The 71,789-nt window shown below is 40.9% G+C and overlaps 2 protein-coding genes across 3 annotated transcripts in view; one reads left to right on the top strand and one right to left on the bottom strand.

Moving 5' to 3' along the window:
* The first annotated feature begins 18,889 nt into the window (after nucleotides 1-18,889).
* Nucleotides 18,890-50,439, top strand: LAMP2 (lysosomal associated membrane protein 2). Of its 2 annotated transcripts, none has more exons than XM_010963940.3 (9): nucleotides 18,890-19,081; nucleotides 29,101-29,219; nucleotides 29,976-30,189; nucleotides 34,042-34,200; nucleotides 35,110-35,297; nucleotides 36,340-36,462; nucleotides 39,864-39,927; nucleotides 40,339-40,503; nucleotides 49,922-50,439. In XM_010963940.3, the coding sequence occupies exons 1-9, from the start codon at nucleotides 19,018-19,020 to the stop codon at nucleotides 50,059-50,061; spliced, it is 1,236 nt and encodes a 411-aa protein (XP_010962242.1). In that variant the 5' UTR covers nucleotides 18,890-19,017; the 3' UTR covers nucleotides 50,062-50,439. The 2 variants fall into 2 exon arrangements, with proteins under 2 accessions (XP_010962242.1, XP_010962243.1); XM_010963941.3 differs by lacking the exon at nucleotides 49,922-50,439 and adding an exon at nucleotides 42,875-45,332 and having other exon boundaries at nucleotides 18,891-19,081.
* An 18,026-nt stretch (nucleotides 50,440-68,465) lies between these two features.
* The window catches only part of LOC123619414 (testis-expressed protein 13D), a 3,955-nt gene continuing 631 nt past the window's right edge, over nucleotides 68,466-71,789 (bottom strand). The window contains exons 1-2 of the mRNA XM_045523310.2: nucleotides 70,416-71,789; nucleotides 68,466-69,619 (exon numbers count right to left, since the gene is read on the bottom strand). The exon at nucleotides 70,416-71,789 is cut by the window's right edge and continues 631 nt beyond it. Coding sequence (XP_045379266.2) covers nucleotides 69,525-69,619; nucleotides 70,416-71,409 — 1,089 coding nt within the window. The 5' untranslated portion in view covers nucleotides 71,410-71,789 and the 3' untranslated portion in view covers nucleotides 68,466-69,524. The remainder of the gene's footprint in view (nucleotides 69,620-70,415) is intronic.

The raw sequence follows: 71,789 nt of genomic DNA, 5'->3' as shown, positions 1-71,789 counted from the left end.
GTTCCACCTCACCACCTGCTTCAGGTAAACCCAAGTCGTGACAGCCCACTTTGTGCCCTCACCGTGACTACACTGAAGTACACAAAGCCCAGGGCAGCACGTCAGTGCCAGGTGACATGGTCCAGGTCTCCCACAAGACACTTCCTTGTATCCTGGCCCAGAGCCACAGGAAGGGCCACAGGTGTTGAGTCTGGCGACAGGAAGCGGGAAAAGCTTCATGGAGTGGGCTGAATTTGAGGCTGAACATGTCAAAGTGAGGAGAGAGAAGGGGGAAGAAAACCAATACCCACTGAGTGCCTCTGACAGCTCTGGCTCTCTGCTAGGAACTTTCCTTGCTTTATTTCATTAACGCTCTGCTCACAATACTACGGGGTAGGTTGTTCCACCAGCAATAATTACAAAATAAAAATCAAGATACCATGGACTGAGTGCAGTCCTCACGATGTATCAGGGACTGTTCTGAGCCTTCATATTCATTATTAACTCATTTATTCCTGAAAGGTCTTCAAGACCTGGGACGCTTTCAGATTTTGAAGACATTGATCAGACTCCCACCCTCTGGTGCCAGGGTTCCATGGATTTCACTTAGGATCAACTTTTGTGATAGTCATTCTCCCAGCAATTTGGCCTGAATTTACTCTGAGCCAGCGGTCCAGATTCGAGGCCCCCTAGAGTCAGGGCTCCAGCCGAACAATCCCTCTTTCTGTTCCTCCTCTGCTGACCCTGAGTCCCTCAGGACTCTGCAAGGAACCAGAGGCTCAGAGAAACTAAGGGACTCACTTCTGCTCCCACAGCTGGTGAGTCGCAGAGTTTGATTCAGACCCAAGTCAGCCTGACTCCCTAGCCTGTTCTTGACTCGGGTACTGTTACCTCCTACTGGTCTGGGATGTTTTCTGTTCTTTTTTTTTTCTTTGTTTTTGAGGCAGGATGGCTTTGTGTTTTCTTAGGTGTCACAGCCATTGTAAGCAAAACATTAATGAAATACCCTCATCTAGGAAAACCTTTGCAAATAAAACCACGTGTCTATCTTTACACAAATCTAAGGCTTAACTCACCAAAAAGGGGCAATCCATATTAATCTTTTTCACCACTCAATGACATAGATAAAAGAAATACATTTTTGCCTTTTATCAGTTATAGGCAGACCTCATTTTATTGTGCTTTGAAGATACTGCGTTTTTTATAAATTGAAGATTTGTGGCCACCCTAGGTCAAGGAAGTCTGTCAGGCTCACTTCGTGTTGTTGCCACATTTTGGTAATTCTCACAATAATTTTTTTTTCATTGTTATTATATTCATTACAGTGACCTGTGATCTTTGAACACTTTTTTTATTCTTTATACAATTTTTAAATGTTATTTTCCATTTATGGTTATTATAAAATATTGGCTCCATTCCCCATTTTGTACAATACACCTTTGAGCTTGTCTTACATGCAATAGTTTGTATCTCCCACACCCCAATCCCTATCTTGCCCCTCCCCTACCACTGGTAACCACTGATTTGTTTTCTAGATCTGTGAGTCTTCTTTTCTGTTATATTCACTAGTTTGTAGTATTACTCAGACTCCACATATAAGTGATATCATACAGTATTTGTCTTTCTCTGTCTGACTTATTTCACTTAGCATAATGCCCCCCACATCCATCTATGTTGATGCAAATGACAAAATTTCATTCTTCTTTATGGCTAAGTAGTATTCCATTATATATACACCACATCTTCTTTATCCTTTCATCTGTTGATGGACACTTAAATTGTCTCCATTTCTTGGCAATTATAAATAATGCTACTATGAACATTGGGGTGCATGTATCGTTTCAAATTAGTGTTGTTTTTTTTTTTTTTCAGATATATACCCAGGAGTGGAAGTGCTGGGTCATATGGTAGTTCTATTTTTAGTTTTTTGAGAAACCTCCATACTGTTTTCCACAGTGGCTACACCAATTTACATTCCCACCAACAGTGTACGAGGGTTCCCTTTTCTCCACATCCTCATCAACATTTGTTATTTGTAGACTTTTTGATAATAGCCATTCTGACAGGTGTGAGGTGATAGCTCATTGTGATCAGTGATCTTTAATGTTTCTACTGTAATTGTTTTAAGGCTCCACAAACAGCACCCATATAAGTCAGATAACTTAATGGATTGTTGAAATGAAAACAAAGGATTAAAATATTACATAAACTTATTTGATAAAGCAGCAGAGTTTTAAGAGGATTGACTCTGTGAACAAAGAATGTCCCCTGCCATATCAGTAAACAAAAGATGTTGAGGTCATAAAGCCATCAGCCACTGCAGCCACCCCCAACAGTGCACCATGAGGAGATTCATGATGGAGAAAAACAGGACACTGGCCCTAGAGAGTTAAGATGCATATGAAAGGAATAATTTCAATTGAGACAGGAGGGAAGGGGGCAGGGCACAACCACTGAAAGAATGACACAGCAATTAGCACCAAGATGGTGGAAGATTCAACTCCCAGTAGACCTTGAACTTCAATATACAGTCATTGAAATACAATAGCATGCTAAATGGTACTCCCACAGGTGCCAGCACAGTTTCAAGGCTGACCATAAAATGTCAAAAAGTGGGTGATGGTCCAGTTCCTGGGATCCCAGCCCCTTCCCCAAAGTAGTTGGAATAATCCTCCCACTTGTTAGCATATGAGGTTACTGAGCCCATAAAAACTAACAGCCCCGCACCTCATGGCCAATCTCATTTTTCCTAGGCGACTCCATGCTCTGAGGCCATCACTCTCCCTTCTGAATAAGATGGTCTGCATTCTGCCTATGGAACATGTACCTCCTTGGCCTTGTGGCCTCTCTGACCTTTTGAGACAGCCCACACTCTGTCTATGGAGTGTGCATCCCTGAATAAATCTACCTTTGCTTAAATATGGCTCACTCTTGAATTCTTTCCTGTGTGAAGCCAGGACCTTGACTTGATGGGACATGTCCCAAGGACTCTTGCATCCTCCCATACATAGAAAAGCACTAAAATCATTAACTTGAGATGCCTGTTTTTTGTGATCTTTTACTGTTTGACTACATGGGTTTGTTTTTTTTTCCAGCAAAAACTCATATATGTCCATATCTATCTCTCTCTATCTCCTCCATATCCTCCATTACCTCATTGGAACAGTTCCTCAGAGCTATCTGAAAGGCTGTATCCTGGGCTATAGTTCTCAGTAAGCCTGCCAAATAAAACATAATTCTCAACTTTGAGGTGGTGCATTTTCTTCAGTCAACAACTCCAATTTTGAAAGCAGTTCTACTGTGGGTAAAATGCTATCAAACAGCATTGCATGCTACAGAGAAATCGTTCATGAAAGGAAGAGTCAGTCAATTTAGCAAACTTCATTTCTGTCTTATTTTAAGAAATTGCCTTAGCCACTCCAAACTTCAGCAACCCTAATCAGTCAGCAGCCATCAACATCAAGGCAAGATCCTCCAGCAGCAAAAAGATCATCATTCACTGAAGGCTCAGATGATGGTCAGCATTTTTCAGCAATATTTTAAATTAAGACATGTACATTATTTTTCAGATGTAATGCTGTTGTACTGTTATGGAAATGACAGGCCAGCCAAGAAACAAGCACCACTCGGAGGGTTGGAGTACTCAAATGTATTACGCCGGCGGGCTCAGAGGGGCTTCTGCTCCGAAGCTCTGAGCACCTCCAAGACGTGCGCATGAGGTTTTATAGGGTAAAGTACAAGCTTGAGGTATTTGGCCAATAGGCATGGAGCAGCTTTAGCAGCATCATTATCACAAAAGTGGAGGCAGGGAGGCAGCAAACCAACATTCCAAAGTCAGATATATATCTGAAAATCCAGCTGGCTAACAAAAAAACATGAACAGCAAACCAACACTAATTAACTTAGATTTACAAGTTAGTTCAACAGAACTCAGATCAGTATTCCGATACTTAGATTTGTGAGTTATCTTGTTAGACCAGCCCGGCTTTTCCTTCACAGTACAATTAATAGACTACAATATAGTGTAAACATAACTTTCATATGCACTAGGAAACCAAAAAGTTCACGTGACTTGCTTTATTATGGTGTTCTAGAACTAAACCCACAATATCGCTGAGGTATGCCCATACTTAATCTTGATTACTATTTCTGTTAATCCTCTGAGTGTGTTCCTTTGAAACAGCTTTATTGAGGCATAATTAACATTCAATAAACTACATATATTTATACTGTACAGTTTGATGGACTTTGACACATGCGCAAAACAGTTGTGGTGTCTCTTTGTGTCCAAGTCATCTATAGCCAACCCAGCAGAGGCACCAGGCTTTGGTGCAGGGTTCTTGCGGCTGTAAAGGATACCATGTGACTAAGAACCTGGCGAAAGACTTTAAAGCAACTACGGTCAGTGAACTCAGAAGCACCAACTTTAAACATAAAGGACCATACTTTATTTGTTCTTTTCTCCGAGAGGCCATAATTAACTGGTAAGAATTGCAGGCTACTCTTGGCGCCAAAGCCAAGAATAAAGCAACATCACACCGCAAAAAACAAACTGCGTTTAAAGGCTAAGCCTCCAGGGGGAGAAAGCTCCTGGAGGAATGCCTGGAAAGCGGCAAAGCCTCCGGAGTCACTAGCTCAAAGTACAATAGTGGCTTTGCTGAGCAAGGTCGCCTTGACCGCTGGCAGCTAGCACAGTCGCCCACAGCTGCAGCCTGCCCTCCAAAGGTACCAAACGCAGGAGACACAAAAAGCCAATGTTTCCACCCGATCGATGTGTTCCTGTTCCCAAAACGCTGACCCACAAGTCCAAAGGCGCGCCGGTCGGGCCCAGATCCTCCTCCTTCCGTCCCGCTTTGGCTCTGGCCCGCCCGGTCCTCCTGGCCGAGGATCCTAAGGATAGAAACCGCCAGTCCCCGCGCCTTTAACAATACCCAGGGCGGGTGGAGAGGGGAGGGAGAGCTAACCACGTCTAGTTAAGTTTCGTTTTTATTAAAAACTTCACGTGACTGCCCGACTCTTGACTCAGCGATTTCTCTAAACAGCCTCCTTTAATTTGTTGGTTTGTCATCACCGCCTTCACCTTTTTTTGTATAGTCCTCCCTACCAGTTTTGAACTTTAATACGTTCTCCGCATTCGATAAAAGGAACAAACGAATCGCTTGTCAAATTCATCTAACCAATTCATTTCAAGCTTGCAAAATGGTAAGATCGGGGTTTTAGATAATCACTTGACACAGTTTCCTCCCTCATTCCCCGCGGAAGCAACTGCCACACATTTTTTCAAAAGGATCTTAAAAGGGCCCTCCCACCCCACTCTTTTCCCTGAGTTCTGGATTATTAAAGACATATTATTAAGCAAATAGAAGAATTAGACAAAGAGTTGATAAACAGAGGTCCCCCCCACAGGCCCACCCCAGTAGTGACAATTCTGAAACGTTTTGTGCGAATTGAATTTTTAGAACTCAAAACTTGACTTTTGTTTTTAAAAGTTTAATATTTATGATAAAATAATACACCTTTATTAGAGAAAATGTGGACGGTCAGACAATTCAAAAGACAAAAAGGAAACTATTTACAATCTCAACACTCAGAAACAATTCCTGTTAATAATTTGGTGTCTTACCATCCAGTCTTTTTATTATGTATTTTAAAAAACCATTGTCATAATACAATTTTGTTTTCAACTTCTTTTCCCGTTTCAGTGTTAGCACTTTCCCATTTGTATTAAGAACAAAACTTTTAATGACCGTTTGATAGTCCATTGTATGAATGTAACCTGGTTCACTTAATCCTCCATTTTGAGACATTCAGGTTCAACATTTTCTATTGAGCAAACTATTTGAAATAGCCCTCTGGTAAATTCTTTCTGTGAAGTGAGGCATCCTTTGAAATGCAAATAGCCACTCCCAGATCAAATCTACTTTTATAAGCGTACGGGTGGAAAACTTTCCCCTTCTAGGTTCTTTGGCTGATCTAATAATTAAATTGGCATAAGGCAGATTAACAGGAGAAAAACAAATTTAATTACATTTAATTACCTATGTATAGAAGCCCCACAAAGACATGAAGAGTCCCCCACAGTCAGGTCCTTGAGGCTTGTGTACCTTCCTGAGCTCAGGAAAAGGTGGCAGGGGTTTTGGGCTTCAAAAGGGAGGAAGACAATTCACAGGAAGATGAGAAGAGCAGATGTTTAGTAAACAAATGTCTGCCATGCCATGCACATAAGTCTTTCTGATAGAAAACATTCTCTCTGGTAATAGCTCTCTTCCTGGTACAGGCCGCCTGTCTCAATTCTTCTAGAGAGTTAAGGGGGAGGAAAAAAAGCTCTTTCTGAGACTGCTGGGTTTGAATTGCCTTCAGCTCCAAACAATCCACACGCCAAAGTGGCACATTTTGGGGTGATGTGTTCTGCTTCCTCTCAGAAGTTTTTGAACTCTCATTCTTTGGGTTTGCTTAAGGGAAAGCACACCTGCACTATTTTTTTTTTTTTTTTTTTTTTTTTTTTTTTTTTTTAGTTTGGGAGTTGTTTGAGGTTTTTCTACAAATGTATGTTTGAAAAACCCCCAAAACTATTTTCTAAGCATCTTTGGTGTTTTTTCCAAAGTGCTTTTCGACACCATATATCCATAAGTACCTGATGGGAGAAGAGTGATTTAACTCTCTTTTCACTCATTCCTTTCCACCCAGTAGAGAAGAGAAGCTTGGAGAGAATGGGCAAGCCCCAGCACAGCAATCTGGGCTGGGGAGGAGGGGCCGCTGGGCTGAGCAGAGGGCACTAGAGGGAAGGAAAAGAGGGTACTTGCCCCCAAGTGTTTATAGGCTGCCTGGTCAAAACAAAATCAAACCTGTGTGCGATATTGGGCAGGCCGATTCTAAGTCACATGGTGTCTTGTTCTTTCATAGCCCTACCCCAGCATCTGGCCTAGCGATTAGCACAGGGAAGAGTATAAATCATTCCTTCAACAACAGTTACTGAGGATCTCTGAATATCAACTATGTACCAGGCACTATTCTTGGTGCTTAGGACATATCAGTGAGCAGGAAAGACACAAATCCTGCACTTCGTGTCTTAGTATTTTGAAGGCAGAAGACAGACCCTCAATAATAAACATAATAATAAATTATATTTTATGTTAGGAGGAGATAAGTGCTGTGAAAAAGTGGACAGGAAAAGGGAGCTTGAAAGTGTGTGTGTGTGTGTGTGTGTAGGGGGGTGTTTCAGTATTAAATAGAGTAGTCTGGTTAGGCTTTGTTAAGAAAGTGACATGTAAGCAAAAACCTGAAAGAAGTGACAGAGTTGGCCAAAAGGACAGCTGAGGGAAGAATGTTCCAGGCAGACGAAACAGCCCGTGTTAAGGCCCTGGGGTGGGACTGGACCTGAAAAACAGCAAAGCAGCTAACACGGTGGAGCGGAGAATTTGAATATTGCTGGAATGATATTTCATAAACAGCCAGACACTCCATTACAAAGCAAGAAGTTAGCAAGTTTGCAAAGATCCCTACCCATATGGCAAATTGAAGGTATGAATGCCTGAGCAGATGCTGAGCTGGAAAGAAGTTATCAGATAAAGATGGTTCTAGGTAAATTTCCTGGAACTTGACTGTGGAAGGGAGGGGCGGCGGAGAGGGCGTGTAAAATAGAACGGGGAAGCCTCCAACTGCCCACAAACCCTGCAACTGCCCGCAAACCGTTGTCCAGACTTGCAGCTTTCTAGAGAGCTGGACAAGAAACTGGCATGTAGTCGTATTCTGGGACTTTTAACTGGGAAAGGAAGCAAACAAACCAACCAAAAACCAAAAACAACATTTTTCCATCAGAATCTTATAAATGCCAACTTTAGGGGCTCTTTTTCCCTGAAACTGGCCAGTCTTTCATACAGGGGCTATTGTATTAGTTTTCTGTTGCTGCTTTAACAGATCACTACAAACTTGGTGGCTTAAAACAACACAAATTTATTATCTTAGAGTTCTGAAAGTCAGAAGTCTGAAAATCAAAGTGTCAGCAGGGCTGTGTTCCTTCCAGAGGCTCTAGGGGAGATTAGTTTCCTTGCCTTTCCTAATTTATATAAGCTGCCTACATCCCTTATCGCGTGGTTCCTTTCCTTTGATAATGTCACTGTCCTTCGTATTTTCTTTCCCTGCAAATTCCCTCCTCTAATCACTACTGAGGCACAAGGGATTTCTGAAAGCTGTGGGGTCCAAGTTGATAGAGCGCCTAGAAGTCACCGTATCTAACTTTTCTTCCAGTGCTGAAACGCGTTCAGCTTCTTTATAAACACTTCCAGTGACTTGAAACAAGTCACTATGGGTTATTACTTTTTAAGGTCTTAGAAATGCTTCCTTTCTACTGAACTGAATCCTGGCTCTGAGGGACTTCAACCTAATCTTCCTCTTTTCTCTCCAGAGCTCCACAAGGTGCTGTCCCCGCCGCTCTTCCCCGTTTCAGGACTTCCATTCTCCAGCCTGAGCTGTCCCCGGAGGGGAGATTTTACAGTTCCTCTCCATCCTGGTCTCCCTTTCCTGGAGGAGCTCTAGTTTAATGTCTCGAAACTGTGGTACCCAGAACTGGAACTGTGATTCCAGTCACCTCCTTTGACTCAAGTTTTCTACCGAAGTGGCCCAAGCTTGAACTTCACACCTTTTTTCTTTTAAGAGTCACACTGTTGACTCATATTGAGTTTGTCAGTAATAAGAAACTGCAGATCTTTTTCATATAAGTTTTCGCCAAGTATGATCTCTTCCATCCTGTTCTTGTGAAATAGACTGAAAAACAAAACTAAATGAAAAGCCGGCTCTATGTTTACCTCTGTTTAGTTTATATCTTACTGGTTGGGGCCCACTATTCCAGTCTGTTGCACATAGTTAGCAGTCTTGATGCACTTCAGTCTGAATCATCAGAACAGTTCAGTCTCCTAGATTTGGATCATTTAAAAAGTTTATGTTCACTTTGTTTTCAGGAAAATCTTCCTATCGTTTAAAACAATTTTCTTTTTTTTCCCCATACTTATACTCACATCTATTGCATCGGAAATTAGCATTGTCCTTTGGTGTGAATCATTAGTTTAACACTAAACAAGTCTTGGGTTTCTTTTTTTTTCTTTCTTTAGAGCAGAGGACCATAATTGCTTTTCCTATGTCTGACTTATAACAACTACAGATTAATTTTCTGCCAAAAGTATATTTTAAGCAAGTAAAAAGTGGACCACAGACTTTTCTAGACATAATTTCATTTACAACAGAGTTTCGCAAAATGTAGCCCACAGACCTCATACATCTGACTCATCTGCCTATTTTCTAAAAATGCAGATCCTTGGACCCCAATCAGACTCTCAGATTTTCTGGTAGTGAGGCTCAGAAATGGTGATTTGACATAAACCACAGGTTATTGCTATGTACATCAGTGTTTAAGAATCCTGCTTTAGGACTTCAACACAGTGATGCAGTGGGTCTCAACCCTAGCTGTACATTAGAACCACTCACAGACCTCTTAAAACCTCTGACGCCCAGACCACACCTCTTATTAAGTCAGAATCTCTGCGGGTGGGATCCTGGCATCTGTACGTTTAAAAAAGTTCCCAGGTGATGCTAATGTGCAGTCGTTATTGAGAAACACTGATTTGTATGTTCCACAGTATAGATTTGAGGGTTAAATAATATTTAACAACTGGTCAATTCTCAAAAAATCCTTTGAGCCCATAAAATGTCACCTGTTTACTTTGGACTTTGAATTACTTGTGCTGGAGTGAAAAACGAACTTGTCATTGTGAGGAGACACGAGGTGCCTCTTACTCAGCACTAAGAATTCCAATAGTTTTCAGACATCATTAGTATTCAGATGAGGAAGGCTGATGAGCACACTCTGGGCAGCCCCAGGTTGGGCACTGTGGCAGCCCTGGAGAAAAATACACTAGTAGGGGGCACCCTCCTCAAGGAACTTAGCCTAGTTGGAGAGTTGAAATGAGCCTGGGAAAAGCTAGAGTGAAAAGCCATACAAAACCTCATGATAATGAAGCACTGAATTGTAGGACACAGGTTAAATGTTAGTTTAGAAGCTCAGCAGAGAAGGAGGTTGATGAGGTCTGCAGGTATGGTTTGAGCTGCATCTTGAAAATATTTCAGGATTTGAACTGGTGGTAGAACAAATGGATAGCTTCTTGGATGAAGGATATTAGTTCAGATGACGTCAAGCGCAAGCAACAAATTTCCCCAACTACCAGTGACTTCAATTTCCAAGGACATTAATTATCCCACTTAACAAGAAGTTCAGAGGTGGGCAGTCCCAGGGTCTCTGTAGCAACTCAGTGATATCATCAATATTTTGGTCTTTTTGCTCTGACATCCTCAGTGCAACAGTGCTCTCTTCCCTCATGGTTTCAAGATGGCTGCCACAGCACCAGACATCACATCCTAACTCCAGTACCTCAAGCAAGAGGTTTATGGAGCCTTTTCCCACGTTCAGCTCATTTCGTGAGAGGAATAATCTCTCCCAAAAGCTCCCACAGAGTAGTCCTCCTCATGTGTCATTAGCCAAAACTAGGTCACTTGGTCATCCCTATATCCATCACTAGTAAAGGCTTGCATGAGTGGCTTAGAGCAATTGTGACTCATCTCTTGGGGCTGAGCACATTGTCACCTGTAAGGTAATCAAGGTTCTGCCACTAAGGAAGTAGGGGTACTCTGTTAGACAACAAACTGTGTCTGCCACAGATGTAATGTAAATGAAAACTTATGCAGCAATAAGTAGACTGCCCATGTTAGAGCAGAGAATGTTAATGTGAAGGTAAAATTGGCTTGATAGAGAGGAACTAGACTGTGGAGGCCTTAAAGGCCAAGCAGAAACATCTAGTTAATAGAGTCAGAAAGAGAGAGCTAGTGAAGGGTTTCGAGAAGGAGAAGGATGTGGTAAAAGCAATATGTGAGGAAGATCACTGTGACATTGGTGTGTAGAATGGATTGGAGTCAAGGAGGCCAGCTAGACAATGAGGGCCTGGTCTAGGAGGGAGTTGAGTGCTGTGGATGGATCCCAGAGAAATAGTCAAAGAAATGTCAGCAGAACTTGGTGAGTGGCTAGTTTGGGGTATGGAGGAGTTGGATTAAATATAATGTTAAGACATTAAAGATAATGTCTAGAAATCTTTGGGGGGACAAAGGAAATGGGGAGGGACACCTGACTTGGAGAACAAGAGAAATGATGAGTTTGGTTTAGGAGAAATGAAGTTTGAGGTGACAGCGAACTCTTTGAGTGGATATGTCCAATGGGCAGATGGATTTTCAGAGATCACAACAGCACCAAGTGCTAGACACTTTGCACAACAGTGTAAAGGTTGGGAACGTGGACACTGGAACTGGATTGCCAGGGCTGGAACTTGACTCTACCACTTACCAGACATGTGACCATGGGCAATGCTATGATTGAATGTTTGTGTCCCCACCCCACCCCCAGTTCATATGTTGAAGCTCCAATGCCCTAAGCAGTGATGTTTGGAGCTGGGGCCTATGGGAGGTGAACAGGTCACAAGGGTGGAGCTCTCATGAATGGGTTTAGTGAGAAGAAACACGAGAGAGATGCTCTCTCTGCCACGTGAGGGCACAGAGCAACAGTCCCTGGCAAATAGGACATGCTAGCTATTACTATTTGGGGGGGGGTGTCACCTGTTAGAGGTGACCCTAGAGGTGCCATGGACATGCTTGTCAAGTGTTCTCATTTCAGCTGCTCTTTTTAGAGCAAAATACATCAGAATCCTTCATTATCAGACAGGCTTATCTTGGAAACCCAGAAAGAACCTAAGATTTTAGACTGTTACGGCTGAAACTGACCATGCAATTTTCTAGCCCAAAGTTTCTTGTCATTTTTTAGCCACAGAGCTCCTTATTCAAACAAAATGTCACACAAAACCCCACAATCTAAAACAGAGAAAACTAGAGCCATTCTGGTTGGTGTGGCATGAAAGGCAGGATGTCCTACCCACGGAATCTCTTCCTCACGTGCTCTGAGAACCCTCCCCTGGGCCCAGGGACCCTACGGGACACACTTTGAGAAAGACTGATGTAGTTCAAAGCCTTCGACAGTAGAGGAAAGTGTGATTAAGTGGCTAAAGAGAGTCTGTGGCCTGAACAGGCCACAGAGTGAGGAGTGGCCAAACTGGGATCAGAAACCAGCTTTCCTGGGTTTTATGCTGAGGAGAGTGAGTGACTGTTAGGTGTGCACCCGGTGCTGGATGCGGCCAAATGCGAGACCCTCAGTGGGCCCCTGGGACATCCATCACCTAGGTTTTATCTGGATGGTTGGTGTCTTCATCCTGGTTCACGGGTCTCCACGTGGGTGTGTCTACCCCTGGAAGCCACCCTGGCTCTCAGAAATCACTGTGTCTGGGGAGCAAGGGTGGGGAAATATGGATGGAAAGGAAGAGGTGGAATCAAGTGAAGTGGGTTTTTTTTTACCTCTATTAAATCCCTCATGGAGGGGTTGGCCAGATAGATGCACTGTCTTCCTTAAAGCCTGCTATAAAGCCAGCAAGGACTTTTGTGAGGAGTCAGCTGGAAAAGGGAATAAACAACATCTGGAAGAGTGACGTTGCTAGGAAACTTACACATTTCAGTTCATAAGAGTGCTAAGGTCTCCATGTAATCAGTTCTGTACCAGAACTGGACCCTGAGTGTTTCCCTGGCTTTTCTCACTGACATGAAGCTTTAATGAACGGGGCCTTTTAGAACACAGGGTTTGAGTCAACTGAGAATAGAGCACCAGGACAGAAATATAGAGGTAAGAGTTCTAGTCCCAGCTCTGATGCCTACTTGGCCAAGTAACTTGGCCTCCCTGGGCAAAATGAAAGGGTTGAATCAGACAAGAGCTCTTTGGATTTTCAGTGTCCCTCACGTCACATCAGGAGTCTGAGGTAGGTGGCTGCCATCTTAAGCCAAAGAGCAGGCTGCAGCCTTCTCAGTGACACTTGAAGCACCAGGTTATTGTTCTCATCAATAGAGTCATTAAGAGGAGGTAAGAATTTCTGAATTTGAACCTGGCCCTCCGAACTCTTACTGCAAATGGAGGGAAGGATGGGACATTTCCTCAGTGACAATCATCTCATGGCTTCATGGGTCCTAATGTCCTGGGATCACTCTCCTTCATAATCTATTGAGTTGAAAGAGGATATGGAGATTCCAGTGAAAAGGTGAGTAAGGCTGGCATGCAAGACTGTGTGTGTGTGTGTGTGTGTGTGTGTGTGTGTGTGAGAGAGAGAGAGAGAGAGAGAGAGAGAGAGAGAGAGAGAGAGAGAGATTGAGACTCAGAAAGAAAGAGAGTGAAAGAGGGACATGTAGACCGGGAGAAAGTGAGGAAGCCGCAGAAGCGGAAGTTAGACGTTAGGCAGTGGTCAGCTGACTAGTGTCGTGGAGAGAGGCATACATCCTACCACTTTTCCTGATGTGACACAGATGGAAAACACCTGGGGAATAGGCTGCCGGGGAGACCATTCCGCCAGCTCAGCAGTTAGGTCATATGATCTCCAAAAACCAAGAACCTATTCTTAGATCTGCCATTCATTTGTGGATTCAATAAACATTTACTGAGCACTTAACTATGAGTGTAGATTAGTGAAAAAAATGGCCATGTTCTCTGCCCTAAAGAAGCTCACGGGCTACTCTGGGATCTGGGCTGCTGCACAGACAATTACAGAGTGATGAACACCATGAGGAGGAGAGTCCGGGGTACCAGGGGCGCACACTGGTGAAACCCCACTAATTCAGCCTAATTCAGTTAAAGGAGATTTCTTGAGAGGAAGTCATGTCACCTGAAAGAGAATCAGGAGCCAGCCTATTGGAGGAGGTGGGAGGAGAAGGAATGTTCTGGGCAGAAGTAGGACCACAGGTTATTTTATTGTTTTTAATTTTTATTATGTTTAAAAATGCTTTATTTAGTATATTATTTAATTATTTTATTTTGGTGGAGGGGGAGGTAATTAGGCTTATCTATTTTTAGAGGAGGTGCTGGGGATGGAACCCAGGACCTCATGCATGCTAAGCATGCACTCTACCCCTTGAGCTATGCCCTTCCCTTAGACTATAGGTTATTTTAATTTTCCTCTCTGTGTTTAGCCATGTTTTACAATTGTTCTTCATCGGATATATACACATTTATATAGAAAGAATTTTAAAATCTGAAGGTTCTCCGTGGCCCTCCCTTAATCAGTGAGCACCAGTGAAAACCTCTGAGGTCTCTGATGCACTGGCGGGGAGAAGGGAACGCTACAATCACTACTACTACTAACAGTAACGGGAGTGCTTGTCGAGCGCTCACGACACATCAGCGCTTTCCCCATACCTCATTTAATCCTTACAATAATCCTAAGTGATGGGTACTATTCTCATCTCCATCTTATGGATGAGGGGGCTGAGGTCCAGCGGTCACGCAAATGACCAGTAGTGAGCAGCAGGGGCCAGAATCATCTTCATCTGTGTGTGGAGAGGACGCACACAGAGCATGAAATGACTTTCCCCAGGCTGCATGACAATCTGATGGCTGAGTGGGTTCCAGAAATCCACTTCAGCATCACAGCGGCCAGACTCCACTCTGCTCCAGCCACACCAGTGATGCTTTTCTTGTGGCACCGTTCCACTTTTCAAAAGGGCCACATAAATCTAAATGATTTATTAAAATTTGTTTACATAAATGGTGTTGTTTTGTGATGCAGTTCCTGTGTTAACCACAGGGCGATGCTGCAGACAGAGCTAGGGATTTGTTTTGGGCGGAGGGGGTTTAGATCACTGGTATTTTTATAAATTATGCTACATCTACACAATTAAAGGTTATGCAGCTATTCAGAAGGATGAGGTAAAGCTATATGACTTTTAAGGACCATCTTCAAGATACATATCCCGAACAGCAAACCACTAAACCATCTGTAGAGCATGCTTGTATTTCTCTAATTAAAACCAGAATATAAATGTGTCTGCAGGTACATGCATAATTTTTTCATGAGAGTTTAAAAAAAGAGACCTTTACCAGTTATTACTTTGAGGAGTGGGACTGTGGTCCAGGGTAGGGGAAAGTGTATTTCCTTTAGATTTTATACTTTTAAAAATTATTTGATTTTTAAAAACTTGATTTGCATTCATTCATTTAAAAACATTATTACACAAACAATTCACTTGCCGTAAAAGTTGAAATACTGCGGAAGTTAATGAAAGTCCCCTCTCCCCCACCTCTTAGTCCCGTTCTGCAGAGGACGGGTCACCCGGTTTGGGGCCTCTTTACTCAAAACAGCAAAGATCAGGATCATCTGGGAAGTTGCCAGAAATGCAGTGCTCACACCCCACCCCAGACTTGCGCAAACTCCATAGTGGGGCCCAGTCATCTGTGTTTTCAAAAGCCTTTTTGGTGGTTTTCACGCAGGCCCCAAGTTGAGAACTGCTAGCAGGTTCGACCAGGTCCTCTAAGGGGAGGTCCAGAAGACTCCTGCTGGGGAAAACAAGTAACTCCCAAGGGCATGTTTCCATCCACCCAGTGTGCTCTAGCTCAGCCTTTGGGCCCACTGTGACTTCTCTGCTGGGGCTGAGTGATGACCACACTGTCACAGGTTGGAGGCTTACCCGGAAAAGGGGGCCATGCTAGAGGGAGAACGCAAAAAGGAGTGTAGGCAACACTTTTTGCACAACTGTATGATGTGCAGACAAAAAAATGCTGCCTGCCATTTCAGTAAACAAAGGATGTTGCCCACCCCCAACATCAAGCCTTCAGCCACTGCCGCTGCCCCGACAGTGAGCCTGAGGGGACTCAGGATGGAGAAAAACAGGACACTGGCCCTAGGTGGTTAAGATGCATATCTGACGGTAATTTCAACTAGTAGAGCTTCTTGCATCTTTCCATACACAGAAAAACACTAAAATCTTTAACCTGAGATGTCTTTTTTTTTTTTGATTAGCAATTATCTTTTGATGTTCGACTATGTGATTTTTTTTCCAGTGAAAACTCCCATTTATCCTGGCTCGTCCCTGACCTCTTTGGAGGAGTTCCTCAGTAAGGTCCCTGAAAAAAACAGAACTCACAACTTTGAGGTTGTGAGTTTTTCTTCAGTTGAGAGATGGCCGGTAGGTGACACTAATACTTCATTCGCTTATTTGATGTGCATTTATCCTTTTTCCATTCTAAATCTGTATTTTTATTTCCATTTCCTTTCTCTGACCCATATATTTTATTGTCTATCATTTACCAACTCCGAGAGGGTCATTATTTCTCATACCACTCAGCGTATTCACATTTAAGGACGTGTTTGCCAGTGACTCCCGGCTCCCTGGCCAAAAAGTCCTGAGCTCTCCAAGCTCCTCAGAAGGGTCATAACCTACCTAGGGCGGTAGGAGGCTGGGGCGGGGGCTGAGGGGTCTTGCACAGAGGGGAGGTAGGAGGTACTGAAGGACAGGAAGCAGTAAAAGCACTCGGTTTACAGCAAGATCAACAACCCAGTCCACAGATGTGAAGCTCAGATCCCAGGGGATCTTACAGAGTTCCTCACATACGGCACCCAGTCCCACAGCCCCATCTGTGTCTCCTGAAGAAGAGCCTGGGGCAAGTTCCTTGGACTGGGCAGGACGGATGGAGACGGTGCCGACGAAAGGGAGTAGTTCTCGCAGTGTTTGTGGGGGTGGAACATAAAACAATTTTGAATTTGGAAGCTCAGAACAAACTAAGATTTGAAAATTTTTTGCCTATTACTTCTGACAAAATAACCCATTTACTTACCTTGACTGGGACACAGTCCTTTAGAAGACAGAATGAGGTTTTGGAGGTTAAACCAGCCTTTGTTTTTGTCAGAGAAAAAGGCAGTGACAGTGTGGGGGGGTGGCATTTAGCTTATAAGGCTGCTGTTACCTCACTGTGTTCTGTTTTTTCATTTGATGACCTCTGCAAGAACTTAAGGACAACAATTTGTTAAATGGGGTATTTGACTAATTGGAACCACTTTGTTTCCTTCTATTTTAAGCAAATATGCATTTACTTTTATAGAATCCTAGAACTGTAAAGCTGGGGCCACCTTCGAGATCACCTCTGGCCCATTAATATTGCCCTGGGGAGTGCTGAGAAAACTCCAATGCCCAGGCCCCACTCCATCCAACTGAATCAGACTCTCAAGGGGTGGCACCAAGGGGCATCTCTAGTTTCAGTGCCCTACAAGTGATCCCAATGTGCAGCCAGAATTAAGAAACAGCTCTAGTCATACTAGGTGATTTTATAGATAAAGAAACAGAAGCTCAAAGTGACTTGCCCAAGGTCACGCTGCCAGTAAGCAGTATTTTCTGCCCAACTCTTGTGACGGCCCATCTTTCCACTATGCATTTTTGTCTCTTCTTCTAGAACTTAGGGTTTCACTGAACATTAAAGTTATGCAGTTTACAACTGAGGGAGAAGGGACAGAGTCCTTTCAGTAAGAAACGGGGGCGGGGGGGGGCAACTCCTGAGTGCTGAACTCAATCATGGGTTCTCCAGGACATAGCTCCTGTCAAGCCTTATGGATAGTGAGGCAGTCAAATGACCTTGTTTCCTTGTTTTGCTAAAGGCCATGCCTAATCCTGTAGTGTATGTTAGTCCCTCATAGAGCAAGTCACTTGCTCATGACTCAGTTTCACCCGTGACAGAACACATTCATTGCTAAGTGTTCTCACTTTCAGGAATTAATCACACTAAAGCAGATGATAGTGGGGGTAGATCAGTGGGTCTTAATATTTGAGCCAGGGAGGGTGTTAGGGTGAGGAGTCACAGGTCCCATTTAAGAGCTAGTAAAAGCTATATAAATTTCCCCAGAAAAATACAAATACATAAATTTTGCATGTAATTTCTTGGGATTCACAAACTGTACCCCCTCCCCCATCCCAGGCCCCCAGTTCATCTACTGACACCAGGTTAAGATCTCCTGGACTAGATGATTTAGAAGCTCTATTTTAGTGTTTCTCAAAGTGTAGTCCAGGGATCATAAAAATCAGAATCACTTGTGGTGCTTGTTTAAAAAAAACAGATTCCAAGGACTGCCATAGACCTATTGTTTCAGAATCTCTGGGGAATGAGGTTGAGGATTCTATATGTTATTAAAAATCCCCGGATGATTCTATTGGAAACATTTGAGAATCAGTGCTTTATCCCAATTTGAGATTTTTCATTTTTGAATGCTTTCATTTGTTGAGTATTTTAGGTTTCATCTGTTCAACCGTCAACGATACCAAATAGCATATTTAGTATGAACTCTAATTAAAGAATATTTACAAGTGTATAGGGAAAGGAAAAACAACTGAAATGGATACATAGATAACAGTGTTCTCTCTCTCTGGGTAGCAGGAAAAGGGATGATCTTTTGTTTTTTTTTTTCCCCCCCCTCTGTCCTATTTTATTTCTCTCTTCCTCATTTTGTTTCTTTCTGTATTTAAAGAAGACTCTTCCTCTTTCTGAGTTCAATTTCCCCATCTGAAAAATAGGGTGTTGTAACTAGTGAATTTCAAGGCCAAGCCCTGCTCTGGCGTTCAGTAACTCCATATTACCCTCTAGCTCCCTTGTCCATTTAATGGCATGAACTGCACGGCCAACTACAGTGTTTGGAGAATCGAATCATGTTTTATTTCTGTAGGTATTACGTGGTGATGCCTAGCAACCGTTTTTACTCCGGCCAAAGTATTTTCTTCCTCGAGGAGTCGGAACTGAAATGATCTCCACTACCTACCCACCTTCAAAAGTTCATCCTCTCTCTTTTGCTTCAGAAAAGGCCGTCCGCGTACATCTCTTAGGAGCGTAGGAATGATTGTGAACCAAAAAGCCAGGGCGTGGTCGCCCCGCCCACCGGGCCCTGCATCACCACCCCTCTGGCCGCTTTCAAACGCGGAGATTGGCTGAAGGTAAGAAAGAGCCCCGCCCCTGGTCTTATGACCCGTGCTGAAGCGCCGAGTCCTGGCTTTCGCAGCGTTGTGGTTGGTGGTCAGCGGCGTTCTGACTCCGGTTCCCGCGAGCCATTTCCCCGGTGTCGCTGCTCTCGTCGCGGCCGCCGCCTGCTCTGCGGAATCATGGTGTGCTTCCGCCTCTCCCCGGCTCCGGGCTCCGGGCTTTTTCTGCTCTGCCTCGTCCTGGGTGAGTTGTCGGGCCCTCCTGCTTAGTCCCTCCGTTTGGGCCCGGGGCGCACAGTTCAGAGGCCACAACCTGAAAGACTGGTCCAGGGGGAGGGGGTTGAGAGGCTGAACGACTGACACTGGGCGTTGGCGCTTGGCCCGAGGGACGAGCAGTGACCTAGAGAAGGCCTGACCGAGGGATGGCGGGGGGAGAAGGGCCCATGAGAGTAAGAAGGGGCAAGTAAGGGGGGTGGACGCCCAGGGAGTAGGTAAGGAAGAGCGAGGAGTGGAGCAGATCGGGGTAGAAAGTAACTGGGGGGAGATGCTTAGGAGTGATGAGAGTAGAAGGACGGTACGTGCAGATTCCAGGGTGGCACATACAATTAGGAGGGTCCTAGTCCTAGGATCAGGGAAGAGTTTTGAAGATGGTGGAAAACTACGGGGCGGGAGAGAAAACTGGGGAGGGAAGAGACTGCCTGCGTGGAGAAGCTTGGGGGAGGGGATCAGCAGATAGGAGTACAGTCTGAGGGGCAGTGAGAGGGTTGGGTGGGGGTGGTGTGCAGATTTGTGGCTGTGGAGGAAGGGTGAGGAACGATGCTGGATTTGAGCTTGGTACTTGGAATTTTGAGGGGGAAGGGATCTAAGGTGGCTGGGGCAGTTTCCAGGCGAAAGAACTTGGACCCAACCTCTGGAGACTAAAGGGATGAGTAGGAACTTTGGTGGGGTGTGAATATCTGGCTTGGAGGTGCTGAGGACGTCGGTTTTCTATCAGTTTTGTTACTTCCTCCCAGCTCGACACTGACGAAAAAGTCCCCAGAGGTTGAGGTTTCAGGGGTGGTGTATCTGAGACTCGTATACTGCCTCTTGGCTTTTCTTCAGAAGCTCCTTTTCTTCTTTCCTCTCACACGACTAGCCTGTTACCTCCATTACCTCGTTTTCAGGGGAGGAGGGTAGGTAACTTCCTAAGGATTGGGTTGTTACCAGATCCTAAGAATGGCTGGATGAAGGTTGGCTGGTGGTGCTACGTGTGCCCTACCCCCCATCCCCAAGCATTGGATCCCTGAGGCCTTTTATGCCTGAAAGGTGAACTTTGGCCAGAATGTCTCTTCCTGACCTGATAAATCCTGTGCTTGTTGCTACCAGACTCTTTTGTTTGTGACCTAGTAAGAGCACAGGAGGAGGAGACCTAGATGGGAGTGGAGAGGAAATAGATACGTTAGGGGCCTGATGAGAAGGCAATGAGAGGTACACATTGTGTAATTCACATTTCAGTCGAATCAAATCAACACCCTGGAATGGGGGATTCTCAATATTTGGCACTATTTGGACAGAATTTGGGTTGTCACAGTTGGGGATTGCTTTTGGCATCTAGTGGGAAGAGGCCAGGTGTGCCTCTGTAAATGCCCTACTGTTCACAGGACAGCACCCCGCCCCAAATAAAGAATTATCCACCTCAAAATGTCAGTAAGTGCCAAAGTTGAGAAAACCTGCCCCAGAGCCGTAGCATTGGAAGGGATCTTGATGATCTAGTGATTCTTAAGGATCATTTCTGGGCGGGGGTGGGGGGGTGTCTGTCAGATCAAAACTATTTTTGGAATAATATTAAGACATTGTCTTTTTCACTCTCATCCTCTTATCAGTACAGTGGAGTTTTCCAGAGGCTGCAGAAGTGTGTGATGACATCACCACTCTGATGGCTCTGATGTGTTTTATTCATTTCTCAGCTTTAATTTCTGGTACTGCAAATACCAATAGATGTAAATCACATAAACCACAGTTCTTTGAGGTCCTCAGTGGATAAGAGAGTAAATAGGTCCTAACGCCAAAACATTGCGAGTCTCGTTGTGCACACGGTGCAGGGTGCAGGAAACTCTTCCGAAGCCCTTCTGAAAGGGGGCCACGGAGGCTTTGCTTGAACAATTCGAAGCCTTCACTCCCCTGTGAAGCACTCGCTGAGGGCCAAACGACCCTAAGAGAGGATTGTTTACAACGAAAAGCACCTTATCAGTGACTAGAACAGATCTGACCAAGGCATCTGTTAATCAGTAGTTCAGTGCCAATTGGATCTGTACAAACACAACACTTACTGTTTAGAGAAAGTGAAAAAAAATCATTGTCCTACTTGTTGCCTTTCATGTCAATTTTTTTTTGTTTTTTAATGAAAGCTTTGTTTTGTTTTGTTTTGTTTTTACAAAAGCATTGCTTGCTCATTGCAGAAAATAAACAGGCAAAAAGAAGCACATAAAAGAACCCATCATCAGCTCATCTGCTAGTTTGCCATTTATTGATTGGGACTAACTAGATTCATCCTCTTGAAAGAATTCCAAGATTGATTCCCTCCATTTTCAAGTCCAGAACAGGATTTGGAGAAGTAGAAGTTAAAAATGTACCTAGGTCAGCTTTTTCAAAGGTACCAGGATGAAAATGAAACCCCCTTTCCTCTACAGCTGCTTTTTCTGCCAGCTGTTGGTTCAGTGTGGAGCTCAAACTCCTGTGTTTTTTTGTTTCTTAAGATTTTAGCAGTTCTTTGGGGGAGGATATAGCACAGTGGTAGAGTGCCTTAGCATGCAGGAGGTCCTGGGTTCAATCCCCAGTACCTTGATTAAAAAAGAAATGTAGCAATTCTTAAGTTGCTTGCTGGGTTTTGCAGGTTACTTTTATTAAAATGGATACCAAGTGTAGTTTTTTGAAAACAAATATTTGTAAAGTACCTGCTATGAATTTCATGCAAAGGGAACGGGGGAAGGAGGCTCTGTTCCTGAATTTATAGTCTCATTAGGGTTAGTGCTCCAGCTGAGCCAATTTCACTTTGTAGCTTTTTAACTGTCTCAGCTCCAACAGGTAACTTTTAAAGAAGAGCTGCTTTAGAGTAAGTATAGGAAAGAATTCTGAGAGTCTCTGTCTTTTTCACAGAGATTAAATTTTGCTGGTATTTATTTGAATGAATTATAACTGAATAGAGAGCTTTCTGAAGAAACACTATAGGGAGGCAGTGTAAAGAGAGCAGTGGATGAGAAGCATCCTTGCTTATGTTCCCTTTGGGACATCACAGATTTCAGAATTCTGTGGTTGTTGATTCCTGTAACTAGTCTGACTTCTGGTTTTTATAAGGTTGAGGCTTTTCTGGGTGGGAAAAAGGTAAGTGTCCTGAGTGTGTACTTCACTAGTAGGAGTCCCTCCTTCCCACAGTGTTTATGGAAAGACTGTTGTATACCAGCCTCTAGGTGAAAGGAATGGATGGAGCACTAGATGAGACAGATAAGGTCCCTGCTCTCAGGGTGCTTACATTTTAGTGGAGGAAGACTGCCCAGCAGGTAAATGATACAGTTTCAGATAGTGATAAGCACTGGGGAGAGAATGAAGCAGGTAATGAGAAAGAAGCAAAGGGAGATGATAGGAGTGGGAGGGGGCCCTCCTTTACATTTTGTGGTCAGAAGGCCTTCATTGTAGGGTGTTTGAGCAGAGACCTAAGTGTTGGAAGGAGGCCAGCCAGATGACTTATCCGGAGGAATAGGAGTAAATCTTGTCTTTCCCAAACTCAGGTTATTAGGCTAGTGTATATTTCACTCTTTTTTTTTTCCCCAGTACTGGTCAAGTCTCCCCTCTGGTGTTAGTCTCTGGGAGTGAAGACTGTCTTATGTATTATTGTTTCCCATTACCTGCCTAGTCCAGGCCCTGGTAGTACATGGTTAACTCTTAGTAAAAATTTTGAGGGTGGTCATTGGTGGGCGCTGCGGATTTGACAGTGAACCAGACCAACTTGGTCTTTTTATTCTCTGAACCTTAAATTACATTTTACAAGGTTTTTTTTTTTTGTGTGTGTGTGTGTGTTTTTGGATTGAGAACTTCAAGATCAGTGCTACGCAGCACACATAAGTATAAACCAATTTATTAAAGTATAATCCCATATGATAATGCTAGTATCTTACCTGTACCCCTTCACATATACCTACATAGTAGTGAAAGTTCACATGGAGAACTGTGAAGGAGCTCAGAAGGAGAATAAGGTTTTCATTCACAAAGAGCCAGTCTCTCTTCTTTTGGAGGTGATCGAAAAGTAAAAAAGTAATCATTAAGATTTTTCTGTAGCCTTACCACTAATAACTTTGATTTCAAGGTTCTGCTGAAATTATTCTAGTTTTAATAGAGATTCTTGAAAGGACAGGCTTATTTATTATTCATCCATTGGTCGCTGGTAATCATATCTGATAGGATTTATAGATATTCAGATATTTCTCATGAGTGCAGCTTTCTCTCCCTATATCCTTGGGTGGAATTTGTGATCAAGGATTGTTTTACAGCATTATAGCCGACTTCAGTGGTAACTTGGTACAGGAAGACTGCCCTTCTTCCTGGAGTGACTAAAGCATTCCGATCATAATTTCAGATTAAAGTGATCAGAGATCTCCTCAGATCCAAAAATGTACTTTATAAGTACTTGTTGGTATCCTGCTGTGCATTGCAAAAGAATTCTGGAGGTCTGCCAAACTCCACTCAGCAATAAGCACTTTCCATTAGTTGAATGGTGTTGAATCTTCCTTACCCACTCTCTGACCTTAAAAAATTATTTCTAGCTTAAACTCATATTATTTCTTTTTAAAGAGATTTGCCAGAAATTAAGAGTATCAGCAACTGAATGGAGTAATTGTACTTATATTAGGAGTTGTAAATGGGGAACAATTTGACATAACCTATGAATTGAGAAGAAAGTGAATAGGTAATTGTAAGCCTATGTTTTTTTTTTTTTAAGACCCATTCTGAATTGATGAGTTTGAGGACAGGAGTCCATAACTCACTGTGATGAAAGTAGGCATACCTAAAATTTGGGAAGCATCCCTTTAAATGCTATGTTTACTAGAAGGGAAATTTTTAAGCTGGAATCTCTAATTTGTCTGGCAAAGTTCTCTTAGCTCTGAAGGGCTTACATGCTTTTGAAGGATGTATTAGAGAGAAACACTACAGTTCTTAGCAAGGTTAACTTGCCCAGGGTCTCACAGCTGGTAAATTGGACTGCCCAATTTGAATTCTGGTTCTTTAACTCCAGTGATGGGGTTCTTAATCGCCTCATTATATTGCCTCTTAGATCATTGTCTGTTTTTCACTGGTTTTGTTTTACCACTAGTATTATGTTCCCACTCCACCCCCATCTTGTTTACAAATGTATATTTTTCAACTATACTTTGGGTCAAGTAGACTTGTAAAAACCTAGCCACTTTTTTTTTTAAACCTAGTCACTTTTCGTAGTGTCTCATGCTTGGAGTCCTGAGTTCTAAAAGAACCTGTGAATGATCTCTTTGGAAACACTATTAAGAGGATATTTGAATTTGAGAAAGTTGATGTTACCTATTTTCTTTTCTTTGGAGAATAAACCCTCAGCTCAGTAATTACACATTCTAAGATATACTCAGCTGTGGTTTTTTAATGTCATAAAGCCTTTTAAACAAAAATGGTTTGGCTATTCTAAAATCAAACACAGCAATAAGGATGGAAATGATTTGCTGAAGATTTTTTACCAAAGTGTTAATGTTTCAACTATAAACTTACCTTATGTGAGAAGCATTATTCCTAGCTTGAAATCCATGTCAAAATTTACTGAGGAGAAAAACTGACATGGGGATTGAGGGAGTATCCAGAAGACTGATAGGTTAGGTTCATGATTTGGAAGAGCTAAAGGCTGGACTTCCTGTAATTAGATTAAGCTGTGTTCCAGGTCCTTGCATGGTATTTCCACCTTGATATAATCAGTCAGCATTTATTGAGAATCTAATATGTATTCAGCGCTACTAGGAACGATAGGAGATAGATGAAAGTAACAGACCTGGTCTCCCCCCACCATGACATCTGTGATAGATGACATTCATATAAAAGACACACTCCTAGGGCCTGTGGCATAGATAAGATCAGCTGTCTAACAGCATATTGGAATTCAAATGAGTGGCAGAGACCTTATCAAAATGGAATCTTGAATCTATCCATGTATATCATTCATTCACAGGCTTTGGCACTGTTTTTTATTAGTTAACAGATTACTTGCTGTATGCTGTAATTTACCATGGCACATCAGTTTGTTGCGAAGTGACAGTTGAAAACTTGTCTTGGAGCTTCTGATAATAGGGGAGACAGGATTTACAGGCATAAAATAACTGAATAATTCAGGATAGTGGAAAATATGTGGGGATATGCATTATGACTGCTCCTTGAGGGCTTTTATAGTCAAGGAGATCTTTATAGAGAAAATGGCTGCTGAAAAATGGACGACATCTCATTAACTGTAAGCAACAGAAATAAAATCTCATTGATTTTAAGCAGAAAAGAAATTTATTAAAAAGATGCTGGGACATGTGCATACCTGCTCTTCCCCAGTCCTATTCCCAGGAAACAGATGACCCTGTATCTCAAGGCAGCCAGTATTCCCAGTGGCTTCAAATTTGGTGCCAAGAAACCCAGGCATCTGTGTTGACCTATGAGCACATGTAAAGAGACCTTCCCCACTTTTTAATTTTTTTAATAGACATACTAGCTTTCAACAACTCTGCACAGGTGGTCACTTCCACGTTGGCCCATCTTGTGACCTCCTCGTCTTGAGCCTACAATTTCACTCCTAGATACATATCAAACCAGCACACATACACGTGTTCACCAATGAGTCCATCTGTAATAGAACCAAACTGGAAACTATCCAAATGTCCATCAGCAGTAGCATAGACAAGTGGTGCAGTATTTACCCACTGACAGAAGGCTATACAGACAGTGAGAAATGACAAACTGCAACCACACACAGCAACATGGGTGAATCTCACAGATGTAATATTGAGTGAAAGAAGCCAGCTACAAAAGAGCATAGTGAATGATTTCATTTACATCAAGTTGAAAACCAGGCAAAACTGATCTATACTGTTAGAAGTCAGGATGGTGGCTGCCCTTGAAAGGGAATTAGTAACTGGAGGAGGGAACAAGGGGACTTTGGGGAGTTCTTGGAGTGTTCTGTTTCCTGACATAAGTCGGTTCATTTTGTGAAAATTCTTTGATTTGTATACTTTGTGCATTTTCCCTTTTACGTGTATGCTGTGTACTTTTCTGTGTGTATGTTACACATCAATAAAGTTTTACTTTACTAAAGAATGTACGTTAGGTACCTCAGAATTACCGGGGCTCTTAACTATATATTGCAAAGCCTAGTTTGATACCCCAAATCTCACTACTGAACTGCACTACCACTGCCAAGCAGTAAACTGTATCCTGCACCCCTGGCCACTGCTGCTAGCTTGCTGCCCTTGTTGCCTGGGAGCCTGATCCTGCTGTAGCTGCTTCCACCTGAGGGTGATAACTCATCCCTGCCTCCATTTCGCTGCCCTGTTCCAAATCTGGAGTGGATGCCTTTATTAGATGGAGCCTAACACAAGTGCCCATCCTTGCCTCAAGGGAGGCTGGGAAAGCAAATATCCAACATTTTCAACTGTTCTAGCAGGTGCTGATATCTGCCAGAAATTTAAAAAAAAAAAAGGCAGAGTAGGGGGTTCTGTTTTAGATTTGGGGGCAGCCAAAAAGAGTGAAATCCCTCCTGAGGCAAACATTTAGGTCATAGAAGAAAGTCAGTTTCAAGCGTAGGAACAAGAGAAGCCTGGGGTAGAGGTTGATGAGAGCTTGGGAATGGGTCCAGTGGAACAAGTTTAACCAGATTAAAGGGTGTGTTCTGGGAGTGTGGCTTGAGAGAAGTTGAAGGAATAGGGCGGGACAAGATTAAGGATTACTTTGAAAGTCAGGCACAGGAATTTAAATTTAATGTGGGAATTTGGGAGCCAGGAAAAGGTTTTGAACAAGCAAGTGTCCTGAGAGGAAGAGGTATTTGAGGACCATTAACCCCACAGCACCTCTAGGGGCGGCTGGAGGCCTCTGTAGTAAGTTAAGGGTGAGGTGGTGGATTGGGAGTAGAAATAAAAGGCAAAGACTGGGTTTAAGAGGGAATTTGAAGGAACAAAGTCAATAGGACTTCACGAGGAGGATGAAGTAGAAGCTAATTCCCAAAACCTTGTGAGCCTGAGTGGCTGTTCGAGGCCTGCCTGTCCTTCAGAGCTACTGAGGCTGCGGAGGGGACCAGTTTGGAGGAAGTCAAAGAATGAATTTTAGTTTTGGGATTGTCGAGTTTGAGGTGATAGGCATTGAGTAAAAGTGGTCTCTGTGCAATCGCAGATGGAGATGGAGGAGTGGAGGAAGCTCCAAAAGGCCTAACTCTCACAGGGAGAAGGGCTGGGAAGGCTCTAGAACAGAAGGTGCTGGGCCCTCAGGGCATTTCTCAGGCCTCATTTATAGGCTGGCAGGTAGGCTGTGCTGACTTAATGTCCTGGTGACCTTGAACCACAGCCTGTGCCTTCTGCTCTGTGAAGCTGCCCCCCCCCCCACTGATACTCTCCCTGTTTTCCACTGTTTTCTTCCTGTTACTCAGGTATCTTTGGAAGGGAAATGATTAATGCCTGCCAGGCTTCTCTCTGTGTTTTCTAATAGTTTTGAATGCAAGGAGGATATGTTAAAGCCAGGGCCCTTCGACCAGACCAAGAGAGATGGCATACAGAAAGCAGGCCTCCGGTTGATTAGAAAAAATACAAGCTGCAGATCTCAGCACCGCTCCAGGGTAGCCTGGGACCAGTGATGACAGCTCCATTCCACATGGTACTTAGATGTGGGGTAAAATGGCTGGAAAGCCTTCCGAGGCTTCCCAAGGCCCTTTCAAGCCTCGGCCGATACATCCAGGCACTGTCAGTCACCACGAACTCCGTCTAGCATATGAGACTCAGGCCTGGCGAGGCAGCCTGGTCTCCGGAGCATGACAGCGGCTTTTGTGTACGGCTTGAAAGCTGTTGCTGAGGCATGCCTTCTTGGTATTCCTCTTAGGACTTGATTCTCTGTAGTCTGTAGCATGTCCCTGCTTGTAGGTGACGCTGGAGTGCTCAGATATCATTCAGGGACACACAGCTCTCTTAACAGGATACAGCTCACCCCTTGGGTGGGGTGTGAGACGGTGAAGAAAATCCTCAGATGGCTGCTCGTCATTTATGCTGCTGTTGTGTTTGCTGCTGTATCGTATTTTGAGTCCTGGGGCTCTTCCGTGTAATAGGTTATGTCCCTGTGCTTAACCTAGTGTAGAAGATCAGAGTCAAGTTAGCTGAAAAGTCCCAAGACTTTTCTGTCCCTGAAAAGTTTGTCTGCTAAGAGAGAGGGAGCAGGTTGAGAATGTAGGAAGTGACTTTCAGCCCATCTCAAAAGATTAATTAGCCATTCTATCAGTTGGATTTTTAAATGAAACAAAAATGATGAACGTGACATTTATAAAAATCAACCTTTTGCTTATGGCTCTAATAGCCTTCACAACACTTCCTTTGGTCACATGGTACACATGCTTAGAAAGATTTATCTCACATCTAATTCACGTCAGAATAAAATTGTTTGTCAAGACATCTGAGTGTCATAGGTCATGTAGCTTGTGACAGGATTTAAAGCAACAAGACCGCAGAAATAGATTTATCATAATTTTTGCAGAGAAAATGCCACCAGCTGACTTCAGAGAAGCAGGAGTTTAACACCCCTCCCACAACTTCCCCTTAACCTCATTTACCTTAAAAAATGAAAGTCCTAACAAGTAAACTATAATTGCCTAAAACAAAACTAGCAAGGCACAGATGAGTGTGGAAATGATTACTAGGAGGTAGAAGGCAAATGGCACCAGTCCGTGCCCTTACCTAAACATCCTAGGTTGAGTAACCCTTCCTTTGGGGTGGGGTAGGTGACTTTTATCAACAGGATTCTGATAAAAGATCAAACAAATCACCAAGGTAGATACCATATGTGTTAAAAATACTTTTGTTTCATTTGAGAGCCGGTTGAACTTCAGTAGTAGACAGAGCTTGTTTTTATTTTATATTGTAGTCCAATTTAAAAATCTTAATCTTTTCATCTTTTTTTACTGAGTTATAGTCGGTTTACAATGCTTTGTCAATTTCTGGCATATAGCACAATTAAAAACCTTAATCTTTTTACTAAATCTAGGAGCTGTCTCATCTTATGCATTGGAACTTAATTTGACCAATTCGGAAAAAGCCACTTGCCTTTATGCAAAATGGCAGATGAATTTCACAATACGCTATGAGACCACAAACAAAACTTTTGTAAGTATTTTTTTTCTCTGAGTTTTATATAGTAGGAATTGAATTCTACTCTTTTTCATCCTTTTCCATGCATTTATACAAATAAGATTTCATATGTTAACTGACTTAACATGTAAATTCTGTGAAGCTATTTTAACATGTACACCTAAAAGTATTCTATTTAGTGTTGGAATGAGTATTTTAATTCATCAGTTCCTTGGAGTTTATTTGTAGTTGGTTAAGGGCATATGATCTGAAGACTGGTGTTTCAGGTCTAACTACTTCTATAATGTTTTAAACATGTACTAACATCAAAGCTTGCCCTTGTTAAAAATAGCTTACCATTAAAAAATCTCCTTTGAGGGGGCGTGCATAGCTCAGTGGTTGAGCGCATGCTTAGCATGCACGAGGTCCTGGGTTCAATCCTCAGTACCTCCATTAAAAAAAAAATCTCCTTTTTGGGGGGAGTATCTTTCAATCCTTTCACCTTATTTTCTTTTGGTTGAAGTCCTGCCTGCTTAAAGCCTGATTGAAAAGAAATCAGCTTAACAGAAGTTCAGGCCAGTTTTCCTTTTCCTTTTAGATGTGCATAAATTTGTTCAGAGGGACTGGTGTGTGGTTGAAGAATCTGAGACTGGTCAGCGCAGACAGAGGGCAGCCTGGCAGCGTGTGTGTGCGTGTGTGAGTGAAATAGACTTGAAGTGGCGTCCCCTGTGGAAATGCTTGTGCACATTGCTGCCTGTTTGTGCCTGACCCCCGAACTTCTTTTTCTTTTAGAAAACTGTAACCATTTCAGACCATGGTACTGCCACATATAACGGAAGCTTCTGTGGGGATGACCACAACGGTCCCAAAATCGCTGTGCAGTTTGGATCCGGTTTTTCCTGGACTGTGAATTTTACAAAGGAGCTGTCTGCTTATTCAATTGACAGCATCTTCTTTTCCTACAACACTAATGATAGCACAACATTTCCTGATGCTAAAGAAAAAGGTAACTTTAAGAATTGGATTGTGTTGTGTTCTCTTATTCTTTATTAATAATAAAAATGTAAATCATTTAAAGACCATCTTTTTTGCACATCCATCTTCCTAACTAGAATAGAGATGTCATATCTTTGTATCGTCTTGCACAGCACAGTGTTTGACACAGTGATGATATTGGCTGTCACTGCCAGGTGCTTTACTCTGTACCAGATGGTACCCTAAGTATGTTGCCAGCAGAATCTCAATCCTTAACAGCAAGTAGATATTATCTCAACTTTATAGGTAAAGGGAATGAGGCTTGATGAGATTTGATATCTTTCCCAAAAGTCACACAAGCGAGTAAGCGTGTGAGCTGGTGTTTGAACCAGTCTGTTGAGCTTGTAGGGTCCATGCACTTAACGATTATTTATTATCATTTATTTCATCCAGTAGTGGGCAATCAACAAGTGTTGAATGAATGAGAAAATCCTTTACTAATAACTATTTTAAATGTGTACAAGTTTAGTAGCCTGAGACCAGCAGAAATGCTTCATCTTCATATCTTTTTTACCATTTAGATAGGATTTTGACTGAAAAGTTAAAAAAGGTAAGATGGCTAAAGTAGACATTTGCTGCTATTTTGAAACAGTTTTACGTCACAGTGAACTTGGGAAGGCATTGGCAATTATTCCATTCTTTTAACTACTGGAACTGAAATGTGTATTAAAATATTTTGAGATATGGATAATGGAGGTTTCAGTTTTGTTAGGGATGTAATTCTCTCCTTTCTCCCTGCCCCACTGAGATTGGGTTATGAACATGGTGTTTGTAGTAGCTTAGCATTTCTCACAGTTACTATTTCATTCTGACTCCAGACGCACAGGTAGATGGCCTTTAGTTTCCTGAACTGGGGGATGAGTGACTCATTTGGATTTATGGATATCAAAAGATCATATTTTAAGGACCCAGTAGTGAATGAGCTCATGTAAAATTTGGCAGGTGTCACTGAGACTTGAAAAATCAAATCCTAGATCCTCTTACAAATCCTAGTTTTCCTTTTACTGATCTCTTAGTTTGAGAGGATAGCTAAAACAAGTGTGTTATTGGCTATCTTGTATATTTAGCTTTCTGCCCTATATTTTCTTTCAGAACTAGTGTTAAGATTTGCCCCTGGAGGGGGAGGGTATAGCTCTGTGGTAGAGCGCACGCTTAGCATGCACAAGTCCTAGGTTCCATCCCCAGTACCTCCATTAAAAATAAATTAATTAATTAAACCTAATTACCTCCCCCTTGCTGCCCCCAAAAAAGAAAAAAAATGCCCTTTTAACTTTTAAGGAGCTTAAAAACTAGTTGGAGAGACAAAGTGAAGATGTTTCCCCGAGTTATATGGAAAAATTGGAAAGCATTAAGATCAATGTGAAGTTGTTGTTTGTGTTTTGGGGGTGGAGGGTTCATAAGTCTTTTCTGACAATGTGAGGAAAGCTCTAGACCCCCTCTCTCAAAATACAGAGTAAACTTTGCATATGGTACATAGCCCCTGAGCCCGTCTGTGGATGCCTGTAGACAGGTGGTCCTGATGAGGAACAGAGGTCAGCGTGCATCAGAGGAGTGAGAAAGCTTGGTGTGAGGAGGATCTGAGCTGAAAGTAGACCCAATGGTAGAATTTGAGTAAGCGGAGAATTTTGGGCAGAATATTTCCAGCAGGGGGAAGCATAGTATGTGCAGCAGTAATTGGAGAGCTGCCCAATTAAAATAGAGGCTGTGTGCGTAGTAGAAGGAAGATCAAGCTGGCTAGGTGCAGTGGGTCTAAATTATAGGGGGCCTTGGAAGCCAAGGAAAGGCATTTAGCTTGATGGGATAGGCACTGGGGAACCATTTTAGGTTTTAAAGCAGGAGAATGATATCTCAGGAGCAGAGAGTAGTTTATAAAGAATGTTCTGCAGGATTAATTAGTAAGTGAGGAGACTTCAGGCAGAGATGCCAGCGTTAAGAGGCTGTTATAGGAATCCGGGGATGATGAAATGAGTACCTGGACCAAGGGGGGTGGCAGTAAAAGCAGATGAGGTTTAATCTGAATGGTTTGATTGAAAAACTGTGGGCTCTGAAATGGTAACACCTGTATCTCCCTCCTTTTTAACAGGGGAAGATGCAATTTTATTACTAACTTATCTGTAATATTTGAGATTTAAAATGGTTTCCTTAAATGGACTGTTGACAGGTTTTGAAATAATTCAGTGTTTTATTTTTAAGCATCTGATAATTGAAGTGACTTTGAAGCTGCTGTTTTCTATAAAAAACTTTTTTCATGATTAAATTACAGAAAAGGACAGAATAATATAATAGATCCACACATGTACCCATTACCCACAACTAATTAATGCCATTTTTCCCATATTTGCCTCATCTTTTTTTGATATCTGTATATATATATATATTTTTATTGAATGCCTCATCTTTTTATTTAAAGAAATAGAACCTTACAGATGCCCTCAGTTTCCTTTGTACCCACTCCCCAGAGCCATTTTCCTCCCTGCCTCCTGAGAGGAAATCACTCTTGGGAATTTGGGGCATAGCCTTGTATTTGACTATGTATATGTTCATAAATAACACATTGTTTGAAAAATGACATAGCTTTATGTGTAACTCCAGTATGTCTACAACTTGTTTTTGCACTCACTTTAAAAAAATTAATTAATTAATTTTATTTTGTAGGGAGGTAGTTAGGTTTTTTTTTTTTTAATGGAGGTACTGGGGATTAAACCCAGGACCTTGTGCATGCTAGGCACACACTCTACCCCCTGAGCTATACGCGTCCCTTGCAGTCATTTGTTTTTGAGATCTGTCTATATTCAGCCAGTTCCTGTATCTATTTACTTATGTTGACAGTGAGAGACAGTATTGGAGAAAAATATTCCAGTTCACTGGTTAGGAAAAAAATTGTTTTCCCCTTTGGCCAGTAGGGGGTGCCAAGGCAGCAGAAGTTAGCTGCCTTGCTACATGATGGAAAGGCACAGAAGGCAGCTTATATTAAGGACCTTGAATACCTTCCTTCCTTGCTGTTTCTCCAAAAGGAACTAAGCCATTTGGGTGGAAAAGTGTGATCTTACCCTTTTGAAGTTTCACTACATGGATTATTATAATAACTCTGTACAGAATGGCGGCAACTTACTGCTTTCACATTCTGACGATTTCCTGAATTGGAATAGTCTTTAAATTCTATCCAGGAAGAGGTTCCAAAAAGTCATTTTAGTTACTGTAAGTTACATTGGGATAGTAGCACAAAAATAAGGATTTACTATAAAATCCTTGAATGTTCCATCTCTCTTCCTTGCTTCATCAGTATTGATTCTACCTCAGCTATGTGCTTTCACATTTGGCCTCTTTGCTGTCTTTCTGCTGCCCCTCACTGTCTTGATTTAGGCAACCCCTACTCACTTTTCACCTTAACCAAGCCCCTCAGCCTTCTAACTAGTTTTCCTCTTAAGTAACTTTACTTAAAAGTTTTCTACTCTGCCTGTCCTCTACAATTTTGCCATCTTCCTTAAAATAAATGATGTGTTATTTCCAGCTTTAAAAACTGAAGCTAACCTTCCATTGCTAAGAAAATCAAGCCCAGACTGTCCTTAGATCATAGAAGATGCATCAGTGTGTGACCACCTGCGACTCACCTTTCCTTCCTAATCCCCATTACGTCTTTCTTCTTACTATCTATGTTTCAGCCATAGTGAATTTGTCAGTCCCTGAACAGGTCTTGTCCTTTGTCACTTCAGGGATGGGATGGGGTCAGGCAGCAGAAGAAATGAAAGTCCAATGTGTATTTTTATACGATCACATCCCTCCTACCTTCTTGGAAACAGCTATTGTTAATCTTGTTTTACAGAAGTTTTTACTGTTTATGACCGTGTGATGTTCACAATTCCATTGAATGACATCTTTAGATGCAATAGTTTATCAACTATAGAACAGAATAGTGTTGTCCAGCGCTACTGGGATGTTCATGTACAAGCTTTTGTCCAAAATGGCACAGTGAGCACAAAAGGTGAGTACTTAAAGTGGATATTTCGATGCATGGGTCCTAAGTTAAGATTACAGTATACCGGGTAGCTTTAGTTGAAATTGTTATTTCAGAGCATTTGTATGTTAAGATTTACACTGGACTATAAAGTTTTTATAAATAACAGCAATTCTTATTCTTGGAACTTGCAGTTTTAAGTTTCTCATGTACATGTGTTGGGAGAGTCTTTTAAAATGCTCTACCTGTTGAGTTTTCAGCTGATAAAACTTAATCATTGTTTGAGCAAATCCTCAAATAACATTTGATCCTTTTTAGCTTTTGAAGATCCAAGACAAAAGCTTAGAAATTGGATTTCTGTGTTCTAATCTTGACTTTTATAAATTGATTTTATAACTTTTATATGACTTCATGAAAATAAACAATAATTTCTCATTGAGTTCTGAAAAGCTACCAGCACTTCCTAAGAAGAGGTTGAAATGCCTGTGATTTGCTGTAAGGGTAACACAGGTAAAAGGTTTATTTGTGTTTACATCCCTCAATGATTTCTAAACTATTTTCAGGGAAACACTCTCCCTCCTTAGAGTGCTTGTATGTGGGAAAGGAGAGGGCAGGCCTAGGTAGGAGTGAAATGTTTTCAAACTTTAATCTGATTTTCACCTCAAGAGGCGGGTGATTTTTTGAGGAACAAAAGGACTCAAGGGTCTGAAAAGATGCGTGTGTGGCCGTGTGTGAGTAGGTGCAGCATTTGTATGTGTTGGGAGCCTATCGGCCATGTCATAACTCTTCACATTATCTACATATGAAGCAGCGGTTTGAGAACCTCTTCCCTGAATACAACCCTTTTGGTCTTCAATTGTGAGAAATATTTCGCTCTTCCCTGGCTTTATGAATTAAGAAAAAGTTTACTGTAGCTTATTTTGTTCTTTGTCTCAGAGTTTCTGTGTGATAAAGATAAAAGTGCAACCACAGTGGTACCCGTCATTCCCACCACTGCGCCAGCTCCTACCACAACACCCACTCCAAAGGAAAAACCCGAGGTTGGATCCTATGCAGTGAAGAATAGCAATGGTACCTGTCTTCTGGCTACCATGGGGCTGCAACTGAACGTTACTCAAGATAAGGTATAGTTGCCTATTTTTATTGATACATTCTTTTTAATTATGTATTTATTACTTCTTTTATTGAAGTATAGTTGATTTGCAATGTTGTGTTAGCTTCTCGTGTACAGCATAGTGATTCAGTCATACATATGTATATATACATATTCTTTTTCATTGTAGGTTATTACAAGATATTGTATATAGTTCCCTGTGGAATCAGAGATTTTAAAGAATAGATTTGATCTAAGGCTAAGAGGTAGAGTTGGAGCCCAGATATAAAATAAAGGCTTATTTATTGATACATTCTTTTTATATCTCCTTTCAAATGTAGTGGGTCCAACCTTCAGCCCAAGAGTAGTGTTATTAGAATGATGCAGAATTAAATAGAGATTTGATGTTGACTTGTAGAGTTTTGATTAGTTAGGAGTTACTATAACCATGAAGAGTTAATGTTGCTATCAAGGCATTGTCTTGGCCAGCAGGAAACCTAGCAGTTTAAAGGGCTCTTGGGGGCTTAGATTCTGTCTGCCATCAGTAGATCAGAATCTAAGTGGTTGATCTTTATTTCAGTTAGTTTAAAATATAAACTTTTATCTAAACCACACTGTAGGTTGTATGGAACAGCGCCACTGTTTCTCTAGCTATTTGCTGGCTTGAATGGTATGGCTGGATAGATAGGTAATAGATGTGAGTACACGATGGCACTTCTGGTTGCAATGCTTCACTGAGACCACAGAGGTCGTGCTGACCAACCAACCCCATTTCCAGAGTCCTGCGACTTAAGCCAGACAGATGGCTTTTGTGCTCCATTAAAAATGTGTTCTTTTTTGGCTCATTATTTGAGGAAGCTTCCCTCTTGTCTTCTTTTTTTTAAAAAAAAAAAAAGTCTTCTGAGTCATAGCTTGGGGGCCTGTGCCAACTTTGAAAGTAAGACATCATACACTTATATCCGTGTCCAGACACAAGGTGTTTTGTTCACTGTGAAGTTGGTGTTATTAGAATATAAGCTTTTGCTGTAGATTTTTATAGTTCATCCGTATCTTTCTCACCTCTTCTCCTAAAGGTTGCTTCAGTTTTTAACATCAATCCCAATACAACAGACGTGACTGGCAGCTGCCACCCTCAAACTGCTCTACTTAGGCTGAATGGCAGCAACATCAAGTATCTTGACTTTGTCTTTGCTGTGGTGAGTAACATATTTATCTAAAATTTAGGTTCATTCTCTTAGAAACACATCTGAAAGTCTAAAAGGGTGTGTTTATTGATGGGGACATTCACCATTTTCACCATATTTTCCATTTCAACACTACTTAAAAGTGTAGTCCATTGATCCCTGTTAATCCCTCAGGGTCACCTTGATTTCTGTGGGCTGGACTTTTACATTAATGTTCACCAAAAACAGCTATTCTGCTGTTAATATAGACCTTAGGGTAGGAGCAAGAATTAACCTATATCAAAAAATTGTCTAGTCTATCCATGTAGATATATGTGATAAGAAAATATATATATAAAAGATACAAAGTAATTTCCATAATATTTTCTCTATTATTGGTTAGAAAATTCTCATGTTTGTCTATTATAATATTTGAGGCTTTTGGGGAAGCTACACTGCTTGTAATAGTATCAGTCATCATGATAGCTAGCTTTCGTTGAGTACTTGCTATATGTACAGGGCTCTGGGTAAGTAAGGACTTCACAGGCTTTAAGTCAAGGCGGTATATAATGGCAGCATTCAGGTTTTTGTTGCTCATGCTTCTATTAGGGGCTGAACCCTAAATAGAAGTTTCTAGGTTAAGCACGTGTGTTCTACTTCTTACTAGCATAAATTAATCATCAGGGGCCTTTAATTCTACCTTCTCAGAAACAATTGTTATTCCTATAATTTTTGAAGGGTGTGTGTGTGTGTACACGTTATAGCAAATGGGAATGGGAAAGAGGGGCTAGCCATCAATGAGGGAAACGGGTCAACCACCAGTAGTTCTCAAACTAAGAGCTATTGTATATGTGGATAAAACAACTGTTCTGCTTTTAAATCAGATTACTCCATCTAGGGATGGGGAAACATTCTCAACATGTGATACATAAAAAGTTAGGTATGTATTTGTTTCATGTCAAAACTTGGTAAACTTGGTATCATGTTGAAACTTGGAGTCTAAAGCCTTTTTTATTTTGGAATATATGCTGACTAATTGAGGATTATATTTTAGAAAGGTTTACAAAAAACTTCCCTTTTCCAGCACTCAAATAACTCTTCTGTTATAGTATATATATGATCAGTGAATTACTATTTTTTAAATGACCACTGAATTACTATTAAAAAAATGGTTAAGCTTGTCATCTTGAGTGTGGTAAGAGGAGGCTTCCCGTGTTATCACACACAGATTATATTATAGTCAATAAGAATGAAGAAAGTAACATTTTAGATTCATTCCCTTTTGAGTGGTTGAGTTTGATCTTTCTAGCTGAAATAGGATCCTAAAATGAACATGGTTTCTTCTGGCTCTAATGGGGAAATATGTAATATTTAATAATTATGTCACTTAATTGCCCAGCAGACAATTCTAAAATGTAATCCAGAGTAGTGACATTTTAACCATGCTACAGGCACTGTGAAAAATCAAGAAACACCTGCAATGTTACCAGAGATAAGTGGGCCCCATCTCACCTTCATCCCTATCATGAGAGATGTGTCTAAGGATAATTTATTGAATTCGGTGTACAAATATAGGATGCTATGGTGGGATACAAAGAAGAAGGCCTGTATTCTTAAGATGCCCATAGTTTATTTAGTGGTAAAGATAGCAGTATAGAAAAGATCACTGGTTCTGTGGAAGGCATTGAATGCCATGCTGGCTTTTGGATTTGATTCTGTGGGCAGTTAGAGGACTGTGGAAGGTCCATGCAAAGTGGGATGAGTGCCAGACCAGAGAATACAAAGCACTATGGGAGTGTAGAGGAAGGAGCAGTTAATTCTGGCTGGAGGAGAGGCAGGAGGGTTTAACAGAAGAGATGGCATTTGAACTGGACCTTCAAGGATGGGTCAGATTTGTACACATGGGGGATAAGGAGAGTAAGTGAAAAAGTACAAGCTATCCCTGGACACACAATCAAGACCAGGTGGGAGAATGAGGCGTGTGGCACGTGTAGTGAAAGGTAAGTGTGAAAGAGTAGTTGGGACAAATTGTGGAGACCGTTGAATGTCGAGCTGAGGAGAGACGTGTTGAGGTTGTTGAGTCCTCCTCAATGCTTCCTCCTGAAATTGTTTTCAGTCTGCCCCCTCGTTTTTATTCTCTACTGATTCCAGCCTGCATTCCCTCTTACCTGGAGGGTTCAAATAGCCTCCTAACTAGTCCCACCTCTTCCTCCCTCCCCCCATGTGCTTCTGCATTGGCTTACCTTCCTGCAACACAGCTCTTCCTCAGAAACCTTCAGTGATTCTGTTTTGCCCTCAAGAAAACCTACATTCCATGGCAGGATAGATCAAGCCTCTCCCTACCTCACCCCACCCCCCATGCAATGTAACCTGCATATCCAGCTTTTTTGACTCTGTTCCCTTCTCAAGAATCTCATGCTTCCCTCACCCCATCCCCTGTGCACATCAGCGAGGTAGGAGAGCCTCGTGGTAGCCAGTGCCTGCGCTCTGCAGCCAGACTCCTGGGTTCGGATCCCAGCTCACTGACTGCTACTAACTAGATAGCCTTGGCGAGGTTGCTTAACACCACCTCCATACTTTGATTACTGCATCTCAAAATAGGTATTGTAATTATTCAGTGAAGCCTCATAGGTCAAGTCTTAAGGTCAGCGCTTGGCACTTGGTGAGTTCTAAAATGCTAGAGTACTTGTGCTGAGGCTTATTTTTGACTACCTTCACTCGTGCTGTTGCCTTCTCAAACACTCCTTCCTGCTTGTCTCTTAATTGAATCCTACTCAGTGCAAATGGTCCATCCCTAAGCTTGTATTATTACTTTTGCTCCTCCCCTAGTAGGAAGTAATTTCTCTCCTTTTAATTTTCATAACTTATCCCTTTCTTTTTTGAATATAGTTCATTATGTATGTATTTATCTTTTATCTGGCAGATGGCAAACACGGGGGCAGGATCCAGGCTCATTTGGCTAGCTCCCTGGAACACTTAGATATGTTACCTTGTTCATACTGAATTCTGAAATAATTAGAACGACTGGCTGATCAGATGAGTGCTTCAGAAAGATAAGAGCAGTGAAGGAAAGATCCGAGTTGGAGAGGCTGAAAGACAGGGGGCCCCGGGAAGAGGCTGTTGTAATCCAGGCTGGAAGTTATGAAGAGGTCTCAGAAAGTGACAGGGAGAACAGAATGGAGGGAGTGAATTACTGAGGTCCTAAGGACCACATGAGTACACCTGCTCCAAAAGTTGGAAACAAAATGCAGAGCAAAAGGGTTTCTGTCGCATTTTGAGTCCCTTTCCATTGGCTGCAGTTATTCTGCTGGCCCAGGTCTAATGCATGGTTTTGCTTCTGCGTGATAGGATTTGCCTGCTTTTCCTCTATAGATACTAACTGTACCTGTAGACAGTTGTGCTGTGTCGATTAACTGGAGCTCTTTTTCACACAGAAAAATGAAAACCGATTCTATCTGAAGGAAGTGAGTGTCAGCATGTACTTGGTTAATGGCTCTGGTAAGCAAAACCTTCGGCTCAGGAAGAAGGGTATGGGTTACACTGAAGGAATGGCAACTGTTACTGTCTTATTACCAAGTAGTACCTTATTTAATGGAACAGAAGCTTCTGTGTGAGAACTGGACTTTGACCATAACTTAAAACCAGTAACTTAGAACTATAGCATTCTATCTTTTGCAGTATCTCATATTTTCAAAGCAGGATAGATAAGAGTTAAGGATGTGACTGGGTTTTAGACTACAGAAACACCTATAGAAAGATAGGGAACCCAGTGATCTTAAGGATTGCTTTTTGGGTAGGGTAGGCCCTGTACCCCAGGTTCCCATACTTCGCTGAAAAATCCTGAGGACTGTCCCGCTTTTATGTCGACAGGATAAGCAGTTACTAACATGTGTTTTTTTTTCTTTAAAGTTTTCAGCATTGCAAATAACAACCTCAGCTACTGGGATGCCCCCCTGGGAAGCTCTTATATGTGCAACAAAGAGCAGACTGTTTCAGTGTCTGGAACATTTCAGATAAATACCTTTGATCTAAGGGTTCAACCTTTCAGTGTGATGGAAGGAAAGTATTCTACAGGTAAGAAACAAGCAAGGTTTATTAATAATTTATGTTCTTATCGTAACTGCTAGGTGGCTTTTCCTTTGAGTCATGGAAATTTAATCATCAAATTGGAGAAATATGAATTCACCTCTCGACACTGTTGTAGAGTTCTCATAGCCTTGAGCAAGTTTGTGTAACTCTATATTTGGCTCATCATTTTGCTCAGATTAGGGTTTTTTTCTTTCTTTTTTTTCTTTCTTTTTTTTTTTTTTTTGGTGATCTGAAAACCTTTGCAACAAAGTTCTTAAAGCTAAAAACTGGTAAGAGCTTTAAGTGATCTTGACTGAATGTACAGACGCTCCTCTGTGGGTTTTAGTTTGTGGGAAGGATGGCACTTTGGGGCAGCAGTTTTTGAGCATCTTGCATCTGCCTTCTTGGGGCCATCTTCTGTCTGGGAACATTTTCATACCCAAATTAAAGCAGTTTGGTTGTATTTTAAGACAAAAGATTGCGGTAGGTAAGCCTCAGATATATTGACCTATGTTTTGGCCAGCCGGCATCATCTGGAGAGTTTGAAAAGCATGTGCCAGTGTGAATGAGGCGTTTTGAAGGTCTACTCAGAGTTAATGGTGGTATTTATCAGATTTTTAGTGAAACTTTTGGAAAGGGCTCATTACAGTGTATTTATATGAATATGAAAGATGCATTTGGCATTACAAGATTAAAATTTGCACAAAGAAGAAAAAGTACATAAAATTCCCTAATTGACTTTCCTTTTAAACCAATTACTTAAAATTGAGGGTTTATGGAACACAGCTTGGCTGAGCAGAGCCGCTCCAGTTGTCCACATCCTTTTTAACAATTAATTCTATGGTTTAGAAGGCATTGTGGAAGCTGAGTTTAAAAGTGAATATGCTGTGACCTGTTGAACTGTTTTGTGGTGGTACTGAATACCTAGCCTGACTTGGTTTGGCGCAAGTAAATCCGGCTCTTCACCTTACCATTCTTGTGACTAGAGAGGTTAATCACAGTTTAAAAATACTTTCAAGAATTCACTCTCCCCTTTGTCAGTTTTGCTTATGGACTTCAATTATTTTGATTCTTTAGTAGTTTTATTTTTGAGTCTTTATCTAGCTCCCTTACATCATTACCCTAATTTTAGGTCCAGATTTGTGTTTAGAATTTAAAATCATTTGCAGTATAAAATGAGCTCAAGCCTGTTTATCTAGTCAGCTGTGATAGAGATGACCTGTGTTTCTCCTCTAATTTGAAACTTTGGTGTTTATGTTCATAGTATTAAAAATGTCACCCAGAGGAGTAGACAACATTTAATACTGATAACAAATGCGTAATCTATTTGTGGAGCTAGGTTCCTGACTGTGGGTACCTATAAATACAACACACTGGTTAAACTTGACTATACAGGAAGAGGAAAGAGATTTTCAGTAAGGTCAAAGAGTGTTGATTGGATTTTACTGGATCAGACTACTCTGGAAATAGAAAAAAAAAAGTCCCCTGTGGGTTGCCAGCCCTGAGCAGATTGACAAATGTAGTAAACACACTCAAAATTAGTAAGGACTCCCAGTTTCTTGACTTTTGCAGCCACTAAAAGCATATATATATTGGAAGTCAGGAGTCTGCAAATTGTTTTTGTAAAGGCCCAGACAGCCAGTTAAGTGTTTTGAGTTTGGAGGCCATATTGTCTGTCACAGCTATTCAGCTCTGCTGTGAAAACAGCCATAGGCAATAAATATGAGTGTGGCCATGTTCCAATAAAGCCTGATTTATGGATATTGAAACTGGAATTTCATGTAATTCTTATGAGTCACAAAATCTTGTTTTTTTCTGATCATTTAAAAATGTTCAAAAGGCATTTTTTAGCCCTTGGGCCAGATTTGGCTCATGGGCTATATTATAGTTTGCCAACTCTGCTCTGAAGGATTCCAGAGCCAGCCTGGTTGTTTAATCCCATGATTAAACCTTCCTAATCTTCTCTCAGTTTCCCAAAAGACATTTACTCTACCATAAAGAGTCAAGTCTGCCTATGTAGAAATCTAGCTAGATTAGCTCTCTTCATTTCTGTTTAACACTCCTGTTTTGGAAAGCACTCGGATATAAACAAAGAAACAGACACACGTGTATGCGTTTTACTCGTAGATGTGAGTATGTATTCATAGATATGAATGTCCCTATACACACATACATGAATGAAAGGACCTAAGTTTAGGATTTTAATTCTAGAATAATCCATAACTTGATGTAGCTTTATCATTGAAGTATACCTGTCTTAATTACTTAAAGTTGATCTTATAAGAGCATTTCTGACTTTTTAAATCAACATTTTTTACTTGTGGACATCATTTTTTATTATACTCATTATTTGTTACACACTTTTTCTCACTTACAGCCCAAGAGTGTTCGCTGGATGATGACACCATTCTAATACCAATTATAGTTGGTGCTGGCCTTTCAGGCTTGATTATTGTTATAGTGATTGCTTACCTAATTGGCAGAAGAAAAAGTTATGCTGGATATCAGACTCTGTAACACTAATCCACACGTGACTCTGTTATAAAACAATGAAGCAAGTACAAGTTCCAACATGCAATACTGTTCAATCTAAGGTGTATTTAGTTGCAGTTCTGATCTTAGAACAGATAGTATGGAGGATTTCAAGCTTAAATAGATAGAAATACCCCCAAACTGATAAAATCCATATTAGTCACATGATCTTGGTTTTCCCAACGAAGGAATTTAAAACTTATTTCTGTAGCAAAAAATATGTGCAAAAATCACGTGGCTTATAAATTCTATTTTATTCTGAATTAGTATTTCAGTCTTTTCATTTTAGATATTCTAACTAGAAAGACACAGTTTAGGAAAAAGTTTTTAAAAAGAGATCCCTGTCCTCCCTTCATGTAGTTGAATTGAGACAACACATTCTGCAGTGGATTTGTACTTGCTCCTTTTGCATTTTTTGGTGATTTTGTTTGCAGGTTAACTTAGCTGCTTTGGCTTTGCTGCATATTTGACTATGAGAGATTATACCAGTAGATTTGAACAGGGTCTAGTATTTTTCTGTTCTTAGCAATGAATGCTTTCCTACTGCCTTTTGAATAGATTTGTATTTAATGTGGCTATAGTGACAAAAGATACAAGAGCTTTTTAAATTTTAGAATAGATGCTAATCTTACTGTTTAATCCTTTTCATAAAAAAACTGGATATTTCAATCTTTCAAATTGTAAGACACAAGACTATTCCAACTGGGCATTTCAATGCATTTTCTCTAGATGCTTTAGAGATAATTGCTAGGCAGTGCCAATTTAGGGCATTAGTCTTTTGTACCCATAAATTGGCCTCTACATGCAGTGCTAAAACTAATGTAGATTTCTCTTTAGCCCTTCTAGTATCCTTGTTGGTGGTAGATTGTTTTATTCTTTTCTTTTTGTTTCCTTAAAGAAGAAATGCCAGTATGTCCTAGAACCTAAATACGGAAGTGCACTTACACTTAGAAAGTAACTTGCACCTAACCCGAAAGTCTTGGTCTTCTCTTAGTTCATTAGGAACCTGTTCTGTGTTTCTAGCTTGCATTGATTGCTACAACATTTACTAATTTGGCGTTTACATCTACATAGTTCTATACTAATCAAAGCTTACATTATTATTGTTCATTATGGTAGAATCATTAATTCATGTACTTTGTGTTCACTTTTATGCTCTGGGGAGATGCGCCAATTGTCCATTTACTCTGCACCACCTGATGTTTATATGAGAAAGCAAAACATTTCAGCTTGATGGCTAACACATCAAGTATTTCTTGCTGCTTCTAGGAGGTTTGTTTTTTGCGGCTTTTTGGTATTAGGATGGCTGAGCAAATATTAAAACATCGTTAATATGCAGCCATATATGGAAGGTTCCATGTTTTGGAGGGTGGGAGATTATGTCTCCCCCCCCCCCCCATTTACTAGAAAATGAGATATCTGGATTCCAAAATGTTATTTATGTTGAATTAATTTGCTAATCTAGCAATACAGACACACACAGAGGCAACTGCATGTTAGCATGTGTACGTCTATAACTATCTTTCGAGTTATATTGGCATGATAAATGTTTTCTTTCACTTAAATTTGCTCTCTGTTTAGAGTAGCCTGAAAATAGTCCTGGCTCAGAATCGGACTTCTGACTAGCCCCTCTCTTAAAGCTACATTTAGCTGCACTGCCAGCTTAAGGCACTTTTTAAAGGCTAAGTAGAAATCTGATTTTTAAAAATTATTTTTTATTTAAATAGTATTTTAGTGTAAGATTGTTAACCTTATAAGAAAGGATAATGCTTACAAGAATGTGAGCCCTAGATATTTCTCATGAGTCAAAACAAAGCAGCAGCTTTTTTAAAAAAATAAAAATTGGAAGCACGAGTGGGTGGCACTGGCTTAACGCTGTTAATGTTTCTAAAAGTTTCTACATTTAGATTATATATCTGATTCAAATTAAAATACCTCTAATTAGCACTGTTTTATAGAAAATCTGACTTCATTGAATATTTTTGTATTTTACATGGGCCAGTTTACATACTGTTATTTACACTGTTATTTCCCATAGCCATGTGTTCTTTGTACCTTTTGTAGTTTTATTTGTTTTATTGGGTTTACACCTCAATGGTCTAACACTCTATTTGGTTCTGGGTGTTTTTCATGTGTTAGCATTTGTATAAAGAAACTGGTCCATGTAAATACTTCTCATGTTTTTTTCTGCAAATGTTTAAACCACTAGTTGATGTATGGTGTTTCTCTTTAGATATTTGCCTGTCCATTTGCTCAAAATATTGCTTCTAAAACAATAAAGTTTCTTTTATTTCTTAAGAAAACTTGCTCACATTTTTTTCCAGTTGGTTAAAGTCTAGATTTTATATACTATATAATGGCAATTTCTTCCAAAAGGAAAAACTTAAGAAATGCTTAGAAGTAGAACTAAATTATTTCCAGAATGATCCGTGTATTACTATGTGGAAGAGTGGTCCCATAGATCGGTCCCTTTTGATGCTGGGGTGGCTATAGAGTAAGAAACACAGGAAGCTAGTTACAAAAATTCAAATTTCAAGCTCCACTCCTAGAGGATTTAGCTTAGCAGGTCTGGAATGAGATTGTGTGTGTGTGTGTGTGAGTGAGTGTGTAAGCTTCCCAGGTGAATCTGATGTGTAGCTAATTAGGAAACCAGTGGTCTAGAATATTTACTTCATAGTAAAAGCGGCAGAGTATCTCTGTACACTTTTCTCAACTCCTAAGCTGAGGCTGATACTGAATATCTGTATGTAGCAGCTATACATTGCAGCCACACAAACCGAGCTATTGATCTGAACCAAAATAGGATTGTGTGTAATCTTTCTCTCAGATCACCCTAAAATGCTTTTGAACCTTCCAATTTCCAGATAGCTTCCCAACCCACTTTCATATATCACACACAAAAAAACTTGGCAGCCTGGCTAGTAACTTTCCTCTGGATGACCCAGTTAAGCCATGTGACTGCCAGTTAATCATCATAGCTCCCAACTCTACCGGCTGAGTTGCCATGTGACCTTGGTCAAGCCACTCAACTTCAGAGGTCTCAGTTTTTTCATCTGGGGACTGAGGGCTTTAAAGTCCTGTTACTCTTACTTCTTTGAGTGATAGGTTTTTTTGTTTTGTTTTGTTTTTGAAGTATAGTCAGTTTACAATGTTGTGTCGATTTCTGGTGTACAGCACAATTCTTCAGCCATATACGAATATACATATATTCATTTTCATAATCTTTTTCACCGTGAGCTACTACAAGATATTGAGTATGTTTCCCTGTGCTATACAGTATAAACTTGTTTATTTTATATATACCAGTCAGCATTGAGTGATAGTTTTCATTTCAATGATGATAAATAAACATTTGAGTATTTTTAGAAAGAATCTGGTAAGAAGCCACTTGTTAGGTATCAAGAACATATTTACATACAGTGTAAAGCACACCATCTGAAGTTTCTTGCAGTTTTTAGGAGGAATTCTTGTAAGACTCAGCTATTTTTAAGATTATAGCATTTTATCTGTTCAGTTGGGTAGACAGTGTTACATTGTCTTGGGCTCATTTCTCTCACTACATGTCTCCTGAGCTTTTATCATGGTAGCTAACTTTCTGCATCATTAATTGCCATATCTTGTTTTTGAAACTAGTGTAGACATGTTTGAAGCTAGTACAGAATAGCTTCAAGTATCTTTTAAGAGTCATGTAATGTACTTCAGTTTGACTATAGATAAAAGGTATTTAATAAAATGCCACATAAGAATGTGCTTCTTAATACTGATTCTTCCAAAGAGAAATTTAGATACACTGGTTTTAAAGAAGGGTTTCCTTTATATTTTATAAATGTGTATCTTAGCTTTCCAACTCTCACACTGAAAATCGTATTTGAAAAGTTTCTGAACTAACAGAAAATTGAAGATTAACAGAATTTTAAAAATCTACATGAACCTTTTCATTGAAATTTCAGTGGCTGTGAAACTTTATCTTTTAAAAATGTCACTGTTTCTGTGACTATTAAACTCTTCTACAAATAGACTTTTCATTATGGTCTCAAGTGTACATTAGGCAAATAGGTCAAGATGACTTACAGAATGAGGTTTTCTTTCAGGATGTGATCCTATTCAAATTATTGTTTTACCCAAATTTCTTTCCATTACCTAAAGAATTTTTAAAGGTTAATAAATTCATAAAATCAATAGTTATTATAAATTAATACTTCACATGCTAATTGAGAGCATTTTAAGTAAGTGACAGAATCTAGAAAGATCTTTGTATTAGCAGAATTGCCTCTTTGATCTACTCTGGTAATATTTGTCTTGCACGAAAGCCTTATTGGCAGTATTTATGAGAGTCATTTCAGTACTAGGTCAAAAACCCAATTTGAGAAAGAGAGGACTTTGAATTCATTGCCAGAATAAGAAATTAATCTACTAATGAATTTTTAAGAAACCAAGCTATATTAAATCCAAGGCATAATCCTTTATGGTTCATGTCACCTGATAGTTTATATGCTGGGTGGTAATTTGGGAAATTGAAGGGGAGAAGCTACCTGGGAGCTCTTAACACCGTATGTTCACAAGTCACATCTGGCAACCTCAGATATCTGGATTTTTAACAGAACCAAGAAGCAAGTAAAAAAGACCACTGAGCTGGCAGCCAGAGTCAATGTCTCATAAAATACATAAACTCCAGGGTTGCATCTTGTTCCCCGTTATTGCCTGAGAGGCTAGCAAAAGACTGGCACGTTTCTTAGATGCAAGCACAATCAGATTTGCCTTGCAGCTATTCATTTTAATTTTCGGCAAATTCTGATAAGCTTAATTATCTGATTTATCAGTCCCTGGTAAATTGAAAGCCAGGAGAATCAATAAGAGGCAAGGAAATGGAAAATAGTGAGAAGTGATGGTTCAACACCCTAGCTGCCTTCTTCCCCCTCTGCAAACGTATCTCCATCTGCACTATTCCTTTCTTCTCCAGTCTCAGTAGGTTTTCTTTTCCTGGCCAGTGCTTCTGGAATCCCATTTCTCCTACCTCCTAGGAGACTGTACCATTCAGCATCTTCAGCCTATAAAATGCTCCTGCTCTTTTCCCTCATCCTTTTCCACCTGAAGATAGTCTTTCTTGACAGTACATCCCACTTCTAACTATCTACCGTTTGTCCTTCTAAACTGTTCCCCATTCCAGGTTCTTGAGCTCCTAACCAGTCACTTCCCATTCACTCCTAAACCTGTAGCAATTTGACTCCCAGCTCCCCACCCTCCATATTGCTAGATTCAATGGACATTTCTCTGGCGTCTCTAATGTTTTACACTGTTCTCCCACGCTAATTGAAACTGTTTCCTTCCTTGGCTTGTGTGGCACTATTTTCCACCTGCCTTTCCTAATTTTTTTCCTTCCTTTATTCTTCAAATATTGGTATTCCCAAGGGTTTTGTCTCTGGGCCTCTTACTATTCCATCTGCCCTTGCTGAGAAATATCTTTGTTCTGGTTTGAAATATCACTTATGTACATCAACTACTTGGTTGGGACAGAGGTATCTTAAACTCAGCAGATCTAAAACTGAATGTCTTCCTCTTCCACATATCCCTCTCCACCCTCCCCCGACACAAAAAATTTTTAAATTAAATTGAAAAGAACTAACCCATACAAACAAAAGTAACTACAAACCTGAAATGTGTGCATTCCTCCTGTGTTCCCTATCACGAATGGCACCAGCATCTATATGATCACTCAAGCATGGGATTGGAGGCCATTCTATTATCTCCTCCTACCACACCCCCTACATCCATTTGGTCAATTCTGTCTTCTAATTGGATCTCTAGTCAGTCCCTTCTGCGTCTGCACTTCATTAATCGAGTTCAGGACCATATTACTGGTCATCTGGCTTCTAGCAATAGAGGCGCTTCCTAACTTAATACCTCCAATCTTCCATCTGCCATAACTTCTGACAAAAATACCCTGCTTAAAATTCTGTCGCTTTTTTTTTTTTTGCCATCAGTATAACACCAAACTACCTCGAGCATACAATGCCTTTGTGAGCTGATCCTAGTACCCTTTTCCTACCTCTTTTCCAATAGTACCTTTTGATCCATTGTTTTAGCTACGACAACCTGCTTGCGTTTCCCCTGAAGTGGTATGTTTTCTGACCCTCCATATTTTTGTCTGTGCTGTTTTCTATACCTGGAAGCCCATTTCCTGCATGGTTAATTTGGTTAATTCCTATTCATTCTTAAAAACTCAGCTCCAGTGGCACCTCTTTCAAACTACGTCTTGTGTAACAAGGCTGAGTTGTGTGCCTCTGAAATACTACCATGACACTGTGTGTTGCCTTCCCCCGTTATAGCACATTTTGAAATTAAAACCGCTGGTTTCCTGTCTGATTCTTACACTAGACTGAACATCTTGAGGCAAACAGTTATGCAATCAGGGCCAGTTTGTATCTTTTCCTACTATTAAATGACCCCCATATTGCTGTGCATTGAGTTCTTATATCTGCTTTGTATGGTTGTTCATTAATGCTTCACAGTCTGCAGTGTTCCAGGCACTGTGCTGCTTCCACATCTTTACCCTTTGCCTCTGAAAGCTCACAGCTTGATCATCAAGGAAAGTCTAATTGTATTTCTCCATTATCTTCTGTTTAAGAAATCCGAGAAGTATGCAATCACTTTATATATCTTTCATCCAAAACGACTGCATTTGGTGGGGGTACTTTAAAGTGCATGATTTGGTTGTTTGGAAAGTCACTTCTGTGGACCATCTCATTTGCTGGTATCAGTGCCAGTGATTTGTTGCCTTGGTATAAAAAAACAAACTATATGTGTTGGGAAGTACTATCATTTTAACTTAAAATGTGCAGATTTGACATTTTGTCACTGTTTCTGTTCTCAATTGTCCTTTCTCCACATCTAGCTCAAGACTGCAGTGCAGATGACGACAACTTCCTTGTGCCCATAGCGGTGGGAGCAGCCTTGGCAGGAGTGCTTATTCTAGTGTTGCTGGCTTACTTTATTGGTCTCAAGCGCCATCATGCTGGATATGAGCAGTTTTAGAACCTGCAATCTGATTGATTATATAAAAATACATGCACATAACAAGATTTTCTTGCCTTTCAGTTTTGAAACACTTTGTTCTTTAAGATGGATATATTGAAACATTAATTCAAATCAGTCCCAGCATTTTGGGATAATTCTTCATTAATAAGAACTGTCAATAGAACAGCTTAAAATTTTAAAAAATGTTGTGTTTACTGGTCCTGAAGACAAACTTGTTAAAAAGAACATCGGTGTGCAATGTTTTAAGATCTGTCTTAAGAAGCCTTGGCCAAATTTTGATTCTAACCTAAGATACCTTAAACTTATTAACATGGCCATTATGAGGATAAAATATGTAGTTGTCTCTTAATGGAATTAATAAATACTGTTTCACTACCGGTGTTCTGTTTCAATGTATAAGAACTATCCTGATTTAAACTCATCACAGTGCCTTTGCATCTAGTTCATTAAATAAATATTGATGTGGTCTAAATGCCCATCAGCTATGCTTAAACTTGGTTTTTAGTTGAATGTCCTCAGGACCATCAGCATTTTTTAGCTTACGTGACTTTGGCTGATTTCTCAAGTTACAAATAAATTCAGTATCTTAGGCTTGTGATTTTTCCCTAGGTAAAAAACAGACCCAAGAGGCCACAACAGAACTTAAACTGGCTTCAGTTTTAAAAAGTATTTCTTTTTCAGCAAAAGACTGAAAAGATTCAAGCATGTTTAACCATTTGCCTTTTCTTTTCCCTTATGTTTTTCTCTTCCTTGGATGCCTGATTGGCATTGAAAGATAGAAATATTCTATGAACTAATTAGGAGAGATTGTGTTGTGTTTCTCTACCTCATATTGTTGATCTCTAGAGCATTAAAATCTATTTAGTGTTGTCATCAGACTAGTACTTATGAAATGTAAGCTAACAGCAATCTCAGAAGGGAGGCAGTGAAGCGTAGCAACTAGGCTCTTGCTTTTGCCAGGATGGCCCCTGTGGGGCAGAGCATAGATGGGGGTGTAGAGAGAAGCTGTTGGCATTAAAATGAACTTGATAATCAGCCCCTATTGAAGCATGCTCCGTGTTAAAAGTGCAGCACAGATGTTGAATATAGAGATAAATAAGAAGGAAGCTTAATCAATAGACTTAAGGAGACTTTCACATTGAAGTGATTATTTTATTAATTCATTCTATGTATATATTGGCTTGTTCAGAGTTTCTGTAACTCACTGATTACAGTATTTTGGTACCCAGATGTCAGTCTCTGAAAGCTTTCAGTAAAACAGTAAAACTTTCAATAAAAGCTAATGTCATTACTGAAATTCATGATGTATACTCAGAACCTTAGCAACTGTTTTTTTTTTAATGAATGACAAAATTGCAAGAGGAGGAAAAGATAAAATTAGAGGAAAAAATGCAAGTTATTATTCAATCATAAATAACACCAAACATCACATTTTGTTAATTGCATTAGACTTATGCTGGAAAGGAGCTTAAAGATTATTTACTCTAACCCCATAATTTTTACAGAAAGAAGAGTGACTTCACTGTGGTTACATATCTAGTGGGCAACAAAACCATTAGTAGCATTTTGATAAAAATTGTCCCAATGAAACCTAGTCACTCAATAGTAAAACTAGTTTAAGCTTGAAACTGTGAGGTCAGAATTGGGCACTTTGAGTTCCTGCACTAAGTACTACTTCAGTAAATGACACATGATACCAACTTTGTTTGCTTAAGTATTTTTAAAAGTACTGAATATTGGCTTTTTCAGTGGCTCCTATTTTGATCTCTGTTTGCTACTTCAAAACCTGAACCTTGGATGGGATCAAAAACATGGGAGATATGCATCACATACGTTAGAAATAAAGTTGTTTTGAATCCTCAGATATCTTATAATATAGGTATTATTATCCCCCTTTTACAGATGGGGAAAATGAAACCCAGTTAATTCCTTGACCAAGGCCCATTAGCTAGTAATTGAAAGAGTCAAGATTCAAATTCAGTTCTGTCTGAATCCGGAGCTCAAAATCGACATTGCACGTGCACACCGCCTTCCTGGTGGTCCAGTGGAGTGGACTGCAATGTCCACTGGATTTTGCTATTATCTGCCCAGGCCACTATTCAGCTGAAAAGAATTACATATAACCTGATAGCTACCTAATACTTGTGTGAAAAAATTATACTGCATTTTCTTGATCCTAAATCCTTTTTAACTTAAATTTTATTTTTATTACCCATACAGAATTATTTATATTTTCATGATAGTTGTGGCAGGGGAGAAAGGGAATGGGGAAATATGCAGGCAGTGGTTTTTAAGTGAAGATGTTAGCCTTTTCCCCCTGGTGCCATTAGACAATTCACCATAAAATCTTCCCATATTAGGCAAGCACAATTCTGTTTGGGACCCTTTCCCATTCTTCCCTTACCTTCTGCTTTTTATACTAAGGAATTAGGTGTGATTTGAGATGAAGTGACAGATACAGGCAGATCAGTTGCTTGGAAATATTTGGGTGGATATAGTGAAAATAAGAAAATAGGGGGTAATGCTCTGAAAGACTAACCTATGTACACTTTGAAAATGCTTGTTTCTTGTTTGTTTGTTTCTGCTTAATTGCATTCCTTACTAATTTCCTTTCCTTGCTTTCTGTCTCTTTTCTAACAGCTGAAGAATGTTCTGCTGACTCTGACCTCAACTTTCTTATTCCTGTTGCAGTGGGTGTAGCCTTGGGCTTCCTTATAATTGTTGTCTTTATCTCTTATATGATTGGAAGAAGGAAAAGTCGTACTGGTTATCAGTCTGTGTAATTAATTAAATCTAGTGCTTTTTTTTTTTTGGCCATCAAGTTACGTTTCAATTGGCTAAAAGCCAGGAAATGCTGTGCAATCGATTGTTTAAGATACACAGATTAACCTAAGTGAGTTGCTAGCTAACTTGAGCATGAGTAGCACTCTTTAAGAAAAAAAAATGTATTAGGACCAATTTCTTCCTTTTTTTTTTCCTATTTTCTCTTCCTTTGTAAAAGTGTAATTGAAAGAAAAATTGTGGCTTAGAATATGGTTTTTTAGTAAATGATTTTAAGCCTCTGGATGCAATTATGAAAGCATTTCTACTGAAGTATGATTTTATATGTTGCAGTTTCTTGTATTTTGCTTCTTTGACATTATTTGCAAAATCAAAGCTGTTAGAGAATTTACCTTGCTTCAGGAAATAAGTTCAGGAACACAGTGAATTCATTTTCATTGGTGGTAAACATAAAATTTGGTTTGTGATAATATGACTCAGTTTCTCCATCGCCTAATCAAGGTGATTTAAATCTGTTTTTCTGCTAGTTAAAAAAAAGAAAAGAAAGGGCTTCATAGTACTGTGTTTAATAGCAAAAGTCTGGTTATTTTCATTACGGTTAGTAGCTACTACATTTTAACAATGATGCTTTTTGTGGGGGGACCTACTGGAGTTTGGAATATATCGATTATCACAGATTTGCCATTTATGCTAAGATCTTCAGCTTTTTTTTAAGGTGTTGACATAGAATGGGTTATGGTTTTTTAGAGTTATGATTTAGAGTTTTTTTTTTCTTAGAGCCTTAACTTGTTCAGAAAGTTAATTCATCCTCCAGTAAAACAAAACGAAGTGTCTCTGTTTTGTGTGCCTCTTGCACTCTCTCATCCCCTATATGAATAAGTTCTGACTGATATTTTTAATGTATTGGTTTCTTTTTTTTTTTTTTCTTGCAGCAGCCAAGTGCTAACTCTAGAGGCTAGTGGGCCCTGAAGTGTCATCATGAGATGACTGCCTGGCCAAAGCTGGACCAGGATTATTCTGTAATTTGTTGGTCTTGATACAGCCTTCTATCCCTAAAGGGACCTCTAATGGCTCTGGCTGCTGGAGTAAGGTACTAGAGACCACTCATCCCAGTGTCTGCTTGATTGGCTAGGCTAGTGAATTGTCTTTTGATTTGGAAGCACAGCGTTGTATTTCTGTAGTGTCCAAATGGTTGCTTTGCACACTTGTTATTAGCATAAGGCAGATGTTTGTTTTATCGAGCTGTTTTATCTCTATATAACTAAAAAACAACAGTTTCCAAAGACCTGCCTTCACTTTTAAAATGTTCCTTGGATTAAAAAATTAAGCTTAAATCTTAAGTTAGTTATTAAATCCAAGGATTTGGTTCCCATCTACCTCTCAGCAAAATTCAGATGCTCACCACTGTATTGCTGCCATTAACTGATGCCAAAATTCTTTGGCAATAATTGGAATTGGAAAATTTTGTTTAAAAAAAAAAAGAAAATTCATCAACATCTTTCTTTACTGTCTTCATATGTGCATCTCAAAAGCATATATTCCAAACTGGAGTAGGAAGTCAGATTGCTCAATGATGTTTCCCTTAGAACTCTGACTTGCAGACTCAAGCTCTTCTCTATTTGCTAAGTATATAAAGAATATTTTCTTTTAAAATGTTCTCCTTTGAAAACAATTGCTTATTTGTTATTTCGTCAAAAGATGGCACCATAAAGAACAGTGGCTTCGTTTCAATAAATATTTTTGAGATGATTGTCTAAAAGCCCGATTATTTAAATCAGCTTGTGACCTTGCCAGGTATGTGGATTGGAAAGATCATATACATTCAGAATTACGGTTTCATTTAAAAGTTTTTTTCTACCTTTTGGGTAGGAGACTAGTATGACTAATTCTTCATTAGGTATCATGATTTTATCTTAGATAATTAGCAAATGTGTGTTTAACTCTTCTTTGAGAATTAAGATGAAAAACACAAAATTTTAACAGAAGGTTAAAACAAAAGTTGCTTCAACTCCAATAAAATAGGAAGCCCAAAATCTACGAACTGAGTGTTCAGTTAGCTTTGCTCACTGAGTTCATTTTTATGTCAGTACAACAATGGATCAGATAGTAGGACTTTGAACTCATGAATATAAAGAATTGTTTTTCACCCAAGCTTCTTTGGAAGGACTGATGCTTGCTGCTACCTAAAGTTTTGGATGTATCAATATAGTGAACTAATTAATACCTGCTAAATAAAGCATACTGTGGTACTCCTGTTTGATCTGATATGTGTGATTTTTAGATTGATGGATTAAAATATAATAAAGATATAATCTATATCACTATGGATAACTTTATTTTTATTCCATGTTCTTAGTATTAAGAGCTTGGATTAATTTGTATCATCTAAGTTCCTCAAGTTCTTGTTTCTTGAATTGTCAGTAGGACTCATGTGATCTCTTAGGTCTGCAAATTACCAAGTGCCATCATTAAGAAGACATTAGAACCTTTAGTGCAGACACTTCAAATGTGGGGGCCTATGTGGTCATGAAAATTCCAAGAAAATATTGGAAGTAAAATATGGAAATCTAACAAATGTAAGAGTTTCATAATAAATGTACTTTTAGCGTATGTCTGCATTGATAAACCACTCACTGTTGAAATTCATTCCATTTGGAGCAAGATAGACCTCAGGGATGTGGGAGGGGCACAGGAGGAGCTATCCATTTTCTGAAAATTCCTTTAAATTCCTTATAATCCAGTCTAATGCTCAAATGTTATATGCTTGGATTAAATGACGACATTCTTTTTTACATGAGGCATTTTTGGTGGGAGAAGGAAGTAAACTTTGGATCTCTCCATAGTTCCTGAGTAACAGGGTTTCATTTTCTGATTGTTAAATGTTTAATGGCTTTTAATTCAGTCAAAAAATGGCCTTACCTTGCATTTGTGGGACTAGGGAGGGAATTCTCAATAGAACCTGTCTTTCTTGTCTCAGCTTCTTCGCTGAATATATTTCACAACTGCACCTCACAGGGCCTCTGAAAGAAGCACTGTAAGACTTAAGCAAGAAGAATGGTTCTACGCATGTTGCCATGTATCTAAAAAGTCAACTTGGACATCCATCTTTAACAGTTCAGTGTGTACACTGTGAATGCTACAACTGCTTTTAGCATTCTAAGGAAACTTGCTTTCTCTTTGCTCTTGATGTCTGTATGTATTTTGATGGCAGGGTAAATTTGAGTCCCTTTATTTCAAGAGATAATAAACAGGAGAAATCCTGGTACACAACACATTTTTAGTAGGAAAATGCAGCGGTAGTTTTATTGAGCAGTTACAGTGCTGTGCACTTAACACACATTTAACCCTCACAGCAACTCAGGTTGGGTGGTATCATTTGCAATTTACAGAGGAGGTAACAGGCTTGAGTTGGTTACTTAACCAAAGTCCCACAAAGAGTAAGTGACAAGACTGACATTTGAGCCCAGCTCTGTCTACCTTCAAAGAACATTGCTCTCAGCCACTGTGTGTCCTGGCTTCTCGGAAACCATAGATTTTTTTAATTTTATTTTTTATTGATTTACAATGTTAGTTTCAGGTATGTAGCAAAGCAATTCAGTTATACATACACATACATATATATACATATATTTTCAGATTCTTTTCCATTATAGCTTATTATAAGAAATTGAATATAGTTCCCTGTGCTATAGAGTAGGTCCTTGCACCATGGATGGACTTAGAGATTATCATATTAAGTGAAGTAAGTCAGACAAAGAGAAATATATGATATCACATGTGGAATCTGAAAAAAGATTTTTTAAAAACCTTATGGCTTGCATTAAATGATGACAGAAGCCTGACTTCTGTACTCTTCTGTCCTGCATGTAGTCTCCCTATGCATGTTCTTCAGTATTCTTAAAATAACCTGAATTTTGTCCAGCCTGCTTGAGGGGAAGACGGAGGTTGTGCCTTCTGAAAGATCAAACCAAGGCTGGTTTGTGCTACACGCCATCAGTAATGTTAAGCCCTGAATGTCACTTTTTTGCGGAGTAGGCTCATCCAGTTATTCTGATCACGTATCATTATCATTCTGCCCTCAAACTGTTCTGCACCATGAATCATTTGGACTGTGCATTAGTGTGTTTAAGAGACTAAATGGAACTGCCTCTCTCCTTACTTTGCCTAAATTAATGCCATGCCAACCCCCTCGCCGTGTCCCAGCTTTAAGTGCAGTGTACCCGTGACACTCAGCAGTCCTTGCTAGATGCCTCTGAGCCCCAATGCACAGTTCCTACTCTTACATCTAGAGCCTTTTTGACAGGGTTTCAAGAAACCCTTATCTACATACTTAGAAGTTTCCAGCCATAATCTGCGACATCCTCTCTCCCACCTCCTCTGTGCTGTACTCACTCCACTGCTGCCATACTGGCCCTCTTGCTACTCCTCAAAGACCCTAAGGGTGCCTTCACTTCAAGGTCCTTACACTTGCTCTGCCTTCTCCCTGGAAAGATCTTCCCCCAGCTGTCCTCATGGCTCACTCTCTCGTCCCATTCAGGTCTCTTCACATCACCTGGTCCGTGAAGCGTTGCCTGACCATTCAATCTAATATAGCCCTCCCTGCCCCCACCACGTCCCACTCCCCTTGCTCTGTTTCACTTATTACTTACTACCTACTGCCATCTGACAAATGATATATTTTATGTGTTAATCTGTATTTCATGCGTGTCTCCCACTAGGAGGTAAACTTCATGAGAGCAGGAATTTGTGCTGTGTTTACTACTCTCTCCCAGTCCCTAGAACAGTGCCTGACACAGTTCACACTGAATAAGCATTTACTGATGGATGAGTGGTCATCTTGTGTAATAGCTAAACACTTATTAGGCACTTAATATCTTATTTCATCAAATCTAAGATGTCATCAGTTGTAAGACAAATACTGCCAATTAAACTGTGAGAGGCCAACTGGTTTCAAAAATGTGAAAAAAAATGTACATCTTAGAGTCACTACGTACCAGGCACTATGGAGAGTTGTGCATGAACTATAACACCTACCATTAATCCACTGAATGCATCTGGGATTCAGACCCAAGCAGTCCGAGTCAATGCCTTTAAGCACTCTGCCATTAGTGTGACATACTGCTTCTTGTGTCATCTTCAGTTCCAAAAACAGAAGTATCTGTGGTTGCTATGATTTTCAATTTTAAAGGAGACAGAATATTTAATATTCATGTTTCCTTCTTTTAAATGCTACACAGTATAGCATGGCAAGTATATCAGAGCAGAATTTGAATCCTGACTCTTACCACACAGTAGCAGTGTGACCTTGGACAAGTTACTTAGCCTCTCTAAGCCTTCTCTGTAAGATGTAGATGGTACTACTACCTATCTTGTAGGGTTTTAAATGGAGTTAAATAAGAATGCCACCAGATATGCGTAGTAAGCAATAAACATGAGCTTTTTAAAAAATGATAGATTGGGACCTTCTTGCTAAAGATGATAGATGTCAAATGTTTAGACACGATCACAGAAGGAGCAAGTGAAGCTGGAGAATAGGGCTGAGATAAAGCCTTAAGGAACAGAAATCCACTCAAACTAGGTTTAAAAAGAGGAAAGAATTATGAAGTGATTGGGTAAGTCTCACAGAATCCAATTGAAGGGAGTACATCTGGTACTCAAAGGAATAGAGTTAAATTATAAAGCTTCAACTGAGAATAATGGTGATGACCATCAAGAAAGTTTAGAAAAAAGTGAATAATGAGTGTACTGCATTTATTAAAATGTGTTATAAAGCTAGGATCAAATGTTTGATGGGTATAATAATAGAGCAACAATTTAATGGACAATACACACACAGACACACACACTGTGTATTTAGTATTTGATAAAGATGCTCTTTTCAGATCAACGGGGAAAGAATGGAGCGTTGAAAAATGGTGCTGAGTTACTAGATTATTTTGGGAAAAAATACATTGAGACCTACCTCACAAAAAGTACCAAAATAAATTCAAGGATGATTAAAGAGTTAAATTTTAAAAAACTGTAAAAATACAGAATCAAATATAGATTGGTTGTATTTTACCTCAAAATAAAGGCCTTCCTAAGAAGAAAAGAAAAAAAAGTGACTGGAAAAGATTTCAATGTATAAAAATTTAATCTGACCATCAAAAGGCCACCAGACACAAATTTAAATATAAATACAAACAAGGGAAAATACTTACAATCGTTAAGTATGACAAAGGGTTAGGTTAATATCCTTACTATCAAATAAATACAGAACAAGATAAGATGAATAGTCCATGAGTATACTCGAATAGGGACATGAATGACTAAATCATGACAGAAGAAATACAAATGGATAAGTAATTTGAAAAAATATTCCATCTTGCTAATAAGCAAAGAAATGTAAGTCAAAACAAGATATCTTTCAAACTGGTTAAGATGTTTTTAATGATGTTATTTACTCTTGGGCATGGTAGAGAAAAGTGCACACTAACATGGTGTTGGAAGTGAAAATGAAAATTTGGAAACTGAATGCCAAATAAGATGGAACTGGTTAAGTAAATTGAAACACTGACATGAGAGCATGTTCCATGACTATTTAAAATCACATTCTCAAATAATACAAATATGAGACAACATTCATGTCTTACTGTTAAGTGGAAAACAAATGTTGGAAAGAAATATGCACCATTACTCTGTTTTGGTAAATAAATCTATATACATCTGTAACTGCTCTGCCACCCAAGAGGTGCTTCTCCCGATCCCTACATTTCTCCGATGCTGGGTGCAGAGCCCACCACAGATGGGATCCAGATTGGAGCCACGACTTCTACAGTTCAAGAGGCTACAAAAAAGTATGTACCATATCGTGTCTTCATATGTATGTATGTGTGTATACATATACATAGATGTGTGTATAAAGTAAATAAAATCTAAACAGCAGTCACCTCCAGGTTTTGGGATTGTGCTTGGCTTTAATTGCCTTTCCTACTTCTGTTTTGGTGAATCCAGTTTACTTTGATCATCAGAAAGGGCCTCAGGAAAATTATTTCTCAAGGGAGTGGGTTTTGAGTCTCCTTGGTTCTCTCTTGCATTCTACTCATAAATAAAAGTTGGCTCTGTGAGCCAGCAAAGCATCCACTCCTACCAGGTATCAGGGCTCTCCCCTCATTTGAAACTTGTTTTTATCAAAGAAAACTTTGTTTTATTTGACATTGCTCATTAGTCCAGAGAGCTTGCCTTTACCACGCATCATGCACATCTCACCCACCAAGGATGCAGAGGCACATCAGTCATCGGTCTTTTGTTGCCTCCTGTGACACCTGAGAGGTGCTTCTTCTCATCCCTGTGCTTTCCACATGCTGCCTGCAGAGGCCCCGGCAGGAAGGCTGGGATTGGAGCCACTGCCTCTGCAGCTGAGTGAGACAAATGGGAGTGGAACTGTTGATGGCAAGGGGCTCTGTGGAGGTGGGCGGGGAACATATCAGCCACTGCATGCTGCTCCGCTTCCTGCATTTCTGTCTCTGCCGCTTTTACCAGGCTGACACCCCTGGAGCCATGTCAATGCTCCTCTTCTTCCAGCACCTTCTTTTCTAGCACCAACACTCCGCGGCAACCAAGCCTGACTCTCTTGCCATCTCCACTTCCCTCTCCACCAGACTGCCTATGTGACTCAGAGTCCTTCCATTATAGTCAATTACATCCATCAAGGTACTGACAGACCGTGATAACTGCTGTTAATTGGTAAGGGTAAAAGGTTGAAGCTCTGTGATATAGTAGAAAGGGCAGGGAGCTTGGTGCCAGGCAGATTGGGGTTAGAACCCAGGCTTCACCAACTCCCAACTGAATGGCTCTGGGTAACTTAGTGAGCTGCCACCTTTGTGAAAATGGGAGTAAAATATCATCCTTGAGCTATTAATAGAAGTATCTATTATACCTCTACAGAGCTGTGATGGTCACCAATGAGATAATGGCCACAGAGCGTCACTCAGTGGTATAAGGCACACACTGGGTATCCTTTAGCCCATTACCCCATCATCACAAAGCAGAACCCTAAGCGCAGGGGAAGGGAGCCAACACTTTTTGGGGATCAGAGAAATTCAGTAGCTTGTTCAAGGTCACACAGTTAGTGAATGGCCAAGCAGGTGTATGAACCTAGGTATCTCTGGCTCCAAAGCCCAGGCTCTTCCTTTAAACAACTTACTGCCTTTACCTGCATGTATCCTGCCTAGAATGAAGGGATAATTGACAGCCTCAATGATTCTGGCCAAAGATTCAATGCAGGTTGCTATGAAAAAAGTCAGCCCTGAAATATTAGGTGATCACATTGAGCTATGGAAGAGTTATGCCCAGAGAGTCTTATTTCATATAGAGCTACAGACATTCCAATGGACATCAGAGTGTGTTGTGAAGCCCTAAATGAACCAACCAACACGAGATCCAGGGTGATTTCTTCACTTTACACTATGGATTAGAAACAGGTTCCAGAACTTTAATAAGCACTGGAAACACCTGTTAGCCCCCACCCTGCAGAACTTCTGGAGTCAGGAGGTCTGAGGTGGAGCTTGAGAATTTGCATTTGTAATAAGTTCCCAGGTGATCCTGAAGCTGCTGATTCAGAAACCATGCATTGAGACCTGACAGATTAAAATGTACTATAACATTCCCAAGTCTCATCTGTGTCCCATCCTCCCAGACTTCCAGGGAGCTAACAGCGCACACAAGAGTATTGCAAAACCAGCCTCCAACCCAGAACACCCAGCTTTGGGTTGATGTCCCCGAAGGTCCCCTTCCTCCCCAGTGCCCTCCCAAGTAGCCAAGGCTTCCCCGTAACTAGGACTCTGAGGGAAGAGGGAATGCTGGTGGGGCAGGATAGCTTCTGTTCTCTGCCCCATCTCGGTCTCTATACCAGGCAGGTAGCCAGAATCCTGAGCACCTTGATGGAATTCTACATAGGAGGGAGGGGACAGTGACTTGCAGGGCAGAAAGGCAGGGGAGGAATTTCTGTCTGACCTCTGGGAGGCAGGGCCTCAGGGAAATGGCTTCTTGGTGCACGTAGGGAGGCTGGACACCAGGCAGGAGGGCTCCCAGCCTAGGCAGAAGCCCCCTCCTCACCTCACCTCTAGTGCCCCACGGGCCCAGGAGTAGCCGAGATGCCCGCCTTCAAGGGACCATGTGGACTTGGACAGTGAGGGGAGCGGGGACAATCGCTTTGGAGTGAAGACCCTGTAGAATATCCTCCGCCCTCCCGTTCTTGGGTAACTTGCAGGACGAGGTGGGGCCCTTCAGTACTGAATGAGGTTGGCCTTTCCTTCACCTCAGAGGGATGGAGGGAAGAGGCAGATTTAAACTGCCGCTTCTGAGCAAACCTGCCCCCAGACATACACTACACAGGAGACACAGCAGGAAAGTGCACACATTTTTAAAAAAAATTTTTAATTTTAAAAATTTTTTATAACTTTTTATTGAGTTATAGTTGCACACTTTTTTTTTTTGCGAGTGTGTTTATTTATTTATTTAAACATTTTTTTACTGATTTATAATCATTTTACAATGGTGTATCAAATTCCAGTGTAGAGCACAATTTTTCAGTTATACATGAACATATATATATTCATTGTCACATTTTTTTCTCTGTGAGCTACCATAAGATCTTGTATATATTTCCCTATGCTATACAGTATAATCTTGTTTATCTATTCTACAATTTTGAAATCCCAGTCTATCCCTTTCCACCCCCACCCCTTGGCAACCACAAGTTTGTATTCTATGTCTATGAGTCTGTTTCTGTTTTGTATTTATGTTTTGTTTGTGTGGTTTTTTTTTTTTTTTAGATTCCACATATGAGCGATCTCATATGGTATTTTTCTTTCTCTTTCTGGCTTACTTCCCTTAGAATGACATTCTCCAGGAGCATCCATGTTGCTGCAAATGGCGTTATGTTGTCGGTTTTTATGGCTGAGTAGTATTCCATTGTATAAATATACCACCACTTCTTTATCCAGTCATCTGTTGATGGATATTTAGGCTGTCTCCATGTCTTGGCTATTGTAAATAGTGCTGCTATGAACATTGGGGTGCAGGTGTCATCCTGAAGTAGGGTTCCATCTAGATATATGCCCAGGAGCTGGATTCCTGGGTCATACAGTTAAGTCTATTCCTAGTCTTTTGAGGAATCTCCATACTGTTTTCCACAGTGGCTACACCAAACTGCATTCCCACCAGCAGTGAAGGAGGGTTCCCCTTTCTCCATAGCCTCTCCAGCACTTGTCATTTGTGGATTTTTGAATGATGGCCATTCTGACTGGTGTGAGGTGACACCTTATGGTAATTTTGATTTGCATTTCTCTGATAATTAATGATATGGAGCATTTTTTCATGTGCCTATTGATCATTTGTATGTCTTCCTTGGAGAATTGCTTGTTTAGGTCTTTTGCCCATTTTTGGATTGGATTGTTTGGTTATTTCTTATTAAGTCGTATGAGCTGCTTATATATTCTGGAGATCAAGCCTTTGTCGGTTTCATTTGCAAAAATTTTCTCCCATTCCGTAGGTTGTCTTTTTGTTTTACTTATGGTTTCCTTTGCTGTGCAGAAGCTTGTAAGTTTCATTAGGTCCCATTTGTTTATTCTTGCTTTTATTTCTATTGCTTGAGTAGACTGTTCTAGGAGAACACTTTTGAGATGTATGTCAGATAATGTTTTGCCTATATTTTCTTCTAGGAGGTTTATTGTATCTTGTCTTATGTTTAAGTCTTTGATCCATTTTGAATTTATTTTTGTGTATGGTGTAAGGGAGTGTTCTAGCTTCATTGATTTACATGCTGCTGTCCAGTTTTCCAACACCATTTGCTGAAGAGACTGTCTTTATTCCATTGTATATTCTTGCCTCCTTTGTTGAAGATTAGTTGACCAAAAGTTTGTGGGTTCATTTATGGGCTCTCTATTCTTTTCCATTGGTGTATATGTCTGATTTTGTACCAATACCATGCTGTCTTGATGACTGTGGCTCTATAGTATTGTCTGAAGTCTGGGACAGTTATTCCTCTAGCCTCTTTCTTTCTCTTCAGTAATGCTTTGGCAATTCTAGGTCTTTGATGGTTCCATATAAATTTTATTATGATTTGTTCTAGTTCTGTGAAATATGTCCTGGGTAATTGGATAGGGATTGCATTAAATCTGTAGATTGCCTTGGGCAGTGTGACCATTTTAACAGTATTGATTCTTCCAATCCAAGAGCATGCGATATCTTTCCATTTTTTAAAGTCTTCTTTAATTTCTTTCATCAATGGTTTATAGTTTCCTGTGTATAATTCTTTCACCTAGTTGGTTAGATTTATTCCTAGATATTTTATTACTTTGGGTGCTATTTTAAAGGGGATTGTTTCTTTACTTTCTTTTTCTGTTGATTCATCGTTAGTGTAAAGAAATGCAAGTGATTTTTTTAATGTTAATCTTGTAACCTGCTACCTTGTTGAATTCTTTGATTAGCTTAGTAGTTTTTGTGTGGACCTTTTAGGGTTTTCTATATATAGTAACATGTCATCTGCATATAGTGACAGTTTTACCTCTTCTTTTCCAATTTGGATCCCTTTTATTTCTCTCTCTTGCCTGATTGCTGTGGCTAGGACTTCCAAGACGATGTTGAATAGGAGTGGTGATAGTGGGCATCCTTGTCTTGTCCCAGATTTTAGTGGGAAGCCTTTGAGTTTTTCACCGTTGAGTACTATGCTGGCTGTAGGTCTGTCATATATAGCTTTTATTATGTTGAGATATGTTCCCTCTATACCCACTTTGGTGAGAGTTTTTATCATAAATGGGTGTTGAATTTTATCAAATGCTTTTTATGCATCTATTGAGATGATCATGTGGTTTTTGTCCTTTCTCTTGTTGATGTGATGTATTACATTGATTGATTTGCATATGTTGAACCACCCTTATGTCCCTGGGATGAACCCCTCTTGGTCATGATGTGTTGTGTAATCTTTTTTATGTGTTGTTGATTCTATGTGCTAATATTTTGGTGAGGATTTTGGCATCTATGTTCATCAGTGATATTGGCCTATAATTCTCCTTTTTGGTAGTGTCTTTGCCTGGTTTTGGTATCAGGATGATGGTGACTTCATAGAATGAGTTTGGGAGTATTCCCTCCTTTTCAATCTTCTGGAAGAGTTTGAGAAGGACTGGTATGAGTTCTTCTTTGTAAGTTTGGTAGAATTCCCCAGTGAAGCCTTCCGGTCCTGGACTTTTATTTGTAGGGAGGTTTATTATTGCTGTTTTGATTTCATTTCTAGTGATTGGTTTGTTCAAGTGGTCAGTTTCTTCTTGATTCAGTCTTGGTGGACAGTGTTTCCAGAAACTTGCCCATCTCCTCTAGGTTATCCAGTTTGGTTCCATATAGTTTTTCATAATATTCTCGTATGATATTCTGTATTTCTATTTTATTTGTTGCAATTTCTCCATTTTCCTTTCTTATTTTGCTAATTTGTGCTCTCTCTTTTTTCTTCTTTGTGACTTTGGCCAGAGGTTTGTCGATTTTATTTACTTTTTTAGAAAACCAGCTTTTGGTTTGATTGATTTTTTCTATTTTTTTAAATCTCTATTTTATTTATTTCCTCCCTAATCATTATAATTTCCTTCCTTCTGCTGCCTTTTGGGGTTTTTTGTTCTTCTTTTTCTAGTTCTTTCAGCTGGTGGGTTAAATTGTTTATTTGAGATTGTTCTTTTTTGAAGAAGGCCTGTATCATTATAAACTTCCCTCTTAGCACTGCCTTTGCTGTGTCCCATAAATTTTGTGTCGTTGTGCTTTCATTTTCATTTGTCTCAAGGTATTTTTTAATTTCAGCTTTGATTTCCTCATTGACCCATTGGTTTTCTAATAGTATACTGTTTAATCTCCATGCTTTCCTTTTTTTCTCCTTTGTTTCTCTGTTGTTGATTTCTAGTTTCATGGCATTGTGGTCAGTAAAGATGCTGGAGATAATTTCTATCTTCTTAAAATTGTTGAGGTTTCTTTCGTGCCCAAGTACATGATCAATCCTAGAAAATGTCCCATGTGCACTTGAAAAGAATGTACATCCTATTTTGGGGGGGGTGTAATGCTCTGAAAATATCCACCAAATCTAATTTTTCTATTGTATTATTTAATTTCTCTGTTGCCTGATTTATTTTGTGTCTGAAAGATCTGTCTAGTGATGTTAATACGGTGTTAAAATCTCCAACTATGATTGTATTCCCATCAATATCCCCCTTTATCTTTGTTAGTAATTGTTTTATGTACTTAGGTGCTCCTATATTGGTGCATATATATTAGCGAGTGTAATATCCTCATCTTGTATCACTCCTTCTTTATCTTTCTTTATGGCCTTTGTTTTAAAGTTTATTTTGTCTGAAATCAGTACTGCAACACCTGCTTTTTTGGCTTTTCCATTTGCATGGAATATCCTCTTCCATCCTTTCACTCTCAATCTATATGTGTCCTTCTCCCTAAAGTGGGTCTCTTGTATGCAGCATATTGAAGGTTCTTGGTTTTATTATCCAGTCTGTCACTCTATGTCTTTTGACTGGAGCATTTAGTCCATTAACATTTACAGTAATTAATGATAGATTTGTGTTTATTGCCATTTTGAACTTAAATTGCAGTTGATTTGGTATTTCCTCTTTGTTCCTTTCTTCTTCCTTTTGTGGTTTGGTAATTTTCCTTTGTATTATCATGGATTTTATTTAGTTTTTGTGACTCCCTTGTAAGTTTTTGGCTTGTGGTTACCCTTCTTTGTAAGTCTATTAGCCCATTACTATAACTATTTTTATTAAACTGATAGTAACATGATCTCAAACCCATCCTACCGAAAACAAAAAACTTGGGAATGGTTTCTCTGCTTCTTCATCTTGCTATACCTCTCTGGCACTGTGGTTTATGGAGTATCAGTTATCTATTGTGGTCCTTATGGAGTTTATTTATTTATCTATCTAATTAATGCCTATGTAGGAATAACACTTTAAAAAAAGAGAGAGAGAATTTTAAAAGAAGGGAAAAAAGGGTTTGAAAACAGTGTATAATGAATAATAGAAGAGCAAGTTGAAGCAGAATAGCAATCTGGTTGAGACGTCTTTTAAAAACCTTTTAAATAGGAGAAAAGAGGGAAAAAATGTATTTGAAACCTGTGTATAATCAATAACAGGACATCAAAACCAAGAGAAATAAAAATGAAATGACATGGATTAAAAAAAAAATAATAAAAATATTTTTAAAAAATTTAAAAGGGATTAAAACTGGGAGTATATATAATTGTTTAAGAAGTAAAAATTAAAAGGGTAATAGAAAATAGAACAGGTAAAAACAGATTTAAAAAAAAAGGGGGGGTGTTCTCCTGGAGACTGTGTGCTCTTAATGTGAAGTCTTTCTGTCTTCGCCCTGTTTTGGAAGCTCAGCTTACTGTTTCCAGAGGCCCTCCCTTGGCACCTTCGTCTGTGCTGCTCCCAGTGCCCGTCAGCATGCAGCTCGTGCCCCCTCCCAACACTGGGTCAGGTGCAGCTCTCCTTTGCTGTGGGCGAGCGGGTCACTGCCCCTCCTGACGCTGCAGTCAGATGTTGCAGACTGGCCAGGTAGGAGGGCAGGTCGCGCCCCCTCCTAGCACCACGATCAGGGGCTGCGTTCCTGCCAGAAAGGCGGGGAGCCGCCCACCCTCTCCCCGCGCCGGTAGGTCGGGTCGCTCCGCAGCTCTGTGCTGCTGCGTGCTCCGTAGGTGGGCTCGGGGAAGACCGAGGAACAGCCCCATCCCTGCTCCGGGCCAAAACCTAGCTCCTTGTTTGTCTTGGCAGAGCAAGTTCTCTGAGGGACCAGGACGGAAGGATCCTATCTGCCTCCGGCTGTAGACAAGTCTCCGTCTGGCCCTTGAGGCTGCTAAGCCCTTAGGTGCAGATGCAGGTTTCGCCCCCGCCCCCGCCTGGGTGCTCAGTGCTGCAGGATATGGCGGCTGTGCCTGAGCCCTGCCTCTCTTCCCCCGAAAACTTTCCGCGGGTTTTCAGAGATGGGGGTATGCACCCTTCCCCTCAGGGCACACTAGCCATGTTGTTTTATGGAGGGCCCAGGTTGTTCTGCCCTGTACACCCACAGCCATGGCGCGCAGCCCCCTGCAGCCCCCCGGGGCTGCCTCAGTGCAGCCGTTCCCGTCCTCTGCCCCGCTCGGGCAGCCTGGCCCAGCCCCCAGCTGCCGGCCCGCGTCTCGGGCTGGGTGTCACGGTGACCCTCTTTTTAACTTAGTTCTGTCGGTCAAGGGCTGCTCTGTACAGATCCAAGCCTCGGACACTCCCCCTCCATCCCACTGGCCTCTCGGTTGGAGAGGGGAGAACCAGCGAACAAGCACCAGTCCTCCTTTGCCGTTCCCTCCCCACGGGACCCGTCCTGCACTGTTTTGCGTTTTCTTCTTTCTTTTTTCCTTTTCTCCTACCACACTTTTGGCATCTGTCTTTTGAAGAGGGCGATGTTCTGTTGGAGTTCCACAGGTGCTCTGGTTGGCTGAGTGGGATGTGGATGTGAGTCTTGGTGTATTTGTGGGAGAGGGTGAGCTATGAGCATCCTTCTACTCTGCCATCTTGGCCTCCTCCCTAATTGCACACTTTATTACTAGTAAGAATCAGAAAACCTCTGACAAAGGTGGAACTTGGTAAACTGGGATCTCCTGGGGGAACTGAAGAACACTGTTCAGATTGGAGGCTGATCTAACTTCCCACGCTCTGGGCTCCACCCTGGCTCCCCACTGCTTGCAGCAGCTGCCTCAGTAGAGCAGAGCCTGCAGAGAACACACCGAGTGGTAAGAGAAGGGGCCCAGTGGCATTCCCAAGAGTGCTTGTCCCTATCTAGTTCTAATTTTAATCCGGTACGCCCTCCCAAGGGAAACACCATCCATAGCATGATGCCTGTCCTTGGAAACCATTTTATTTTATTCTTCACCCACTTTTGACTGGAAAGGGGCTGGGGCTAGGGGCAGACTGAGGCTGAGGGCTCGAGTGTGTAGCCAACACTCTCCCAAACGATGTCTTTCTTAAAGACAACCCAGAGGTCTTTCAGACAACCAGGAAAATAGCTGTCCCTCGCAGGGGAGGAAATCAGCAGGAGTATCAGAGAAGTCCTGCCTGTACTTTTGTGAGGCCACTTTGCCAATACTTGCCCCTGCCCATTCATTTCCATTGGGATTAATGTGATGAACAGTTTAGTCATTCAAGTCCTTCCATGACGGTCTCTTTGACATTGCCCCCAGAATCTTAGAAACGGACCTTGACTTTATTTCAATTGGATTTATCCCAAAGCCACACTATGTGCAAGGCAAAGAAGTCACTACTGATATAATCTGTATCCCAAATTAGGCTCTCTCCTGTCATCTAATCAAAGTCACCCACTTGGGTTATAATGTGTGCATCAGATGATAACATATAACAGTAGTTCCTAGCACATACTAGATAATTAATAACCACTTGTTGAATGAATTAATGAATGTAATTTTACAAACTTGGGATAACCCCTAAATTTAATACGACCCTCCCGACCCCCTTTGAAACTCTGCTACATCAATCCTTTTTCCCCAACAGAAGGATTACGTTTAACAAAATCTGTCTGCCCTCCCTTGTTCCAAGATGTGTGCCAGCATGTCTCCTCTTCCCTGATTCCTTTATACGCTTTAGCTCCAGCCAGCTGAGATCTCACTGAGGTGAAGGCTGCTGAAAGCCAGAAGGGTACTTCATGAGGATTCGCACACTGGGAGCTGGACCTTCAGCTTCACATGAAGTTCCTGGAGCTTAGAGACACAAAGAACAGGCCCTCACCAATGAACATTATAAAAACAAATCAAGAAACAAGTATGAACATTGCTGTGGTATACAGCATAACAATAGCATTCTCAAGGAAAAGTGTTTCTAGAATAAAATGTATCTTATGTTCTAAAAGCCTGGGTATTCTCAGTCAAAGACCTGGTATTATGGGAGAGAGGAAGTTAGGAAAATACAGAAAGGAGAAAAAGAGAATGTTTCATTTCAGCCTCTGTAGGGTTTCAACCAATCGGTAGCATCCATCCAGAGTCCACCACCTGTGAACTTAAATGCATTTGGGAGAAGTTTTCCTTTAAAAATTAATTAACATATTCAATAGAATCTTATCTTTCTTTAAAACAATGCATATTATATACACTCATACACATGTATAATATGAAACTGGAGGAAAGATCCATATGTAGAAACAGATATATTAATGTGTTAAAAATGGTTATTGCTCGATGGTAGGATAATGAAAAATTTTGACAGATTTTCAAATTTTCTATGATGTAAATAAAAGAGTTTTTAATCATATGGGGGCATCCAGAAATTGATTTCTCTTTGGAATATGCCTCCATTCTTTTTCTACATCCCTGAATTCAGTGAGGAGCTTGCTTTGGGTTAAGGCTTCCCACCTCATTTAGTATCCAGATTTTCTTATATTTATTACAAGCCAAATGTCAGGAAAAATTAGTCACATTCTATACCATAGGCAGTCCCAATCTCTCCTCCTGAGATCTGGGGCAGGTTTCTCGTCTTGCTAGGGCTTAAAGGCTTTCTTACCTTCGAGTGGCCTCGGCATCTGTTCCTGAGGTTGTCGCTTGGTTGGGTCTTCTTGGCTCCAGCTGTGCCCTGGCGGATTTATGAAGTAGGGCCTCACAGGACCTTCCTGTTGGCCTTGGATCCTCGGGTCCCGCTGCAGGGCTACCTCCTCTTGGGACACAACTGCAGGCCACATGCCAGGTGGGTAGGTGCCCCCAGCAGGCATCTGGGGTGGGAATGCTGCTGCTGTTGCTGCTGCCGCCGCCGCCGCCGCCGCCGCCGCCGCTGTTTCCACTTCTGAGACCACCGTAGGTGGGGGAGGTGGTGGGTATGGGAATGGCATGGGCAGAGGGGGCTGAGCCACCTGGGACCAGGGAGTCGGGGGTCCCGGCATGTAAAGCAAACCGCCCGTCGAGACATTCTGGGCTTCCCTCTGGACCTCCTCCAACTGCCTACGCTGTGATGTCGCCACCAGCAGCTTGTTTCTCTCCTCAGTGGTCAGAGGCCACGCTTCAGCCCCGAGGTGCTGGGCTCGAGATCGGGGTACGACCTCCTGGGGCTGCCTCTCTGCCTGGAGCAGCTGCCCACGCAGCTCCTCGCGCTCGGTCAGCGCCTGCTGCAGGTCGTTGCGTGTGCAATGCAACTGCTTGGCCACCTCCTCGCGCTCCTCGCGCAGCCGCTGCAGCTGGGAGGCCAGAGCCCAGGTGGCCGTCTCGCGCTCCCCAACCTGCTCCTGCAGCCGCCGGACTCGGCGGGCCTGCTGCTCCCGCTGCCTCGTGGCCACACGCACACTCAGGGCCAGCGCGCTCCAGACGCAGGCCCTCTTGACGGCCGGCGGCACCTGCAGGTCGGCCAGGATGGACTGCAGCTCATCCTCGATCTCGTTCCAGGGCCGCGAGCGGAAGGTCGAGTAGAAGTCTGGACCGCCGCCGTTACTGAGCACCTCTTCGTTGATGAACATGACCACCTCGTTGTGGCGAAAACCGCTCCTGGGGTCCCGGAGGTCCACGGCCATGGCCGCCGCGGCCTAGTCGGCAGAGCCGCCGCCGCTGCTGTGGTGAGCGGTGGCCGCCAATGGATCCGCCCCTCCGCTCCTCACTCAGTCCTCCTTCAGTCCTAGCTCAATCCTAGCTCAGTCCTGGCCTCCTCCTCGGCAGCCTTTCCCTCTCACCCACGCGCTCTCCTAACAAAGAGCGAAGCGACCCGATCACCACACGAAACCCCGCCGGGCGACGCGGTAGCGCGTCAGAAATGCGGGCCCCCACTCTCGCCGCAAGGCATGTTGGGAGCAAACTTACTCGGCTGAGCGCCCCCTGTTCGGCGAGCAAGTTGGGTGTCTGCTCCTGGCTTCAACTAGGACGCACCTTCCTAGGCACCACGCCACCTACAGGGCAG

This window comes from Camelus bactrianus, chromosome X, assembly GCF_048773025.1.
Source record: "Camelus bactrianus isolate YW-2024 breed Bactrian camel chromosome X, ASM4877302v1, whole genome shotgun sequence".
NCBI classification, from domain to species: Eukaryota; Metazoa; Chordata; class Mammalia; order Artiodactyla; family Camelidae; genus Camelus; species Camelus bactrianus.
This window is presented reverse-complemented; position numbering and strand designations above follow the sequence as displayed.

What these genes read in the sequence shown, in the direction of transcription:
- LAMP2 (XM_010963940.3), top strand. Translation starts at nt 19,018, where the DNA reads ATGGTGTGCTTCCGCCTCTCCCCGGCTCCGGGCTCCGGGCTTTTTCTG. An exon ending in AGACCACAAACAAAACTTTT is followed by an intron (nt 29,220 to 29,975) that starts GTAAGTATTTTT and finishes TTTTTCTTTTAG; the next exon opens with AAAACTGTAACCATTTCAGA. An exon ending in TGGCACAGTGAGCACAAAAG is followed by an intron (nt 34,201 to 35,109) that starts GTGAGTACTTAA and finishes TCTTTGTCTCAG; the next exon opens with AGTTTCTGTGTGATAAAGAT.